Source organism: Mytilus trossulus, chromosome 8 (genome assembly GCF_036588685.1).
Source record: "Mytilus trossulus isolate FHL-02 chromosome 8, PNRI_Mtr1.1.1.hap1, whole genome shotgun sequence".
NCBI lineage: Eukaryota > Metazoa > Mollusca > Bivalvia > Mytilida > Mytilidae > Mytilus > Mytilus trossulus.
Window position 1 is genome coordinate 75,407,736 of NC_086380.1, and position 72,089 is coordinate 75,479,824.

The 72,089-nt window shown below is 32.1% G+C and overlaps 1 protein-coding gene and 1 long non-coding RNA gene across 2 annotated transcripts; both read right to left on the reverse strand.

Moving 5' to 3' along the window:
* Window positions 1-7,643: 7,643 nt before the first annotated feature.
* On the reverse strand, window positions 7,644-20,423 carry LOC134681410 (neurofilament heavy polypeptide-like). Its single transcript, XM_063541024.1, has 9 exons — window positions 20,315-20,423; window positions 19,145-19,234; window positions 18,618-18,668; window positions 17,418-17,481; window positions 15,571-15,668; window positions 15,222-15,431; window positions 12,552-12,644; window positions 12,205-12,261; window positions 7,644-10,003 (listed from the first exon to the last, which is right to left on the reverse strand). The coding sequence occupies exons 2-9, from the start codon at window positions 19,230-19,232 to the stop codon at window positions 9,858-9,860; spliced, it is 807 nt and encodes a 268-aa protein (XP_063397094.1). The 5' UTR covers window positions 19,233-19,234; window positions 20,315-20,423; the 3' UTR covers window positions 7,644-9,857.
* A 55-nt stretch (window positions 20,424-20,478) lies between these two features.
* Window positions 20,479-35,975, reverse strand: LOC134682130 (uncharacterized). The gene is made up of 4 exons (XR_010100799.1): window positions 35,898-35,975; window positions 24,085-24,214; window positions 22,905-23,380; window positions 20,479-20,525 (listed from the first exon to the last, which is right to left on the reverse strand). It is a non-coding gene; the product is annotated as an uncharacterized LOC134682130 (long non-coding RNA).
* Window positions 35,976-72,089: the final 36,114 nt, after the last annotated feature.

The following is a 72,089-nucleotide window of genomic DNA, read 5'->3' on the forward strand; positions in this document are numbered from 1 at the left end:
ACTAATCGACTTTTGGTGGGATTTTATTTCTCAATCTGTAGGTATTATGTGGTTTTGGTAGGATTGAAATTCTTTTCGACATTTTGAGATTGCCTCAGGCATCAGCAACCTCTTCAATACTATAAAACTATAGTTTGTACCAGGCAGTATATATATTGTACATATGCCTCATTCAATGTAAAGCACTAGAAATTAATAGAAATGTACTCTTTTGTAATTTAAGTGATATAGTTCCATCTTTTGCTAATATGTGTGAACAAGATAAGTTTAGTTTCATTCTGAAAAGTAATGATACAGACATTAGTACTGTAAGTGTAGCTGGAATAAGCGATATGTATGATTTGAACATTCATTTAAAGCAAAAATAATGTTGTTAAGAACTTTTATAGTATTAATGCTAATTGTTAATGGCTTGAATTAATAATTTTGTATGAATAACACCTCCACGCAATGTAAATATAAAATATGTATCTCTTATCATTGAGAAAATATGTTTGGTTTGGTTTTTTTGTTTTTGTCTGTTTGTTTGTTCATTTTTGTATTTGTATTTGTATTTTGTAAATGTCGGCTGGTATCATTTCTGTATAGGAATTTACACCAATAAAATTATTTGATTTGATTTTATGCCTATGGTTTGTCTATAGTATGTGTTGACACTTTAAAGTAAATGTCTTCTATTATAAAGACTCTATATGAGGTCAAAAGACATGGAACATGGTATTTGAAAAAAACGAGAGAAAGTTTAAATGAAAACCAGACATGAACTCTGGTTACAATTCATATTTTGTTTACATATTTTCATACAAAATAAAACTAGCAAAACTAGTTATATATAGAGATTAAATAACGTTCAAGTTACCAAGTTTCTCCTCCTCTTCTGGTATGCTTATTTCCCTTGAATACAATTATCATTTATATTAAGAAAACACGAACAGTTGATGTATTGTAATATTACAATAGAGTAAAAACAACTTTGCGCCATTTTGTAATCATAATCAGTCTGCGTCATTCAAATGCTTTAATTATATTTGATGAATTTATGAAATGTCAAACGTTTACGTGATTTTAACATTTAAAGCGCCTTTATGATTAACATTTTGTCTTTAAAACGCTTGAATAATTGTATCACCTTTAGATTATTTGGTTCTGTAATTATTAATGTTACAGCTTCAATAAAAAAAATATCATTATACATTTCTAATTTCATTTAACTGTTCCGAACTTAAAAGATTCTATAGACACACATTTGTGATATATCAGCTAAGCATGTTCAGATTTGAATGACAATATTTGAGTTAAGAACCTTTCACTTGAGCTTCTCATCAGTATTTACATGAAGATCAATAATAGGAGATTAATGAAAAACAAAACAAATAGATAGATGTACACTAAAGTCATGTAAGTATACGTTATCAGTTTGTGTAAATGCATTGTACTTAATTCAAATTTCAGAAATGTACAGGCATTTTTGTTGCTAAATCCACGAAATGATATATCAGACTATACATTGTTTCCCTACATACTTCAATTCATACAACAATACACTTAGGTTTAATTGTAATCTTTATATTATTGGTGATTAAATTAATCAGGTATTAATAACCAAATATTCAGCTGAAACTTCTACTTAAAGAACCTTCAATTGGTAAGTGACATTCCACATAATAGTTAAATTTGAATATTGTCTATATCGCAAATTCATTTTATTTTGATATTTTAAAACATAACTTAACATGCATTGATATCCAGGTATTTATTTTTATATATTTTATAAATGAGGTACCAAGGATAAGTCTTCCGAATTGTGATAATTTCATTATGACATAATTAATTGTGATGTAATTGGTTGCTTTATTGTGATGTCCCCACAGCTGGCCTTCGACTATTTTATCTTTTTTGTGTGTTATTTTGGCACTTCAACTGTTTGTTTTGTTTTTTTACATCCTTAGCTTTCTAATATAAGGTTCTGAGCGTAAATGATGAAGATAAACCCAGAATAGCTTCATTTTTATCACTTTTGCAGCGATTTTTGTTATAAACGGTTATCTTAGTCTGACCCCAGTCACGAACTGTTTTAAAAATGCTATAATATGTAATATGTTAAACAACACGGGCGGAAAATGTAAGGTAAACTTTGTTTGCTATAGTGGACAAAATGATGACGACAGTGCAACGTGTGATTTTGGAGGAAATTACCGATGCTCACGTTTTTATATATAATATGCATGTTTACCACTCTAGTTTGTAGTTCAGAACCTTCCACTTAAGCATGTTTACCTTCTCATCCACTGGAGGTATGACTGAGAATGTCAACCGTTAAAGATAAGTGCAAAACAAAACAAATAAAATGATATAAACCATAATAAAAGTTAGTAGCCCAAGCAAACGCTTGCATTCAGTTATACAACTCTACACATAAGTCGACATTTCAAAATTTGGGCATTGACAATTATGAACTCATTTGTGCGCTCTCGCTGAAGCATCCAGAAAAGCACTCTGGGGACACTTTGTTTATGAAATGTAATGGAATTTCTACATGCTATCAATTTTTATGTATGCATAAAACAAGCCCTTCATTTTTCGGCGAAAGCTTATAACTTTGTGTTATAACTTAATGTCTATAAAGTGAGCTGAAGTTTAATACTGGTATTATATGGCTGATTCACTCGTTGAAATTGATCTTTTTTCTATGGAGAACACTTGTTCTGCTGACAGAAATGATAGGGTCCTGATATTTTGTGTACTTTAATATCCTATACTCTCATTCAAGGTTTATCCTTAACTTGGTCTCAACTTTTGAATAATCTCTTTCAACTGTGTCTCTGAATGTTATTTCTGACTATACAGCTTATATGTATGTTCAACTTGGCGTTTATTTTTGTTGTAGTTCAGTTGTTTTGCTGTTCTATTGTTTTCCTCTTGTAGTTGATTGTTTGGTTTTGGTTTGTAATCCGGATTTGTTTTTATTGTTTAATTAGATTTATGACTATGGCGGTATATTACTGTTGCTTTCAGTACGATTAAAGAGTTTTTTCATGATGAAGGCTATACTGTAATATTCATTTTCTTTGGCTGGATAGTAGATCATTTGGCAATCATTAAACCTTACCCAACTATAAAAGTTATTTCAAGTCTAGAGTTTATTACTATGGAAGGAGGAAAATAAGAAATAAAACTGTTATGTTGAGAAACTTTAAAATACCCCAACAAGGAGAGTCTCAGTCCACGTTAATACAAAAATTGAAAAAAGGGCACTGTCTCTTGTCAAATGAGGTAAAAAATTATAAGCAACAAAGCAACAAATTCAACAAGCTAAATGAAACACAATAATACATCAAGACAATAACAAACATTAAAAAGCATAAACCTGGTGGAACTGAAACCATTTTTTTAAATTATGTCCTGTACCAAGTTAAGAATATGTCAGTTGTTTATCAGTTTGTCCGTTTCTATAAACTTTTGTTTTGGACAGGCTATTTGCGATGTTTTTTTACTTAGATTTTTCTTGGAGTTTAGTATTTTTGTTGTTCCTTTATTTCCTTTTAGCGACTGATTCGTATAATGAACAGACCTTGAGTTCTTAAGGATTCATTAAAAATATGGCCATTTCAACATGTTCAAATCCTTTTTTTCTGTTTTATTATTTTTAGTATGTTTCTTCTATCAATAAATCAACAACTACTAGAAACTTATATATGATTAAAATAATTTATTAGCATAATAAATACATAACAATAAAATAATGTGATCATGTGATACATGTAAACTATGGAATAACAGAATACCATTAGCCAGGTCTGCCACCTGTTAACTGTTGTTGTCCTACTGGTAAATTACGAAAAGGGCTATTTGTAATAGGACCATGGTAAGGTGTTGCATAGGTTCATTCTGAAAGCTGATTAAGTCTTTCATGTCTATACTCAGTGCATCTCAAACAAATGCAAACTGGTAAAATGTGCACTAAATAATGAGCATGACAGGTTTTAAGTTCATGCAATAACCTCATAAAATCTTCTGCACTTATATGTCCCTGTAAATTAACTCCATGTAAATTAAGTAAATAAAACTCATTAATGACAGAACGATACATTGGTTTGATATAAAGCGAATGAATTGCAACAGCATTTTTTGCACTGATTTTTCGTGGCAGAAGCAGTTTAACAAAGTCTGTTTCCAGTTGGAACTTTTCAATCAGTGGAACAAGAAGAGCTGTTTTGCCCTCTCTGCATCTTTTTACTTCACTATTGTCATTTACTAAGCATTTAAATAAAAAGCCTAATGTAAAATTGCGATTATACTCTGATAAAATAATTTCTATTTCTATTACATCATTTTCATTTTGCATTTGCATATAATTATTAACAACATCTAATAAAAACTCACGTCTTTTTAGTGCTAAATGAACTTTGGTCTGGGGCGCAATGGTAACCACACTGGGTTCACCATCATGACCAAAGTTTAAATGAAGAATTAGCTTATTCATGATAGAATTGCAATATCCCTTTTCCTTTTTTTCCCTAACTATTTAATTATAGTTCCCTATTAAGAACAATATTCTTGCCCGCCCCAAAAAGGAAAAAGGATAGAAGCAGATATGTTTTCAAGATGCTTCTACACCATAGCAAACCTTCAGACAATCATGTGGATAGTGTTTTTAAAACACTCTTTGAATGTCCAAACATTTGGTCTTTAATGTGACCCTTGAAGGTTAATCAAGAATCAACAAAATATAGTTTAATATATCCAATTATTTTTAACAATGACAAAATATAAACAGTTTATAACTAATTCTTATAATTCATCATTGCAGTGGGTCAAACAGCATAAAACTTCTATAGGCCACGGTGGACTGAATATACTATATATTAACTAGAGGCTCTAAAGAGCCTGTGTCGCTCACCTTGGTATATGTGAATAAAACACAGGAAGCAGACAGTTCATGAAAACATTGTGTTAAGGTGATTGTGAAGTGTTTGAACATCTTACTTTACTGAACATTTTTGCTGCTTACAATTATCTGTCTATAATGAACTTGTCCGTGTAGTTTCAGTGGAAAATGTTAGTAAAAATTTACAAATTTTATGAAAAATTTAAAAAATTGATTAAAAAGGACAATTACTTCTTAGGGGGTCAATTGACCATTTTTGTCATTTTTACTTATTTTTTAGTCTTAAATTGCTGTACATTATTGCTGTTTACAGTTTATCTCCATCTATAATAATATTCAAGATAATAACCCAAAAGAGCAAAATTTCCTTAAAATTACCAATTTAGGGGCAGCAACCTAACATCGCGTTTTACCGATTCATCTAAACATTTCAGGGCAGATAGATCTTGACCAGATTAACAATGTTACTACCTGTCAGATTTGCTCTAAATGCTTTGATTTTTGAGTTATAAGCCAAAAACTGCATTTTACCCCTATGTTCTATTTTCAACCGTAGCGACCATATTGGTTGGTTAGCTCGGTAACAAAACACAATTTTTAAACTAGATAGCCTAATAATATTTATGGCTATGTTTGGTAAAATTTGGCTTAGTAGTTTCAGAGAAGAAGATTTTTTGAAAAAAGTTTACTTAGATTTACGAAAAAATGGACTATAAAGGGCAATAACTCCTGAAGGGGTCAACTGACCATATGGTTCTCTTGACTAATTTGTAAATCTTACTTTGCTGAACATTTTTGCTATTTATAGTTTATCTCTATCCATAATAATATTCAAGATAATAACCATTATATATATGTTTATTATCCTCCTTCAGGAGAGTATAGATATACAAATGTGGTATAATACAGAGTGTTAAAAATAAGAATTTAAATAACGATTTAAATAAAATAAAAGAATAAATAAATATTTATATTAATGAATAATTAAATTGATCATTGAATAAATAGAATAGATAAGTTCAGATGAATCGAAAAATGTCTTTTAAGATTTTTCAGTTGTAATAAATATCAAGTTAACTGTCATATTCCTTAAACAGTAAAATTTCCTTAAAATTAATAATTTAGGGGCAGCAACCCAACAATGGGTTGTCTGATTCATCTGAAAATTTCAGGGCAGATAGATCTTGACCAGATAAACAATTTTACCCATTGTCAGATTTGCTCTAAATGTTTAGTTTTTGAGTAATAACCAAAAACTGCATTTAACCTCCATATTCTATTTTTAGCCGTGGCAGCCATCTTGGTTGGTTGGCCGGGTCAAAAAACACAATTTTCAAACTAGATACATCAATGATGATTGTGGCTAAGTATGGATTAATTTGGACCGGTAGTTTCAGAGAAGAAGATTTTTGTAAAAGATCATGGAGATTTACAAAAAATGGTTTAAAATTGACTATAAAGGGCAATAACTCCTAAAGGGTTCAACTGACCTTTTTGATCATGTTGACTTATTTGTAAATCTTACTTTGATGAACATTATTGCTGTTTTCAGTTTATCTCCATCTATAATAATTTTCAAGATAATAACCAAAAACAGTAAAATTTCCTTAAAATTACCAATTTAGGGGCAGCAACCCAACAATGGGTTGTCTGATTCATCTGAAAATGTCAGCGCAGATAGATCTTGACCTGATAAACAATTTAACTCCTTGTCAGATTTGCTCTAAATGCTTTGGTTTTTTGAGTTTTAAGCCAAAAACTGCATTTTACCCCTGTGTTCTATTTTTTGCCATGCCGGCCATCTTGGTTGGTTGGTCAGGTCAAAAAACACAAATTTTAAACTAGATACATCAATGATAATTGTGGCCAAGTTTGGTTTAATCTGGCCCAGTAGTTTTAGAGGAGAAGATTTTTGTAAAAGTTAACAACGACGGACGACAGACGACGGACGCCAAGTGATAAGAAAAGCTCACTTGGCCTTTTAGGCCAGGTGAGCTTAAAACATGTTATGAAAACATATTTTGCCAACATGAATCGTGAAGCAATACAAATAATTCTAAAACTTTCTGATCACTGTGCTCTAAAATTACATTCTGAGTTTATTTTTGTTTTAGTCAGAAAAATTTAAATGTATTTGCAGCTTTATGTTAATTCATTTTAAAATTTTGTAAAGTTTAAACCATTTTTAAGCAATGTATTGTACATGTTATACTATGTTTGAGGTATTTTTGTACAGTTCATAACAAGCCTTTTTTGCAATTATATACAAGTTATAACATGTACAATATTTCTGTACATGATATAACATGTACAAAATTGCAATTTGAATACAACATATAGAAATATTTACATGATTTATGTACATATATATACAAAAAAATATCCTTATTACTTTTGATTCATTTTTTATCATTGTTTCAGATGTTAAAATATATATTTCTTAATCAATTTTGTTTTTAAATTTAACACTGTAGCATTTATTGCTCATCCTAGCTGTACTCTAACATTATAATGACTTGGACACGTAAAAACTTACTCTTTCATTCAATCCAATAAAGAGACAATTATGAGCATAATCTCTTCATCCTGGCTGAACGCTTACAGTATGAAGATCATTAAACACAAGTATTTGTCTTTTATTCAATTCAATAATTAAACAACTTGTATATCCAAGCGGAATGATGAAGTAAAAGGATTATATCTATATACATTATGGTTCATATTATAGGTAAAGAAAAAAAAAGTTAAAGATGCATGATGCGTGAATATTTTGACATTTATGTTGCAAAAGATTATCCACCAATTCTGAAGGTCCACAAAAAAACTGATAATGTAACAGAACATGGAATAAATAAAGAAACTATACCTATTCACAGAAACTTAATACATTTTTTATATAAACAAACAACAACAATAAAATATTAAAGTCACAAGATAGTCTTTATTATATCATTATCCTCACTGTAACTAAAAATAACTATAAGGTTCAATCTCTTTCAGTGTATCTATAACTTTCCTACTTTTCTCATATTAAAGATAAAAACTCTTTGATTCAATCCAATAAAGAGACAATTTTGGGCATAATCTCTTCATCCTGGCTGAACGCTAACAGTATGAAGATCATTAAACACAAGTATTTGTTTGTTTTTTTATTCAATTTGAAAATTTGACAAGTTTGCTATCCAAGAGAATGATTAAGTAAAAGTATTATATATATATATCATTGCAAAAATCAAGGTCATCTTTGACTTGAATTTTCTTTATATATATTAAGTTCTTGCTAAAAAAATCAGACTCAAGCAAAACTTTACTGAATTTGAACTTATGAAGTTGTAACTTTTCGGATATGTCCCTGTTATACACATGGAAACTTTTTTCTCAAGCTTCTTATACTATATACATGTTATAGGGGTGTATACAATACACAGTGAAAAAACAGTACTCATAATTATGATTTTTTTTGTGCATAAATGAATAAATATGAACTTAATGGAAAGAACTGTGTAATACACTCTTTTGTTTGCAATGCAGACTCATTTACTCCATGAAAAAATAATATTGAAAATTTGCAGACATAACAAACATTTACACTTAGTCTATCTATTGAAAAATTGAAAAAACTTTAGATAAATAATAATGTAAATTCAAGTCAAACAGAACTAATATACATCCATGTGTTCTCTTTCCTGATTTTTATTGTTTGCTTTGCATTTGCTTTGTATTTGGTCAAACTTATGGTAAAGTTGCATAACATAAAAAAGTTCTGCTGTCATAGAACTGCATGACTAAACTAAAGGTCACAATATTTTCTTGAAGGGATTTTGTTATATATTAATATATTTACTTATATTCTTACTTCACAGGCTTTTTTTACTTTTCCTATTATCGATTTTCATCAATAAGACAAAAAAAAATTTACAACATTTTGCAATACCATAGTTTTATCATAAGTAGATATACATTCAACTTATTTGAAATATGACACAAAGTATCCTGAATTTGTTTTTTCATATCAGACGAACTTATTTAAATCTTAAAGGGGCACTAGCTACAAGATATATAAAAAAAACAATTATATATTTTTTTTTGGCTCGATCACTAATGAAATACAAATTGTGAAATAATAATTCACTTTTAGCATTTAGCAGCCAGTATGATTTAGTTCTGTCAAAATAAGCTAAAATCATTGATAATGAATTATTCACTTGCAAGTGAATAATTCAACCTCATTGAATTTGTATTAATGTGATCTTCAATTTAACTCCTTAGCTTGAAATGGATAACACATGAATTGAATGTGTAAAATTATTTAAAGGAAAAGAATATCAACATTGAAAGTGAAACAAAGGTAAATCAATTGATTGACTGATTTGATCCACAGAAAAAAAACCGATGATAAACATTAATTTTTCATCTACTGTGGATTCATTATTATTCGTTGGATATCAATTTTCGTGGATTTCGTGGGAACAGACGAACCACGAAATTAAATGTTCAACGAATACCAAATTTTCTATTGGCTTGTATGCAGATTTCTCCAAAACCACGAAATTAAATATCCACGAACATGTAAGTTTTCCTCAATCCACGAAAAATTGGTACCCACGAAAATAAACAAATCCACAGTATAATATAAAATTAACTAGACCTAGAATAATCCAAGAGCATGAATTTGCTTGATCTATTTATATCTATATTTATGTTTACATCGCTTATATGATCATTGAATGACTTTAGAGGTCAACTCAATAATTAATTAGATGGCGGTCTAGACTGAGAACACACGAAATGAAGCTATGTAATTTTATACCGTGTCCTCTTAATATTTATTGTAGACTTTTAATAGGTTGGATAAATGTTAACATTATTCATTATTATAAATCAACTACTAGAAATTAAGTAAAATCGGTGAACATGAATTTGACAGCTAGTGCCCCTTTAACATTTAACAATTTTTTTTACAAGTTCTTTACACATATCTTCTTCTTTTTCTTTTTTTCTCTGTCTTGTTTACATATGTTTTCAAGTTTTTAATAGTACCAATATCAGTCAGTCTTACTGTACACTTCTTGGATTCTGCTGTATATATTTTCTTATTTCCTGATCTTTTTCTGCCTACAAAACATCAACTTATTTTACTATCTAAAAAGACTATTATTATGCAAATACATTGCTTTTAAAACTAGAGGCTCTAAAGAGCTTGTGTCGCTCACCTTGGTCTGTGTGAATATTAAACAAAGGACGCAGATGGATTCATGACAAAATTGTGTTTTGGTGATGGTGATGTGTTTGTACATCTTAATTTACTGAACATTCTAGCTGCTTACAATTATCTCTATCTATAATTAACTTGGCCCAGTAGTTTCAGAGGAGAAGATTTTTGTAAAAGTTTACTAAGATTTACAAAAAAATGGTTAAAACTTGACTATAAAGGGCAATAACTCCTAAAGAGGTCAACTGACAATTTCAGTCATATTGACTTATTCATAGATCTTACTTTGACAGCATTTATTGTATTTTAAAGTTTATCTCTATCTATAATAATATTCAAGATAATAACCAATAACAGCAAAATTTCCTTAAAATTACCAGTTCAGGGGCAGCAACCCAACAACAGGTTGTCCAATTCATCTGAAAATTGCCGGGCAGATAGATTTTGACCTGATAAACAATTCTACTTCTGTCAGATTTGCTTTAAATGCTTTGGTTTTTGAGTTATGAGCCAAAAACTGAATTTTACCCCTATGTTCTATTTTTAGCTGTGGAGGCCATCTTAATTGTTTGACTGGGTCACGCCACACATTTTTACAACTCAATACCCAAATGATGATTGTGGCCAAGTTTGGTTTAATTTGGCTAGGTTGTATCAGAGGAGAAGATTTTTGTAAAAGATTAAGATTTACGAAAAATTGTTAAAAATTTACTATAAAGGACAATACCTCCTATTGCTGTTTACAGTTTATCTCTATCTATAATAATATTCAAGATAATAACTAAGAACAGCAAAATTTCCTTAAAATGACCAATTCAGGGGCAGCAACCCAACAACAGGTTGTCCCATTCATCTGAAAATTTCAGGGCAGATAGATTTTGACCTGATAAACAATTTTATTTCATGTCAAGTGGCTCTTAATGCTTTGGTTTTTGAGTTATAAGCCAAAAACTGCATTTTACCCCTATGTTCTATTTTTAGCTGTGGTTGCCATCTTGGTTTGTTGGCCAGGTCACGCCACTCAATTTTTAAACTAAATACCCCAATGATAGTTGTAGCCAAGTTCGGTTTAGTTTGGCCCAGTTGTTTCAGAGGAGAAGATTTTTGTAAAAGATTACTAAGATTTACGAAAAATGGTAAAAAATTGTCTATAAAGGGCAATCACTCCTTAAGGGGTCAACTGACAATTTCGGTCATGTTGACTTATTTGTAAATCTTACTTTGCTGAACATTGTTGCTGTTTACCGTTTATCTCTGAATTTACCCCTATGTTCTTTTTTTAGCCATGGCGGCCATCTTGGTTGGTTGACTGGGTCACTGGACACAATTTTTAAACTAGAAACTAGATACCCTAATAATGAATTTGGCAATGTTTGTTTAAATTTGGCCAAGCAGTTTCAGAGGAGAAGATTTCTGTAAAAGTTAATGACGACGGACACCAAGTGATGAGAAAAGCTCACTTTGCCCTTCGGGCCAGGTGAGCTAAAAATAACACTTTCTTAATAACTCACATGAAAAGAAAATACTTCTGACTTTGATTTATATTCAATATAGGGTAAAATAACAATAAGTTTGTAATAAAATATATTATTTTTTTCAAATGAGGATTTGCATATCTTTTTGTTTCTTTTACTCCTATCTTTCGATCTATTGTGCATAATTTTAATAAATGTCAGAATGCCTCTTATTATATTTCATTCATTTGGTAAGTTCAAAATGTATATGTTTCAATAATAATAATATTGCAAGTACATTTAACAATAATAAATTTCCAAAAAAGCTCAGAAGTAAAAGTAACATCTCAAATATAAAGAGAAATGTGTTGGTTTTTTTTTTTTTATTTTAAAAGCATCTAGGGCTATATCATAACCATCTTTGCTTTCAAGAGGTTAAATATCAGCATGAATCAACAATATATCAATAGCTAGTAGTGAATGTATATATATAATATAAGGTCAATGACAGAAAAATAAAAATAAAAATATATGAGGCTGAAAAGTTGGGGAAAGGTGGAGTTTTAAAGAACTATTAAATGTATACTAAATTATACGAGGGGAATGTGAGGTTTTAACCAACTATTATTTTATACTAAATGATTTCTCACCTATTTCGGATTTTTTATCTTTTGTCGATGAATGATTAATAAGTCCTGTAATTGCATCTGAAATGAAAATAAGGATTTAAAAAAAAAATTAATTCATTCTAACCTTCCCTGAAATATTTGTATGGAATTAATACAATTAAAACTATTTTAAATGTGCATTATAAAGATAAAACTTCTTTTCACAAACTGTTATCATCCTTTTCAAAATCTGAATAAAATTCTTTTATCAGTCAAATCTTCAAAAGTATACAAGTTGCAGTTCAGACTGTAAATAAGATTTAAAAGACAAACTGTGAACAAACAATCTTTGGACTGATATAAAGTTGTAAAAACTTTAGATTATTTACCCTTTTTAGTATTTTTACCAATCCTTTCATATTCTCCAGTAGTTTCACTGGTCCTTTCTAAATTTGGGCAAACATCTATTGGATTATTTAAATCTGGAAAATTAAAAGGTTAAATACAATAACAATGTAAATGAAAAAGGAGAAAACCAAGGTTATTCCACCAGGGATGATTCTAGGTGTTTTCAAATGGGTCCCTTAAACATCAAATTGGGATTTTTTTTTAGAATAAAATCTAAGAGGAAATAACTTTGTTTTCCTGTAAAAACGGAAAATGTATATCATTAAGTTTAACCTTTACACTGATGTTCATGTAAGTTGTAACATTTTGAATAATTCTGGATGGGCTACTGTAATTACATGAATATTATTGAACATGAGGCACTAAGTCTATCATCTTAGCTATAGTTACCTAGGCCTATTACAAAAATATTTCAGCTAACATAAATAAACCACTGAAAAAAATCATTCATCGGGTCGCAAATCTCTGTTTTACTGTCTACTATGTAACAATTGACGGTGGCAACTCTTCAACTACAGTACTGTTATTCCTTATGTAACAGAAAGTAAAAAAAAATATTGTTTTCTCTCATAAAAGTTGTACCTTTGTTTCCTGAATGATGTTTATGAATGATATAGTGTTGTGCATCATAGATGGAATGTCAGAACTGACAGATAGATTGAAAATGTCTTTATATGTCAAGCTAAGATATGAAGTTAATTCATCTCTCACTTCCTCAGATATGCATCTAGTGTTGTCAACATAATGGTTAAACAGGCTATCTCCAACTTTTGGCAATGATTTAAATGGCTTATAATTCTGCAGATACTCTATAATTTCAGCTTTCATTTCTTTTGCCTTTATAACTAAGGAGATGGGCATACCTGAGGAAATATTTTTCATTTACTTCAATTAAAATAAATAAAAAAGGATATAGGAACATGTAAGCTGTCTTACTGTGAATTCATTTATTTTCGTGGATACCAGTTTTCTTGGATTGTGGAAAAATTGTGCTTTCTAGTATATTTGATTTCATGGTTTTTATCATGTGTTGAAACAAACCTATATAAAATTCCTACTTCGTTGAGTATTCAAATTTGTGGTTCACCTACACCCACGTAATCCACAAAAATTGGTATCCCACGAAAATCAATAAATCCACAGAATCTTAAAATATAAGCAAATAAATTGTTCCTCCTATTTTAATTGCATACAGTTTAATATCTCATTTCAAATTCACTCATTTGACTCATGTGTAGATCTTACTTTGCTGAACATTTTTTGCTGTAACATTTTATCTCTATATATCTCAAAAAAAATTGAAGATAATAACCAAAAACAATGAAATTCCCTAAAAAAATAACTATTTCGGAACAGTAACCTGACAATGGGTTGTTGGATATGTCTGAAAATTACAAGGCCTATAGATCTTAACCTGATAATTACTTTAACAACAGCAACTTGAGTTTTACTCTAACAGCTTTTGTCTTTGAGATATTAGTCAAAAACTGCAATTAACCCCTATGTTCTACTTTTACAACATCAGACTTCATTGATGAAGGATCAAATCCCTGGATAATATTTATACAAACAAGATACCCTAAGGAAAATTCAAGTACAGTTCAGTTCATATTGGTCTAGTAGCTTCAGAGAAGATGATTTTTGAAAAAAATACTTCCTACAAAAAAATTGTCTTTCCAGGTGAATAACTCCTGAAGAGGTCAATTTACCATTCTAATGCAATTTTTATGTAACATTTATTTTTTCATTGGATAAAAGCCATCGTATTATTTCTTTTTATAATGCTTTAGAATCAGAATAACAGTACTGAAGTTGAAGAGTTGCCACCATAAATTTTGATTTGACTGTCTCAAATAACCGTTTTACTGGCTCCCTTACGCGTTGCAGTAAAACTGGATTTGCAACTGTCAAATCGACAATTGACTGTGGCAACTCTTCAACCACAGTACTATTATTCCTTAATTTCACCAACAAACGACAACCACTAAACAACAGCCTCTTGACTCAGGACAGGTGCATATAATAAATGCAACAGGTTTGAATGTTTTAACAGATGCCAACCTTTACCCTAACCTTATTAACAATAGTATAACATTACAACATGAAAAGACGCACTAAAAAATATTAATTGAAAATGGCATAATTCTATTAAAAAGACACCAATTTCACAAAAACCACTAAACTATGTTCTTTTTCTTAGCAACAGCATCAAGATTTGTTGATGAATCAAATCATCAATTAAAATTTATAAACTATATACCCTAAGGAACATTCACTTTAAGTTATTTTGAAGTATTTGATAGTTATCAAAAGTACCAGGATTATAATTTTATACGCCAGACGCGCGTTTCGTCTACATAAGACTCATCAGTGACGCTCAGATCAAAATAGTTAAAAAGCCGAATAAATACAAAGTTGAAGAGCATTTAAGGATCCAAAATTCCAAAATTAATTTCAGAACAGAAGATTCTTGAAATAATTCATGAGGATTATAGCAAGTGATGGCATAAGCTCAAATGACTATCTGGATCAAAAACTAAATTTCAGGATTTTGAATGGTTAAAGTAATGGTATTAACTTTCATTGTCCCCTATGTTAGCTTCCTCTTTTTAATGGTAATAGGTATATAACATATTTATATTATCACTCACCTTTTATTGCTTTTAATGGAGAACTATCTTCACTTGTAAGGGATTTCCTAGCTTTTAATGGAGAACTATCTTCACTTGTAAGGGATTTCCTAGCTTTTAATGGAGAACTATCTTCACTTGTAAGGGATTTCCTAGCTTTTAATGGAAAACTATCTTCATTTGTAAAGGATTTCCTAGCTTTTAATGAAGAATTATCCACACTTCTTTTTCCTATAAAGAAATTAATTGTAAAGTGTTAGAAGTAAGTGTTACGAAGAAACTTGTGTGTTCTTTTTTAAGTCAGCTTACTACACAGTTATGTCTAGAAAAGAAAAAATATATCAACATACAAAATATAGAAAATACCTACCATTTCTTGCTTTATATGGAGAACTGTCTTTGCTATTTAAGGATTTCCTAGCTTTTAATGGAGATCTGTCATCACTATCAAAGGATTTCTTATCTCTACTACCTACAATTATGTCATAGTTTATTGTTAAACCTTGATTGTATCAATAAGTGTGTCTGCATAAACTGTTTCTTAAATTACTTAAAATGTTAATATTTATATGTTGTATCCTGTAAGAACAATGAAATTAGGCCTATTGTGTTTTATTTTTGTACTATCAATTCCAAGTTTACTTTCCACAGCAGTCACTAAGACTCAGAGTGAGAGAAAGTATATTCCACTTCGTATCTTATCACCTATTTTCCTACATTAGTTCTAGGAGGAACCCCATTCCTAACTCTTTAAATATTTAATTTTCTGTGAGTCAGTGATCATGACTCCTTTCCGTACACATTTATTGGTTCAAATTGCGATCGTTTTAAATAAAATACAACATTTATTGACAGAACGAGCTAATACTGGACATGTCGTTTGATTCAACATTTAAGGAAGTGAGACAACTCGAAACGATAATATGGAAGACTCCATTTTGCCTGATGTTCTATGATGATGACTACATTCATTTTTTTTAAATGATTCATATGATTTAAAGAAATGCAACAACAATAATCCTCAATAGCAGACATTCATAGAAAAGATCCCATGAGTTATAAATTAATTGAGTGGGGAATCCAGAGCTAAAACCCCTTGAAGTCAAGAAATCTATACGCATGCGCATAATTACCAAAACAAACCTTTGAGCAAGGTCGTATATTAAATGTTAACTAAACGACCTAGATGGTTCTCTATTTCTTTATGGAATTACAATGATCTTAAATATCAGTTTCATAACAGTAACATATAAGAAAAACTCCACTTCATTTCTTATATGACAAAAATAGATTTATCGGAATTTAGAGAACTCTCGTATTTTATCAAAACTGGGATTCCCTCTGACGTGTTTCTAAATTTATAAAAACATTCAACATAAATACTGCTTAATTCTGATTTTTCGTGTTGTTAAAAAAACACATATAAGTCAATGGAATTATCAAACATGAAGATTATGAAAAGAATATTATAGGAAAGTTGTTTTAGTTCAATCCCTTTGTTTGTTTTTATATAAGTATAAGTCTACAGATTGCTTGAAAGCAATTGTATCCAAAAAAAACCTCACCTTTACAAAGCTCCACATCAAAAATAAAATTATTTCTTTTCATAAAAGCCATGAAAACTTTGACAAAAATTAAACAACAAAGTCTTTTGGACTGACAGACTGACAGTTACCAGTTCAGCAACTATGTCGACAGGTAAAATATAACATATTATCACTCACCTTTTATTGCTTTTAATGGAGAACTGTCCTTGCTTGTAAAGGATGTCCTAGCAATTAATGGAGAACTGTCCTCAGTTGTAAAGGATTTCCTAGCTTTTAATGGAGAACTATCTTCACTTGTAAGGGATTTCCTAGCTTTTAATGGAGAACTATCCTCACTTGTAAAGGATTTCCTAGCTTTTAATGGAGAATTGTCCTCACTAGTAAAGGATTTCCTAGCTTTCCTAGCTTTCAATGGAGAACTGTCCTCACTTGTAAAGGATTTCCTAACTTTCCTAGCTTTTAATGGAGAAAATTCCTCACTTGTAAAGGAATATACACTTCTTTTTTCTATAAAGTAATTAATTATAAGATGTTAGAAGTGACTTGTTAAGATGAAATGCTTCTGGCATGCAACATAATAAGCCTGATACATGCATAATTGAGTAGGAAATTTGTAGATGTGTAGAACAACAGCAATAAGTATTTTTAAATACAAAAAATATCAAAATACCTACCTTTTCTTGCTTTAAATGGAGATCTGTCATCACTATCAAAGGATTTCTTATCTTTTTTACCTAGAATTATGTCATAGAACTTTTTTTTATACCTTGGTTATCTATAAAAGAACTTAAGTTAAGTGAGCAGGATCACATACTCCACATCCCTATATTGTCACTAGGCAAACAAAATATAAATCTATGATTTTCATCCAAGTCCCCCCCCCCTGACAAAGTGGTCCACCTTAACCGATATCCAGCACTTCATTGAAATTTATAGGAAATCCAACCAACAAAAAATAAATGTGCTTTCTACATGTTCTAGGCATAAAGCAGAAAGTCCCCCTCCTGAACAAAAAATACCCCTCTACAGATTTATCTAAAAATCAATCCTATCGAAGCTTTTATGGTAACCAACACTTTATTTATGTAAAGAAGAAAATCACACCAGAAATGAAGGCAGCATCCAGACGATGATTTTTATCCAGTCCCCTCGTGACAAAAGCTTCCTTCCTCTTATTTCTGTCAATAACAATCCCATCCAAGCTTTTTTGTTTACAGATGGCGACAGACAAAAAGAGAGATGGACCAGTCAAAAACATTTTACCTTTCGTAACTTAAGTTGCATAGGGTATAAAAAATGTGTATAAATAAACTGCTTAAATTGTTAGTATTCTTTGTTATATCATATCTCCCCAGGTTGGCATAAACATTTTTCACAAATATTGAAACAAGATATCTACAGAAACAAGAGGATCATGAAAGCCTGAAATCACTCACCTCTAATTTTTTTGGTGCAGATTTTTTATCAATGATTATATATAATTCATGATGCCTTAAGTACAATTAAATACATTTTCAAAAATGCTATTTCATTTTTCTGCCAAAAAGCTAAAAAAATATATTAAAATCATCTTTTAAGAGAAAAAAATGGAATAAGAGGTGAATTTTCAAATTTCAACTTACACAAATGAAGAACCTATCTGGTTTTATACTAAATCGATACAAATATAAAAAGTAAATAATATACTATGCAGAGTTAACATCTTGCACTATCAATGTTACTGGAGCATATTGATAAATATTTAAGATGGTTCAGAATTATCTGTAGAACCCAAACTGTATTATGTCCAAAGAAATACTTGTGCAGTAGAAAACAGCACTAATCAGACCATTATAAATTAAAATACTAACACAAGTCAAGAATTACTTACTTGATTTAATCTGGTCTGATGTCCTTTTTGAAAACTTTTTAAATATTCTTCCTACAAAAATTTTTTAAAAGTGCTTGAATAAGCTTTATCCTTAAAACAATGGTGAAGTTATTACAAAGTCTTAACATAATGTCACAAAGTCTTCATAACTTCCTACATTTTATAGATTTTGCTTATTGTTGAAGGCCAAACAGTAACCAATAGTAGTTTACATCTATGCAAATTGGTCTTTAGCTCATTGTTGTCTCCTTGAAAATCTTTTACACATTTTATATTTTCATTAATTAACTTATTGGAATTAAAATCAATTTGCTCTTAGGTCCATGGCCAGTTAAACACGTTTCTACTATAAACCAGCAGAAACCAGTCAAAAGTCAACTTTATAATGATGTCAAACTTGAACTCGTAGAGAGCTTATTTAATACTTGTTCAATGTCGTAACTGGGTTTGGTACCAATGACAATTATTCCACATATACGTACTTACGTTCAGATGTTTTTTTCAATATTCATTAATATGAAACTCACCTTCAACTGGACCTATTAAAGCTTTGCCTTTTCTTGTCTGGCATGGAGAAATCTTATCATAATACTTCTGAGTGTTACTAATATACATATCTAAAACATAAATTAGAGGCTCTAAAGACCCTGTGTCGCTCACCTTAGTCTATGAAGGACACAGATGGATTCATGACAAAATTGTGTTTGAAGATCTTACTTGACTGAACATTCTTGTTACTTACAATTTTTCTATCTATAATAAACTTGGCCCTTTAGATAGAAAGGAAAGTATTTTGTAAACCAATTTACCAAATTAATGAAAATTGTTAAAAATTTACTATAAAGGGCAATTACTCTTTCAGAGGTCAACTGACCATTTTGGTCATGTTGACTTATTTGTAGATCTTACTTTGCTGAACATTTATGCTGTTTACAATTTATCTCTATTTATAACAATATTCAAGATAATAACCAAAAAAGGCATTTTTTTTCAAATTACCAATTGAGGGGGAGGCAACCCAACAATCATTTCTCCAAATCATCTGAAAATTTCAGGGAAAATAGATATTGACTAGATACCAATTCAATCCTTTGTCAGATTTGTTCTAAATGCTTTATTTTCAGAGTTATAATCTTCATTTTACCCCATGTGTTCTATTTTTAGCCATGGCGGCCATCTTGATTGGTTGGCTGGGTCACTGCACACATTTTTTTTTCAAAAAGATACCCCAATAATGATTGTGGCTAAGTTTGGTTAAATTTGACTCAATAGTTTCAGAGGAGAAGATTTTTGTAAAAGTTAACAACGATGTCGACGGAGACGAACAAAGGACGAGGAACGCCAAGTGATGAGAAAAGCTCACTTGGCCTTGTGGGCCAGGTGAGCTAAAAAAGCAATGAAAATTCTTTGATTGCAGCAGTTAAGTTAAAATTTAACCTTAAATAGTGACAAACGTTAATGACTGATGAATAAAACTGAAAGTGCAATGCAATGTGATATATGTGGAAATGCCAATGTAAAAAAAAACCTGCATGTTTAACCCAGCCACATTATCTATGCATGTGCCTATCCTAAGTCAGGAGCCTGTAATCAGTGGTTTGTTTATGTGTTACATATTTGTTTTTTGTTCATTTTTATATTTAAATAAGGTCGTTAGTTTTCTATTTTTAATATTCAGACTTGTTACATTTGTGTACCTTCTAATACTTTGAGAGTATTTAAAACAAGCTGCCATGCATCTTTACTAAAGTAGGTCTTCGCTGAAGTTTGTGTTTCAGGACATATTAAACAGAATATCTGTATGACTCAACATATTTTCTGGCTTTGTTTCCAATTCTTCTTCAATCACAAACAGTACAGACTGTGCTCTTAAAACTGCATCTAGATCAGCCATATGATGTAAAAAGCCTGAAAAATTAAGATCTAACTATGTAGTTGAAACTTTTAATAAAATTTAGAAAAAGAGGCCATCAATAGAATGTGCTATTTCAAACCAACACTGAAATCAAAAGTCCTCCAGGGGCAGGTAGGAAAAAGTGGATATGACATTTGAAATCATGCAAATGGTTTAATCATTCAAAACAAATAAAACTTAACCTTAAATTGTGAAAAAACGTTAATGACTGATGAATGAAACTGAAAGTGCAATGCAATGTGATATATGTGGAAATGCCAATGTAAAAAAAACTTTGCATGTTTAACCCAGCCACATTATCTATGCAAGTGCCTATCCCAAGTCAGGAGCCTGTAATCAGTGGTTGTCGTTTCGTTTGTTTATGTGTTACATATTTGTTTTTTGTTCATTATTATATTTAAATAAGGTCATTAGTTTTCTTGTTTGAATTGTTTTACATTAATATTGTCATATCGGGGCCTTTTATAGCTGACTATGCAGTATTGGCTTTGCTCATTCTTGAAGCCCATATTTTTGTCTCTTGTGGACAGTTGTCTGATTGGCAATCATACCACATCTTCTTTTTTTTTTTTATATATAACAATATCATTAGTGGTTCCCCTTTAGCAGCTTATATCTACAGTTTTCACATTTGAAATAAGTTTTTTTGAAGAATATTATACTTTTTCACATAAAAATAGACTGTCCATTTCAAACATACTTTTTAAGACAACTAATTTCTTTCAATGGCCACTTTTGTCCTAGCTTACAAAATTGGAATCAACCATATTTCCTATTTTCAATCATTTGGTTTGACCTTATGGTTGTACAGTCACAAACAAACTAAAATTGGAAGAACAAGGATGTGTCCAAAGTACACGGATGCCCCACTCGCACTATAATTTTCCATGTTCAATGGACCATGAAATTGGGTAAAAAATCTAATGTGGCATAAAAATTAGGAATATCATACCATAGGAAACATGTGTACTAAGTTTCAAGTTGATTGGACTTCAACATCATCAAAAACTACCTTGACCGAAAAATTTAACCTGAAACTCACACTTTCATTTTCAATATCTCAACACCATAACTCCTGAACTGTTAAGGTAAAATTGCCTCTATTGAACTAGACATCCATTTTGTCATCAGTAGCAACATTTTTGAAAAGAACTTTTTTTTTGGTCAAATGTATTACATTTAAGAGACATTTATAAACTTAAACAATCTATTCTTTTTAAACTTACAAAAGTAATGGGAATTGTATCATATAAAATCTGCTTCAATGGTTTCAAGTTCAATGTTCAGTTGAATAACATTACCTTTGTCTATCAAGGTGATCTTTCTACTTTTTGTTCAGCAGATCTTTTTAACAGCATCTTTTATTTTATACATTTCTATTTTAACTTTCATGCATATGTTACAAGGATTTATATTCTTTGTCTAAAAGATCAAAAGTATTATAAGGTAAATGAGATTTTTCAATTAGATATGACAAGGTTTTGGATTTGAATAGCCTGCATCACTCATCTGTAATATTTTGAGTATCAATGATAATATTTTTGCTATTTAATGATTACAAATATGCACACGCTGTTTTCATTTTCTTGAAATTATAGTTTTAACAAATGAATAGGAACATTTGTCGAACGGCAAATCATTAGAATTGTTTTTGACAAATGTTGGAATTAAAATAGCTACACTTTAACATGTCAGTGTTGCAAATATTGAAAGACAATTATCCACGCATGACTGAAGGAACATGGGCTAAACAATCTCTATAGAAAAGAGATGTGCCAATGCTAATACAACTACTGGTCTGAGAACACAATTAATTCGTAGTGCATTTCTTTTAGAACATAGATGAAAATTGAAAAAATCCCACCTGCGCTTTCTCAATGAAATTTTTACAGTGTGTTGTACTACTTTTGGGACAAATTATATCAAAATTATAGAAAACTTCATCGCCTCTAACTCAAAATATGGACAATTTTGTGTTTAGGGTGTCTTAAAATCTTTTAACAGCTTCCAAATTGCTAATTTTTAACCTTTTTTCAGCTGGACCAAATCACTACTTTCTTGTAAAATTCTGGACCCAAATTTTTTGCAGTGTAATTTCACCCCCTACTTACAATTTGAGGCATTAAACATGGAGAAATAAACTTGGAAGGGGTATAAAAATTATTGGCAAGTAACCCACTGTTAACACTAGGGACTATATTAATCAAGGGACGACAATTGTGGTCTCGGACCTACTTACCAAATCCCATTGACTTATCACAAGTAGTTGCCTTTAAACAAATCTAAACACAAACTAATACATGTAAACTAAGCAAAATTTCAAAGTCAATATTCTTCTGACAGAAATAAAAGAGAAGCAAAAACAGACAAACCTGAATCAAAGTTGGATGGTCTGTGTATCAAAGTGCATGTAATAGTGACATGAATTAGACTTGGTACATGTACATCAAGGTGTTGCAAGGTGATTGGATGAACATTGTCACATAAATATTTTAGGATTGCTGATCTTTGCTCCTAAGTAAAATTCCTAGTTTTATCAGCATAGTCTTCACAACTATTCGCGGGGTCTCCTACTTTTGGCATTAATTTAATGTAGTTGAACAATTTTGAATATATTTCAAAATATCGAGATGCATATTGCTTCTATCCAGCATTAATTTTGAAAATTCGCCTTTAGTAAATTTCTGTGCTTGATCTGACGTTTTTTCGGGACAACATAAGAGGTTTTTGTGTTGTTTGTCCTTTGTTGATGAGTTTCATCAATCTTTTGTACATTAGTTGATTTTGTTTCAGAATTGTCTTTTCTTTTAGGAGGTTCCTCTTTACATAAATTTCTGATGATTTCCCCCTACAAATAAATTTAGATCTTTAGATACATTAAAATTGTAGAAAAAAATTTAGAAACGTTAAATGGAACAAACATTATAATGATAGTTTATGACTGAATATAGATCTTTACAAATCTTTAGGTTGTAATAGTGATGTTGGGTTTCCTCTCTTCTTCATTCAAACCCACATACAAGTTTATAGATAACACTTACAGGTTACATCTTCATACTCTGAACATAATGCAAATCATCTGAGAAATAAATATTGTTGAAGCGCAGCAAAATGTGAAGTATACATTGTATCAACAGAATTTATGAGAAAGTTTAAAGTTTTAAGAATTTTCAATTATGAAAATAATGCAAAGTTCATTTCTGTAATCTGAATGTTATTCTTCTCTTGTGTGATTTTTTCATAATGTTGAGCTTCAATATACATAATATATAGATTTGAAAACAATATCTACATTTATTTCAGTGTTTTTGTTTTTTACTCTGTAAATGTTATATAATAACAATTTCTTACATATTTAAAGAGGTTAACATCGTAAGCTGTAAGACTGTTTTTTCCTGAGGCCCATAAGAATATACATGTATTACTTAGGTGTACACACATTTTTATATCAATTTGTAGTCCTTATTCAGCTCTTTCATTTCAAAGATTAGTGCAAGAAAACTTTAAAGTTCATACCAAACTACATGTACATTATCATATCATTCACACTACCTTGGCAGCTATTTTAATTACTTTATTCTGCCATTAGCACGAAAATTGCTTGAGGTAGATGTGCAGAGCTCACAATTTTTCACATTCACACTGTTATCATTTGTCACTGTACATGTACAATTTATAGCCTCTGAAAAAAAAATCTATAGTATTATCATTTACATCTACTTTACATACCTAGTACGCACATACAAATATTTTGAACATAGGCTAGCTGAATATATAAAATATACACATAACCCTCACACTATAAAAGATAAACATGATAAAGACATTGATAGACATCCATCTCTTAGTTAGGGTTTATTTTATCGGCTTCGGTAAAAAAGCTATTTGTATAGAGTTTTGCTATTTTGCCGGTCTTATTAAGACAAACAATTTTACGAACAAGTAAGAACATCCTGACCTCAAATGTTGATGTGCTTGAAGAAAACCTCACATATAAAATGACAATACAAGTATTAATGGACAAAACAAGCATATAAACTGTTTACTGAGTCACATCTGACCTGATATCTCAAAATAAAATTCCAATCAAGAAGGTCAGTGTTCCTTATACATAATGCACGATATCAACTGGTGATGAAAGACCAAGCAAACAAAAAAGATGCACGAAGAGTGGGTCCAAGGATGGGTGTTGCAGCAATGAATATTTAAACAAACATATGAAAATCTAGTCTACTTAATACAATTTTCAAAAGTATAATCCTTTTTATTAAATCTTAAAGTCTCAGTTAATGAATATGTGAATTAACATTAAATAAGTCGTTTTTTTCTATTTACCCTCATAATACACAGTAAATAAATTAGTGCCATATTACTTTAAAGATATAAAGGTCAATTCTTAAAGGTCAAAGACTATGAATTTAGTTTTTTTCTGAATTACGAATTATCTAAAAAGAATTTATGTAATTTATTCTGTAAGTGTTATTACATTAAATAGTACTATACCAAAATAAAACAAACTGCTTAAAGTAAAAAATCAGAAATATTCTTAACTTTGTATGTAAAAAGTCTTAAAAATCTGTAAACTTCCCATGTCAAAGTAAAAAAACTGTAAACTTCCCATGTATAAAGTCATTAAAACTTAAAGATCCTAATGTAAATAGTGAACATAAGGTTGTTGTGTTAGGATTGTTAATTAAGTTTTCCGTTTATTATTTGGTGGTGGAACTGTTCGACATACGAAAGTATGGTTATCCTTTATCTAGTCGAAGACTAAAAGATTATAGAAATCTCACCTAGTAGCCACATATATCATGTGTGTTCATGATAATTTTTTTCAATAAAATGTATTTCATATAGTCCGGAGCCGGCAACATAGCCACTGCCTTTTACCTAAATTGCTTTCGATCGGTAGTTATATCCTGCATTCCTTGTTTACCTTTATATGTATTAGTCCATATGGACTGGTGTGAAGCCTCATATAAAATCAAACTAGTTGTTATATTGTATAAAACAGAATCCCGGTCCGTTAGCCCTTATTCATGTTCTATCTAGTACATGTTTGCCCTGATTATTATGTTTTGTTGTTGTCTAGTTGCATAATGTTTATTATTAGAACAAAGTATATTAAAGTTTGTTGACAAACAATCGGTGAATATTTGTATTGACGCAACCAATTAATTATTTTCCTGTGATTTGCATAGACGAATTCTGGAATACAATGTATATCTTTATTGATATTTATTACCAATTTGATCTATTCAATCAATTTATGCATGCAGTAAAATAATAAATGACCTTTCGATAAAATATCCAAATTTCCTGATCTTTTGTAAACATATATGAAATTGTTTCACATTCAATCCAGTCACTCACTAATCCCCACTGTTACGTATATTTTAGACACGAAAAAATTTAATGAAATTAAAAATGTTTTTTCTTTCTTAATAAGTTAAGGTAGGCTGTAGTATCTATTCGAAATAACATCAAACATGTGATCCAAACTTTAATTAGAAAGAAACAGATATTACAGTCATTCTTTAAACATTGTTCAAGTATAGATTTCAATTCTTGAAACTTGTACGCACAACTTACAAATTGTGCCCGAAGCGCTAGCCTGACCACTACTACCTAGTCTCTAGACAAATTTTACCAAATATTGATTTTGAATATATAAAAATAAATCGATGAATTATTGTCTTCCTACTTACCAATTGATAATTGACATTTTACATTTAAATTAGAAGCGACAGAGTTATCCGGTCATTCAAGGGTTTCCTAGAATCCTATCTCTCTTGGTCTATCCATAGTCCAAAACCAATTCTATATCTTTCGGTATATTAACTTTAGACACCAAGAAAAGTTTCTCACAACTTTTTCCTTTTAAATTATCATGCACCACAGAAATAAGTTTAAAACTCGGAAACTGTTACGAATGATTGAAATATCGTGCTTAATTTTCCTCTTAATTAAACAAAACTCCACGCTTATCCTTTTAGAATCTAACACTAAATTCGTTACAGGATCAAATACTGCTACTGGGGGCAAATTTTTCTCTGTATATTCCTTCTCGCGATCTTCATTTTCGGAACTTGTTCGGCGATGAAGGTCAACCGCCTCAGTTCAAACATTTACGTATCCAAGGTATATATCTTCAAATCAGTTCTTTTAACTGCAATGACAGACGACTTCAATGATTTGACAAAATCCTCAATATATAGAATAACTACCAACACGTCCCTTTGATGGCGATTTATTACTTTTTATTCGGGATTCTTAGGCATTTAGCGTGACGGTTTTCAACACTTATGTACTTGATTAACTCGACGTTCATAGTAAACTAATACACAGTTTAATTGAAATGTCAAATTTAATTTAGTCATTGTATGTCAAAAAGTTTATACAGTGCTGGTATCGATTGTTAAGTCGACGCAAATATATATGAACCATTATGAATAACAAACAGAGGATGGGTTTATGAAGTCATCCCGTTAGTTTTGCCGTAATACAATTTGTGACCACAAAAGATCTATACAGCTCCATTAAAATCTTTCAGACATTAATGAAACTCTTAACTTGAGGCACGAACACATACATTTTGTATAAAAGGTGACATTGTGACAATTGCCAAACCTTTTAGAATACGTATTAACATTTGTACCTCCCTTTTAACGCTTTGTCAACACTTTGAGTCCGTTCATTCGTCCATCCGTCTGTCGTCCATAGATCTCTCAACTTTAAACATTTTGTCTTCTCCACTAAAACAACTACATGTAGAGAAAAATGGAAATAAACTAAGCAGTAAGTCTTTCATATAATTTGCTCATTCTGACCAGATGGCCAATCGTTGTTACTAATTAACTGACCAAATTGCAATGGCTTCCGTTAAATTTACGAAGGGATGATTTCAACTTCACCATTTGGAACTCTTGTTTTAATAGCTTCCTTTATTAACAATTGGTTGAGGCAAACTCAATGTTGACAAGGGAAACGACAGAATTATCACTTTTCCATTAATAAAGGACTTAACCTATGAACTTATGAACTGTAAAAGTGACGCTCTTCAATTACAAGTTTGATTGTGTTTTGTGGTAAAAAGTATAACGTATAAATATTGTAACATTTGGTCAAATTGTTTCAGCGAATAAGACTTTTTATTTAAAACAGCAACAGGTGCAACCTAAGGGGAAAATCTCACATTCTAGTGTGGGTCAGGTGTGCTAAACATCTGTGAAAATGATTTTTAATCAGAAATCATAAATTACTAAAAAATGATAATTACTAATTCAACGAATTTAAACCGTTCTAACCAATTAAATAATTCGTTATCACAAATTACAAAAAAATGTTTTGCACTTTTTTTACACAAAAAAACCCCTATATTTCCGGGCAGACTCGCCTTTCGTCTACATAAGACTCATCAGTGACGTTCGTATCAAAATATTTATCAATCCAAACAAGTATCGGACACGTAACTAGATACCCCAATTATGATTGTGGCCAAGATTGGTTAAATTTGGCCCAGTAGTTTCAGAGGAGAAGATTTTTGTAAAAATTGACGGACGACGGACGCAGGACGATTGACGCAGGACGAATGACGCCAAGTGATGAGAAAAGCTCACTTAGCCCTTCGAAGCATGCTATCGCTGTTTTCATTTTGAGCTAATCTGCAAACCCTTTGTTATGTTATAGCAAAATTATTGAAATTAAATCAAACATCACTATAGTGATCGCCCTTATGTCCGCGTCTCACTGTCCTGATTTTTACGCCGATGGCAACTCGATTATGGAAATTTTCTAAATCGGGACTAATCGTTTCCAGATCGGGCTATTCTTGGTGCCATCATTAACCATCGTAGAACCATTGGTCACTTTTTCAAGCCTCCTGGGACAACTTCGGAAAAGGTTTTTAATTTTTAACATGTTCGTAATCTCGTCGTGTTGCCATCGAATACAAGTAAGAAGGCGAAAAGATGGAACTAAGACGGCATTAAATCCAGCAAAATGTAAGCTTCATTTTCGCGCTAAAATACATTTTAAGTGCCATGCACGATATGCACAGCTGGTCAGTCTAAGACCACAATTAAAAAAGACGTTCACAAAAAATGGAACTCATATCATATGATTCTATGAGATTCTAACAAAAAAAAGGGAACTGCATTGTTTCTATTATTTCAAATAGAACAAGAAGAGCAGCTATTACAGGCTCAGGATTTACATTTACAAGTATTATAATATTTTTTGTCAATTTTTCATATCAAGTAACATAATGAAAATCATAAATGCGCCTCGTACACCAACACTGCAGGTACATGTATATAGGGAAACCAACTTTTTCTTCGTTATTCTGATTATTTATGTATCGTTTGAGTTGTTGTCACACGAATGTTTACTCCATAACCATTTTGTTTTCTATATGTCATATTTTGTCGCATTTGATGATTTCCCCGAATCCTTCCGTGTGTCTATATCATAATGATATTCAACTGGAAAGAGCTCGTTTTGCATTACCTTACCTTTAAGATAGACCAGAAAACATGGGCATAAGTATGGGTGATTATTCAGACTAGTAGACACATTTTACAGTTCAAACAAGGCAATGCCGAGCCTGGCATGTCCTCGTATATCACATATTGGGGACAAATATGGACACTATATGTGTATATGACACATGCAGAAAATTGTAAATTGAACGTAAAAAATATCAGATCATTACAAGGAGGAAGAACATACCAAATGTGTTTTGAAGCATAATGGTTTTAGAGTGTCCACAAGGGTGATATTGCCATGTATTACAACTGCCACTGTGACCTTGACCTTTGAACTTTAAAGTCAATAGTGCTTAAGATTTTCTTAACGAGTAACACCATACCAAGTTTTGAGCATTTTTGTTCTAGAGTGTCCATAACAGTTAATCTACACCCAACTTACATGTAGTAGGCGAGGGGACAATAAACTAAGTTTCATAAGAATTAGACAAAAAGATCGATTTCCCCCATGCATGGAAGCCTTGTACAGATACGATATGTTGTCGAAATTATGTTCGTACCATAAAAAAATCAAAACAGGTAGAACGCCGTTTTGATCGTTTTCATACATGTATTATGTACATACATGTATTTTACCTTTATGTATCTTGTTTGTTTTCGCACCATCGTTGTAATCAATCGTGTAGCATTCGTAATCCATCGTGTACATAGCCTTCGTGATCCATCGTGTAGGCTTCGGCTGAGATATGAAGCTTAAATACACGTCGTCGGTAACCTTCAAATGTCCATCTTTTGCTATCATATATAATTTCGGCACCATCGTATAGACTTCGTTATTCATCGTTCTTGCTTCGGTCTCTTTTTGGTATTATAACGAGATCGGGAACAACTTCGTACGAACTTAAAATTTTCCCATTCGGGTGTCCATCGTATATAATAATCGGGATAGTGTGACGCAGGCATTAATAAAAGAGGGAAGAAAGATACCAAAGGAACATTCAAATTCATAAATCGAAAAAAGTGACAACGCCATGGCTAAAAATGAAAAAGACAAACTGACAAAAAAATACACACGACACAACATATAAAACTGAATAATAAGCAACACGAACCCCACCAAAAACATTAACTTGATGTATTTCAGAGATTGGTTGATTGCTTGGAGGTTAACGCCTTTTTTGGGAAATATTGGACTATTTAGTGGCAAAGGCGGGTCCAAGTAGGACCTTTTGTATGACAATTTGGTTGATTATATAGGGAATGACCGAAGCATGATTGCCCCCCCCCCCTTTTTTTTTGCTCAGCCAGCGACCTGTCCCTAATAAAAACTATAAAAAATGAAGATGTGGTATGATTGTCCATGTAACATCTTATATATAACATAAAGACACTAAGTACAGATCTGAGAGTACTTGCAGTTACTGAAAATCATTTCAAAGCCACTGGTATATTTCGGCCCTTTTATTTATGTAATTGTGTCATGAAACCCTTACTGAATAACTTGAAGCTAAAGATCGCTCTTTCTTACGTACATGTACAACCGTTTACATCATTTCTTAAATTCCAAACTAAGAAAATATTCAGTTGACGATCGCACTTTCCTACCTTCCGTGCAAGTTTAATATTTCAAAGTCTTTAACTTGCACAATAATGCAGTGATCATGCAATTACTACCCAGAAAGAGTATTCTCAAATAAAGAGCGAACTTAAGCAGAATTTAACAAGAAAGATAATGATGTGTAACTATTGAAGTTGGAAATTGAAAGAGAGTTGGATGAAAAATGCGGAAAGCAAACATTATCTGAATATTTTATTTTGTCAAAATTAATGTCCATTGCTAAAATAAATTTAAGTTGTTAAAATGTAAACGTATTTTTTCTCTTGACGAAAAAAACGTTATTCATAACGAAATGTTCCTTTCGATTAAAACAAAAAAGGAGGTTTTTGTAGAAAAAAACATACAAACAAACTATCGCTGTGTTCATTCTTAACAGAACTCTAAACCAGAGATTTAAACGGTTAAAACCAAATCAAACATATTTAACCAATGATCGCCCATCACTTTTAAAATGTATAGGATAGTTTTATAGATTTGCTTTAAAGATAACGACTATAAAATTACAGATACGAATACACGATTTATATCTTGTTATTCTATCATAAATTCCCATACGAATGACATTCCTTTTGTCGAACACTACACATTGTGACACAGAGTGAGACAAAGGTTGAAATAATACATAGAAACATGAAAATATATACAACTATCGCTGTCTTCATTTTTATAAGCAGAACGTCACAAGAAAGATAATGATGTGTGTTAAAGTTGGAAAAGGCAGAATACCAAAATATTCATAATGTAATCATCCTGACATAAACTATTCTCTAGGTAAAAAATAAGTTGTTGATTGATCTTTTGTACCTTAAAGTAAATTAATATTCACTTGCAAACAAAAAACCCAATCACACTAAGTTTTTTTTTCAATTATGACATAGAAAAAAGATTATTAGCAAAAACAAGAAAAACATATCGCTGTCTTTGTTATTAGAACAACTCCATATCGAACGTTTAGCCGCAAACATAGATAAAACCCGATCGCCTTTCCTATCATTAAAAATAGGATAGTGATGTGCATCAAAGAAAAAAAGCTGCAAAAATGATCTTTTTTATGTTATTGTGTTATAAACCTTTTACTGACGAAATATAGGCCTTAAATAGCTCTTTCCTACCCACAACCGTTAATTATGTCACAAACTTCATACTTAGAAGAAAATTTAAGTTGACGATCGCTCTTTCCCACCTTCACGCCTTCGATTTAGTGTCATTTTCACTTGAATAAAAAATTAAACTTTCTTTTTACAATTATGAAACAGAAAAATAAAAGTTGACAAAAAAACCAACAAGAAGCTCTCAAGAACTTGAATCTTTCACCTGTAATTCTTTTATCTATGATTTTTGTTTGTTTTTCAATATAGTACATTAATCAATGACTTAAAATTTCCTTTGAAATGATCTTTGTATCTGTCTTATTTTCTTCAAAATCAAAGAAATGCACTTTACCCATATGTTCCATTTTAGTCCTAGTTGCTATGGTTCTTGACAAAGAAATTAAATATAAAATTTATAGTAGATACTTTGAAACGCATTCGGCCCAAGTTTGGCTGAAATTGTTTCAGCAGTTTCAAAGGAGCAGATTCTTTAAAGTAAGCAAATTAAATGAACAAATTGTGATTTTTTTAAAAGGGCAATAACACCTTTAGGGGAAAATTGACAATATTGGTCATTGAACTTATTTGTAGATAGAACTTGGTTTGAAATAGTATACACTAGACGCACGACGACGACAGACGGAAACGACGACGACAGACGGAGTCGATGAACGCCAAGTAACGGCTAAAAAAAGAAACAGATATTTCTGTCTGCGTTATAAAAATAACTTGATATCGAATTAATATTGATATATATATTAATAACAATCGCCCTTTCCATCATTCACAATATGACGTAGAGATGCATCAAGAAAAAAAAAAGCTGAAAAGGTGGAATGCCAAAATGATCAATGTTCTTCAACTGCGTACTTTATTTGGGCTTTTAAACATTTTTGAATTAGAGCGTCACTGATGAGTCTTTTGTAGACGAAACGCGCGTCTGGCGTATATACTAAATTTAGTCCTCTATGATAAGTTTATTTGATGTTATTGAGAAATGACCCCCCCTCCCCCCCGCCCCACTGACAGACTTACATTGTACATTTAAAGATCGCACTTTCCTACCTACTTCTTTTTAAATTCTGTCATAATGTTTTTTTTTAGTATTCAAGTTACCGATCGCTCTTTCTAGACCATCTAGACTGAATTAATAATTTAGCTTCCGGTGGCCTAGTGCTTGTTCTAAAAAAGATCAAATTGATAAATATGTATATATATATATATATATATATACAACTCGTCTAAACATCAACCCAACAATGTTAGATCTGTAAATTTGCATTCGCAAATCTTCTGTTCTTCCCTCGCCGGGATTCGAACCCATGCTACTGTGATATCGTGACACCAAATCGCCTGCACTGCGGCCGTCCCGCTAGACCACACGGCCACATGGGCTCTACAAAAATAAAGCTTTCAGTGGCCGTGTGTTACCTTTCCTCGTCAGTTTAAATCTAGCGTCGTACTACAGTACATGATATATAAGGCATGGAGATGTTATTGTTACTTATATATGAATATCAATTATATGGTCAGTTTTATAAATTTTCTGTATACAAAACTTTGAATTTTTCGAAAAACTAAGGATTTTCTTACCCCAGGAGTAGATAACCTTAGCCGTATTTGGCACAACTTTTTGGAATTTTGGATCCTCAATGCTCTTCAACTTTGTATTCATTTGGCTTTTTAACTATTTTGATCTGAGCGTCACTGATGAGTCTTATGTAGACGAAACGCGCGTCTGGCGTATAAAATTATAATCCTGGTACTTTTGATAACTATTTACACCACTGGGTCGATGCCACTCCTGGTGGACGTTTCGTCCCCGAGGGTATCACCAGCACAGTAGTCATCACTTCGGTGTTGACATGAATATCAATTATTTGGTCATTTTTATAAATTTTCTGTATACAAAACTTTGAATTTTTCGAAAAACTAAGGATTTTCTTACCCCAGGAGTAGATTACCTTAGCCGTATTTGGCACAACTATTTGGAATTTTGGATCCTCAATGCTCTTCAACTTTGTATTTATTTGGCTTTTTAACTATTTTGATCTGAGCGTCACTGATGAGTCTTATGTAGACGAAACGCGCGTCTGGCGTATAAAATTATAATCCTGGTACTTTTGATAACTAATTATATATATATATATATATATTTCTCTAATTCTTCGTCAATTTATCCCTTTCTGCACCCATTGTATACCAAAAATTTAATCAACGTGTGGTTCGTTTGATCTCAGTACTTCATTGGTTAAAATCAGATTTTGACGTCGAATTTTCTTGCTTTCCTCTGAATTTCCTATTGTGACGGCATGAAAAAGGCGACCATGTCTGACGACGTCACATAGAAAGAACACATCTTTTTGCAGATCATTCGAAAAGAAAGAATATGTTTGCCTGCATAATGTTAGAAAATCATTAGAGAAACAGATTCCACCACCAAATATCGTGTAATACGATATTTATCCACTCTCAACAGTTAAATTATCAATTTTAAAGTCCTTGCTGAGGCGGCTCGGACTTAAAATTTGAAAATGTAACTGTCTCGAGTGGATACATATCGTATTACACTCGATGCAGTGGTAGAATCTATATACAAGTCAAAAAAAGAAACGATACCCAACATTTTTTCATAATATTTTTTATTGACAAAATAATATTTATTGCGACTAGTTATATGTTCGAAAAGAGTCATAAGTCTGTAGGGTACTGCACTTTTGTTTTTATTTTACCGGACAATAACGTCATTTTAGCGTCTTTTTGAATTCGAGCCGAACCACATTTATGCCGTCCGAACAGGGGTTTTCAATTTAATGAGGGTGATTAAATATCCGGTCAACACAGGTAAACAAAAGGTGATTGAAGGTGACATTCACAAAAGGGGATTTCATATGCCTCGCAAACATGAGCGTGATAGAGCTGTGGGAATGGTACAAGCAGATATGCGTCATATTGACGTCGCAAACAACTTTGGTGTTTCTAAATTGACAATAACAGGATCAATGAGTCGTCTAAGACAGACTGGGTTCTCAAATGACAGACGACGTAGTGGACGTCCAAGAGAAACGACGTTACGCCAAGATCGTCGAATAAGATTCACACATCTCAGGAATCGGTTTTTACCAGCTACAATTACCGCTAGACAATCACCTGGAATCCATAATCCAAGGATATCAGCCCAAGCAGTACGTAATAGGCTAAGAGAGGCTGGTTTACGTTCACGACGTCTAGTAGTAGGAGCCATTCTAAAACAGTGTCATCGAACTGCACGCCCACATGTAGTACATTGGGCAAATGCACATTTGTATTGGAATCGTGAAAGGTGGCAAAACGTCATTTTTAGCGATGAGTCAAGATTTCTCTTACGTAGAAGTGATTGAAGAATGAGAGTGAACCGACGTCAAAATGAACGTTATGCAGACGCGTGTGTACATGAATGTGATCGCTTTGGTGGTGGTGGTGTGATGGTTTGGGCAGGAATCACGCATTGTGGACGAACTGACTTGACGTTCATTAACGAAAGCCTTACTGGAGTTCGTTATCGTGAAATATTTCTCTCTCCCATTGTACAACCATTCATTGCAAGGCATAGAAATCGGCATAGTTTCCAACAGGACAAAGCTAGGTGCCACGTGGCACGTGTATCAACACAATATCTTGGACAAAATAACATTGACATTCTTCCATGGCCAGCTTTATCACCAGATCTATCACACATTGAACATTTATGGGATGAACTTGATAAACGTTTTCGCAGACGTCATCAACCACCAGAGTCAGTCAACCAGCTACGAGCCGCCTTAGTGGAAGAGTGGAATAACATTCAACAAGCATTTATTCAACGATTACTTGGATCAATGCGTCGGCGATTGACTGCTTTTATTGACGCAAGAGGTGGCCATACGCGATATTAACTCTTCAACTTTTGGTTTTGACAACAACAACTTCAATAGCCCTTGAAATAAGGAAAATTATTTGTGATTTGTTATCTTTGTTAAGTTTGTGTGCTTTGATGTCATTGTTTCATAAAATACAAAACAAAAACAATATTGTTGAAAAATAAAGTAGATATTTTTGATAAAAATCAGGTATCGTTTCTTTTTGTGGCTAGTATATATATCATTCCTAAATACTGAAAAAAAAGTTCAGTTGACGATCGCTTTTTCCTACCTTTTCTACCTATGTGTATTTTAATTCTAATCGTTGTGTTCATAAAAGATCAGTAACTGTATATTGCCCTGCAATTCTGAAACAAAACAAAAAAGACTGGTATAATTCGACTATAATCAAAACAAGGGGAAACATACTGCCGTACAATCTAACTATCAGTCAAAATGTAACCATTGGAAAGTATATACACAGTGTACGGTTTTTAAATATTTTGGTAATTCGGGAGACTGTACATGTATGTCAAGCGGGGTTCCGACATTCGACAAAAAACAAGTTGCTTGATTAAAACTTTTATGGACCAGTATAGAAGTATAGTATGGGTAGTATAGTTTGCCAACGATTGCAGAGTAAAGCTCTCAAGTGATTGTACAGGAAAGTTTCAAGTGATTGTACAGTTAGATCGCAAGCGATTCAAGAAAACTATTCGACATGGATAAAAATAATGTATTTGGGTTTTTACTGCGACAATGGTTTTAAATCATCAAAACAGGTAAGACTATAATATACCAGAAATGGTACACGTGAACATTCTGGTAGTAACGATTGTTTTCTTGATGTTTTTTTGACATTTTGTATCGCTGTTGTGTGGCAGTTTCGATCGTTTTACTCGGAGCTCCTCCATCCTAAAGAACACGTTAGGATGGATATTTCTTTTTTACCATTTGATTGATTCATATTTATATGTTGAATGTTTTAGCTACCGAAACTTGAAGCAGAAACGTTAAACAGTAAGATGAATTTCATAAAAATTTTCATCAAGCAGCTTCATATGTCATATGTCGGAGCCCCGCTTGACAGTCTCCCGAATAACCAAACTATTAGAAAACCATACAGTTCCGTCCCCAGCTTCCCACACTGTAATATACAGTTGATACATTTACAGATCGGACTAATGGTCTAGATTTTATTTTTAAATATCTAAATGAGTTGACCTTAACGAGACGTGGGTGTTATTGGCAGAGCCCGGAACTGTATCAGTGGAGCCTAGGGCGACAATACATTGGTTATGTTTTAAGAATGATAAGAGCAAAAACTATGTTTGCATATTATTTTATTTGAAGAATTCATAAGTGTTTTTATCTTGTTTTTTGCTTTGATTTTTATAAGAATTTGCGTTTTTCTAAAAAAAAAACTTTTTTCCGAAAATAATAATAAATAATAATAAAAAAACAACATTTTCCTGGTTTAGATTTTTTACCAATTTTTGTTTGAAAAAATAATTTTTCAATTTTCAGAGAAAGTTATAATATAATTCGGTCTATTCTCATTTTTTACACTTCTGGTCTGAATTAAGATTACTGCACTCTTAAAAATAAGAAGTGTGTTGGTCTCGTAAGTTATCTCCAAATGAAACATTGTTAAACTTGTTAATTCTCCAAACAACGTAAATAGTTATTGGAGTGCCGTGTTTCTGTAGATATAAACGAACAATGACTTTTCCATATCTGGTTTACAATTTTAATTTGATATCTGCATGCTACAAATAAAGTCTATAATATATTACAGAATGAGATTTAGAACGATTTGTATTAAAATAAAGACCTTACAATTGCCCTTTTGTTAAATGATAGAGTAGTTAATTGTAGTAGTTGACAGGTAAATGTTAAACTTTAGTGCACTAATCATATAACTTGCTGGCCTTGCATCGTGGTGAAATTGATTTTATACAAATAAAATTTAGGGATGATTGTCTACTTAAATAGAAAATTGCGCAAAAAGATGTCAACACGGTCGATTAATGAAAATTTATGTCACGTATATTATAGATGTACATTTTTGTATTTAAAGAAAAAATATAACATCAAAAATATAAATTTTCATTCACTAGAATAGATAACTGGTTATTGATCGAATGATGACCGTGAAAGAAAATGCATGTGTGTTCTACTGACCGTTTATAAATGTACACGCTGAAGGGTCAAGAAGAATTCCCTGACCAGTTTTAACAAGAAAATTTCACAACCTGTACATTTATAGAAAATATTTAAACCGCAACATTTTCGATACATGCGATAGTCGGTTAAAGAGCTCTCGAATGGTGCTCATTTGTTGTCTGGTATTATGTATATCATATGTTAGCTTAAAATAAAAGTTACTAACTTTCTTTCGCGTTATAAACAGTGAAAAACATTTGTTTATCTCTTGGACGATTCATTCATTGAATCTTCCGTATGTCATATTTCCAGAGAGTTCGCCAAAGTACACCCCCAGCTAGGTCACGCGTCTACTTAACACGCTGGATCACACATTCACGATTTGTACGTCCGTCCTGTTGAAAATTAGTTTGTTCTGGAAGCGTCAAAAAAAAAAAATTCCATCCAAACTTGTACCGATTATCCCGTCCTCCATCCGATTTTAGTCCGATTTGCATCTTTCCCATGGTTAAAAACGACCGAATATATCTCGACAGCGTCCCTATTAAGCTGTATGCGACGCAACAGACATCAGACAGTGACCAGACAGTGAACCGACGCTGACGGAAGATATCCGTTAGAAAACTGTCTCTATATTTGGGATGATCAGGTACTGTCGGAACACAACCCTATCACAGTTTGCAGGACAACATTTCAAACGGCTTTGTATAGACTCGTATCGTGTTCTGTAATTTTCAGGACTCAGACGAGGGTCCTATTGCTAATTTCGTATTATTAACGGGACTGTTCCGGAACGGTTTCGTCACAGACGGTTCGTATTCAGGATGTGGATTCAACCGGCAAAACATAGCAATGACAAATCGCACCAGATCATGCCCGGTCCATAGGACAAAGTCAACATTGTAACTCAGAACATTGTTACGATTTTGATCCGATACAGCAGAGTCTGTCGTGACATAATCAAGATTGTAATCCGACTAGACAAAATCGGATGAGTGTTCCCGAATGTTACGAGACGCATCTAACTATCTGGGGTGCTTCGATCCGTTCGAATATGTAACGAACGTTTACAACAGCATTTAGCCAAAAATAGGACACTCCAGATCATTGTGGAATCCGACTTTTTTACTTTTCGTGTTTAAACGATGTCTGATTTCAAACGGGAGCAACAATCGGCACTGTGATAACGCCGCGTAAACGTTTCAATTTTCAGTTACGATTCACAGGATCTTTATCAGACTTGGGACAAATTCGAATCTAGAATTGTCCTGTCAAGGACAACAGTAAAAATCTAAATTAAAAATCGTGAATGTGTAACCCTGGCTTAAATCGACTCTATTTGAATGTTTCCGTGACAAATTGTCAGCGGGGCTTATTTTTTTATATCCCTGTCTTTCCGCCTGTAAATCTAATTTACAATAACAGTGGTATATATATTAAATGCTACCTCTCTATCAGCATATATGCTAAATCCCAAGTTAAGTTAAGTTTCTGCTTCAATGTAAATTTTTTAAACATTTTTGAAATGGGTTATCTAAGCAAAAGCAAATTCAGGATATGATTTAGATGTTTTTCTTTCTGTAGAACCTCTAGTCTTGTTTTCATTCTGAATTTTGCCCAATATTGTTATTATCTATAGGCGAGCGCCAAAACACGGATTCTGAGGTTTTTAATGCACCTATACTAGAATATATATAATTGAGTTGAATTTTGAATAGGGAAGTATAAATCCAGAGTACTTCATGTGGCTGTTTAATATCTCTATCTTTGTTTCGGGTTGTCTTTTCTTATTTGAACAATAATAGTGTATGTTTCTATAAGGGCAACTACAATACTCAGCTTATATTGTTATGTAAAGTATTTGGAATTTGCTTTTATGCATTATAACAAAGGGACAATCAAACTCATTACCAGAAGACAAACTAACATCGCACACACGTCATAGCAAAAAATCAAACAATAAAAAAAGACCAGCGCCAGTCTTCAAAGCACTACACAGAAACCTAAGGATCAACAAATACCTAACAAATACTGGAAGAGGTCTTAGATGCCCCTAAAGGGTTACACATCCTGATCCACATGTGACACTAGTCTTGATGGTCATGTATAATTCAGCTGACAAGTCTCGAGCATTCTAAGTGATGTCATACTTGAGGAAGATTACAGAGAAATGTGGTATCAACACTTGGAAAATATCCGTGTCTCAGATATCCCCTAATGTTCAACCAACTCGTGATGGGTCCGTAAATCAGTCAAGGCAGGACTGCAATTTTATCTGGTCGATACCCTAGGTTTTATGAGCTTCTTTGTAAGCAGCAACCCTCTACCACATAAATCATGTAAACTTCATAACATGAAATCAATTTGGATATTTCCTCCATATAAAGGAACTTCATCCATAGAAAATGTAATGTTCACAATAAGGAAGCTGAAACTATAATTGTGAGTCTACTCACAATAGCATTCCCCAATTCCGCACTACTCTATGCACATCCTCATGTCTTGTACTATAACCGTCCATCCTTCTATACCAATACATTCGTTACGGAGGAGCTGCGTTTACCAGACAAATTAACAGACATGCAGACCAAATGACAGATGGACGCGGACACACGAATGGATGGACATGGTGATTCGTATATACACCTAAAGCTTTGCTTACAGGAGGTATACTCATGATTCCTTTTGTATTAATCACAGCAGACCATATATAGCTCAAGGTTAGATAAGGTTTGTAAACAATTATATCTGTGTTAACCTTGACGTTAATTTAATGTACGACGAATCCAGAGTCACATATTTGAAATGTTTAAACTTGGATGATTGGCCATGGCCAAATTATTTTTATTTCAAAAGTAGTCAATTATATTTTTAGTTAACGTCGCTCGACTCTGGTAATTTATTAGTAACGTGAATGCTTTGCACGTATACGTATGAAGTACTAGGGTCGTTCTTGGTCGGCTATTGGTATTTGCAACCCGATCCCAAGCACGCACTCAGTTGGGGCGACCTGGTAGAAACCTATTTTTCATTCTTCTATACTATCAGATTATTACGTGGCATTTCCCAGATAAATTATGGGATAACCTTTGTACATTCATGGTTTCATGAGAAATAAACTATCTAATAAACTATTTATCAGCAGAGGGATCTGTGTCAGTCCTCGAGTCTTTGCGTCGTGGGCTTACATTGACCGAAGAATTATAATACATCTGTGGCTGTGTCAACGAAACTGTCATATAACTAGGACGTGTCTTAGGATGGTCTCAGAACAATACATTGTTTACTTAACTATAGAAACCACTAAATAAATAACCAGCAAAGCCCCTGAATGACTGCGGGTACTAGGCAGAATAACCAGTGGCAGATCACGAGGGCCGTAGAGGGTGTACGCACCTCTTACTTGCACTTTTCTTTTTATTAGGACTATACTATAATTAATCCCACTAGATATCGTTGTTAACCTTGTCATTTCACGTATATCTATTTTTTATGGGACAATTCGTTATATATAAATAATTTGTTTGTTTCTATTTACGTGTAATAAATTATTGATTAATATTTCAACGTAACATGATTTGGCAATTGCCACCGTGGAGTTGACCAACGTCCCTCGGTCATTATTAAAGTTAATAAACTCATCATAGATACCAGGACTAAATTTTGTATATACGCCAGACGCGTGTTTCGTCTACAAAAGACTCACAAGTGACGCTCGAATACTCAGGATTGCTTAGGTTAAAAATGACAGGCATGATGCCTTTAAAGCGACAAAGGATGGAACAAGGACGTATTGACCCCTATTTCACAATTCCACCCAATAGAAGGTAATACTCCATTACAGTCACATGATAACAAAATGTTCCACAGCTTAAGTATTTACATACAAAACATGTTTAACCCCACACGCCCCAGTCCATTTGTGCCTGATTGATAATAATCCCCAGTCAGTAATTCTTATTTAAATTAAAAGTCAATAGTACGGACCATTTGTTTTTCTCAGAGGGGAAGGAGAGGAAAGGGTAGGGATAATTTTGAATTGTTTGTTTCTGAAACAACTATGATTGTACCTTGGTTGAAAACAGTAATCTAGTCCATTTGTTTTTCTATAAGACAAAATTAATTTCAAACAAATTCATTATTTGAATTTTTATTTTTACTATTTTTATAAAAGAAGACCAACGTATTTTTTTTTCCGCATGTAAATCCCAGGCAATCCCCCTAAAAATCAAATGGTACGTGCCTTAACATTTGTTGGTTTTTGAATTACTTTTCTTCTTTTCCTTAATGTTTTTAACAGGATATGACTGTAACCGGAAAATCTGTTTCGCCGAAATGTTATACTGAGTCCTTTTTGCAAGGACCGACTGCAACTTGCCTACTGGGAATTCCCCTTTCTCAACCGTCATTCACAACTTTATTGTCATTTAAGACTCATTCGTATAAAGCCTTTGATTGATATTGAACCACTCATTTCCCTTGTTGGGTGAAACATTTCAACCGTACATTTGAATAAAAAATGCTTGTTTGTCTTTCTTTATTTAAGTCGCGGTCGTATCTTACATTTCATTAAATGACCATAAATCTTGTTTACAACAAGAAACCTGTGAGGTTATGCTAATTAATCTTACAACAAACGTCAGTCACCGTTGCAATTACTCATCTCTCCTTCGACTTGACTAGGATAGTGATCCGGTTTTATCCTGCAATATTGTGTCCTACACTGTAAAAACAGTGTTTAGATCCTAAACACTTATCTAAACACTTTTTCTGTGTACGTTTTGAAACGCGTTTAGCATCTAAACATGTTTAGATTTAAACAAGTGTTTAGATTTCAACAAGTGTTTATATGTTATATGTTTAGACCTTCCAACGGTTAGCCTACTAGTACTTTGATTTCACAGGAACTACTTGTGCGGTACAGCACTACAGGTTGAATAGTCCACACTGTTTTGTAAAATATACTATGCACGTGTACATTTCGGCTTCATGTTCTTGCAATGATTTTTACCCTAATAAAATTATTTTACTATACAGATACAGCCTACAGCCCTACATATATCGCTATCTTGTATCTGTATACTATACAGATATTGCTGTAAAGCTCCGCCCACTGATGGACTGAGTATTGTATGAACCTGCGTGACCTCAGAATGTGTATTGCAGTCGCATTCCAATGACGTATTGTTTGACCTTATGCGAATTAACGATTACTTTTATACGTTGTGTTTGTTTTCAAACATTGCATAAGAGCAATACGAATTACCCCAATTTTGTGATAACATACACACACGAACAGCAGATGACAATTGTCGATTTCAAAACTTGAATGTGTAACAAAATCAACCATGTAAATTTTAGCATGCATGTTTAGTGAATGTCAAGTCTGAAGCGTAAGACAACTCATACACTTCTGTTTCAAATTGGACAATGTTTTGTTATTTGTTTCTACTGTTAAAATAAGTTGTTATGTGAATAGTTATCAAAAGTACCAGGATTATAACTTAGTACCCAGACGCACGTTTCGTCTACATAAGACTCATCAGTGACGCTCAGATAAAAATATTTAAAAAGCCAAACAAGTACAAAAATGTACAAAGTTGAAGAGCATTGAGGATTTAAAATTCCAAAAAAGTCGTGCCAAATACGGCTAAAGTAATCTATGTCTGGGATAGGAAAATCCTTAGTTTTTCGAAATAAATCAAAGTAAAAGAGATAATTATTTACCTTGAGTGATGTATTATTGTTGACCATTCCAGATTCTTTTTTTGATAACCAATCTCCAGCTGAATATGTGATTTAATTTTACTACTCTTGCCTCAGGGGATTTCAAATCGAAAATAAATGCAAAATAAAGTGATTGTTTGTGTCATTCAAAAGACAAACAATAACAGAATTAATTTCAGGATAAAGTCAATAACTGTTCAGTGTCTTAAAATATCAGCGGTATTTGTACTCGGCTCGAAACAGAAGTAATAGCCGGCTTATGCTCGCATTACACCTGTTTCTTAGCCTCGTACAAATACAGCTAATATTTAAAGACACTTATATTATATTTATACTGCAATCAGCTAGTTTACTGTACAGATAAAGCTATACGTATAAACGTTAGCTTTATACGTCAATGACCCCAACTGACCTATAAGCCCCGCCTCCTTATTGTATTTCATCAACATCACGTCACGACCATGACAACGTAAAGTAACAATGGTCAAACTTTTTTCAATTTAAACTTTTATGTCTTCAAATTGGTTATTTATATATCATGTTTATCAAATGTTATTATTTAAGTTAATTTTCCCTTTCTAATTCCTTAATACGCCAATGTCTTACCACCTGGACTACGCTCATAGGGAAATACCCCAAAATGGTACCTCAAGAGGGAAATTCCAAACACTTTTTTTAACAATTTTTGATACATGTTTTTTTCATTTTTCATTTTTTTTTTCGATTTCAGTATAAAAACAATATACGTGTAGTGTCTTGAAATATGAAATTTATTTGTGTTCGGCACGAAACGGGAAAATGCTCGGTAGAACCTCGCATTTTCCCGTTTCTAAGCCTCATACAAATAAATTTCATATTTCAAGACACTATACGTATATTGTCTAATTATTGTCTATTTAACCTCACTTTTACACTATATGTTCACGTAACAAACCGTCAAATATGTGCTAATTTATGTTTCGGCCAATAAAGGGTTAGTAATGTTTTTGCTTTGCTCCGCTAGCCGAAAGATTCTTTTCTACGTCTCCTTTCCAAAGTCCTGATTATACCATTTCTTGTAAGATACGTAGTCATACCTGTGCATGATGCTCGTATGGCTGTCATGACTTAGGGACACATTTCCTTTGGTTTAAATAGACAAAAACAAATAAAAAAATTACCATTCTCATTATTTACGACTCTGCGTTCATGTTTTTTCGAACCGGAATGGTTATCTGATCGTGAATATATAACGACTCGTACATCGAGTACCTACATTTGTACATAACGAAATGCCGCGCAAAAAACGTTTATAAAGTACTAAATAAGGAAAGATATAATATGTATAGTTATTATATACAAAATCATGGGTAAGAAAAATAGTCTAAGATTTACGTAGCAGGAAATCCAAATTTTAATTGACGAAGTGGAGAAAAACAAATCTTTACTATTTAGCCGACTGAGAAACACAACTATTATTTCTATCATAATTAACATGAAAATAATCACCGAAAGTAACTTACATTTTAGTTGATAACCATAAGGCCATCACCAGACGGGTCAGTCATATCGGGAAAACTCTTCAATTCTTCAATTCTCAATTTAAGATTTACGAAAAATGTTATGACATATCGTAACTTTGGACAGTTTTGAAAACAAATCTTATGACTATGGCATGTCCTACAACTATCATAAGACATGGCTCAGTCAAAAGATATTTTTGAAAACCAAGCCCTTTGTCAATAAAAATATTAAAAAACCTGATTATCATAAAAGCGAGCACTAAAAAACATAATAAATATATTATTGATTATGGACTTTTTGCACTTGCAAGTATATATAGTCTTACATTTCCAGTGCGAAATAATAATCTAAAAGAGTACAAGATATTATACTTGAAGTAAAGAATGTCAAAAAACATATATGATCGCACATCTAATGACTTATCAAAACCAGCCGGTATTTAGGTTATAGGAAGATGTGGTATGAGTGCCAATAAGACAACACTCCATCCAAATAATAATTTATAAAAGTAAACCATTATAGGTTAATGTACGGCCTTCAACACGGAGCATTGGCTCTTGTCGAACAACAAGCTATAAAGGGCCCCACAGTTACAAGTGTTAAACCATTCAAACCAGAAAACCAACGGTCTAATCTATATAACAAGAACGAGAAACGAAAAACACGTATAATTACATCAACAAACGACAACTACTGCACATCAGATTCATGACTGAGGACAGGTGCAAACATTTGAAGCGGGATTAAACGTACAAAACCTTCTCCTTATTACTGAGACAATAGTCACAACATAGAAAAACACGCGATAAAATATCAATTGGAAAGCTTGACTCAATCAAAATACGTAAATTAACACACTATGAACGAATAATTTTGAGATGCGATAACTGAATGCATATACATAGTACATTGTATAGATCAGCAACACTGCAATAGACATATCTTGACGAAAATTGCATCTGGTGCAATAAATTTGTATCCATAGTCATAGTACTAGCATTTGTTCATGTTTGGATTTTAATAGCATGCAATCTTTATTGTTTGTGGTTTGTTCTTGGTTGAAGGTCAAATAGTGACAGCCCATTGCTTCTACGGGTGTGTTTAACAACATTGACTACTCATGAAAGTCCTGTGAGTTGTCAATTTGACTATCATATCACATTTCCTATATCTTTCTATCAGATTTCCTCCATTTTTGTACACAATATTTGACACTGAACGTTAGACGCCCATTTGTCACTGTCAGTACTGTGGTGTCTTTTTCACGTTTTTGCATGCCGTCTAATATATATATATATATAATGATGGTGGAACTTTCTAAATCATGATTTTTTTTTATGTGTTTTGTATTTCAAAATCAATGAATATATACACATGGAAAAAGTAATGCAACGCCGTATTTTCGTTTTAACCTTAGAGACTAGCCTCCTTTTTTTTGGATAAGATATGATAAATTTTTGTATAATAATAAATAAACATTGTTTTAAGATAACTGGATTCGATTTTATGGTAGATTTTTTTTATCGTTTCTGTTAAATTTATACTCAATTTTTATATAAAAAAGTGACGAAATTGTGTAGAGACCTCTATTGTTGAATACTACTATATGTTGCCCCCTATACATGTCCTTAACTTGTGTCTGTTGTACGATTGCTGTCCTATTGACGTATAATCTACATCTCCAGACCTACAGTTTTAGTTCGATTTGGTGTAATTTTTGAATATGTTAGAAAAATCAAAATTGACAGGGTTATTGAGTTAAGATAAGTTGCATTTCATTCGCTAAATAATATGATTAGAGGAAGAGGAAGATGAACCAAGGATAGATCTACATAAATTTATACAGATAAAGTAAACCGAATGAAAAAAATCTTGTTTCAATCTTTAAATTTGTTTCTACTGTATTAATTATTGAAGACATGTCGTATCTTTAAGTCTGGTTGATCTGCAGCTTAATATCCTTAAGTATGATCCTCCTTAAATTCGAGCATAAAATAAAAAAATAAAATAATTGAGTATGGAAAACCCGACCAAAGAGCAAAGAACGGCAGGAAGGTTACCAATAGGTGTTAAATGCAGCGAGAAACTCCCGCACCCGGAATCGTGCTTCAGCTTGCCCCTAAGCAAAAAAAAGTATATAAGCTAAATTAGAATACAGATAGATAGATATACATCACAGTTTTGCCAGAGATTACCAAAAAAAAATGTGTTTTTATCGGTTGGACTTTTAAACACTGATTTGGATTTACATTGAATACAAAAATAAATCATACATTAAATTCCCACCTATTGAATGGAAAACAAATACAATGTTTAATCGTAAAATTGTCAAAAATTTGGCTAGTCTCGCTACACACGATGATGTTGTTTTTTTTTGTTTTTTTTTTGTTTTTTTTAAATCAAATGGAATTACACACCTTTCAAAATCCAGGGTCTGCTCCTACAGGTCAGAGTATTTTACACTGTGCAAAATATCTGATGTAGTTTATGCACACTTTTACTGTGCATTATCCATATTATAGCACAGTAATAAAAAAGAGACTTTACCCAGGTTATGTGTTGAAAACAATGAGGATAAACGCAGTTGTTATGCTGTTTACTGGAACAGTAAATAGAACTTATCGAGTCGACATTTATTTCGATTAAACTCAAGCGATGTTCAAATAATGTTTAAATGGTCCTATTTCAATAACTTATATCACAAAACAATATAGAGCATTTTTTATTTTCAATTCCAAAATACCTTTTTCCATGTGTATTTATAGACTGTTCAAGAATCTTAATGATGAAACTTATTTTACGGCAGTTTGTAGGATGTTAGACTAGAAGTAAAAGTCGAAGCCTTTTGGGCTACAGGTATATAGCTAGCTAGGACACACAAGATGTTGTTTCAAGGTTAATATAGTTAAACCGATTTAAATAGCAATTACAGTCAATCTTATGAAAAGACAGAGTCACTGCGGATTATTAGAGAAACTATGATGAGCTGCGTATTGATAGTACAAATGTATAACATAGTCATTTTGTAACATTCAAATAACATCGACCTAATAAACATTTTCGTAAAATCCATATTCTACAAGCCGTGCACTTGCCTGTCTAAACTGATTAGTGTATTAATATGCAATGTAGGCATTTTAATTACATCATTTTGAAATTGGCGTACCACACGGCCGTTTCTTCATTGAAAATGACACATTGTATTATCATAACAAATATTAGGTGAACACAAATTTAAAATAAACTGAAAATAGGTGCATATCCCTTGTTGATGTGTGCAAATGTTAAATGCTTATTCAGCAAAGTGAAATTGCCTTTTAAATTTGTTACACACTATATTTTCTAAATAAAACGTATAGTTGTCACACATTATTTTGGTACTAAATTTTATATTTCAAACTGTCTAATTATATTGATTTCTATTATGTACATTTCGTATACTGCATGCGTATTTGATTTATTCAATAATAAGAATGATCTCGAAAGTCGCTATGAATTTACATGTCCGAAATATTTGTTTACATCTGAAACATGTAAGATCATAAATTTCTGTTTGTCAATAACCTTTTAAACTTTAAGCTAATGCAAACATGTTACAAGTTCGTTATGCAACTTTTATACGGTCATATCAAATACATGTATACACATAATTTAATTCACCGATAGATTGATCACCTATCGTAATTCTCTTTGATAAACGTATTCAATTTGTTATCTAATTTCTGTTGACGAAATGACCATTACAAACTTTGTTGTAAGCAACGCTATTTGGTATTTAAAGAAAGATAAATTTATATTCAGGGACTCCGTTTGGATATGCCAACAAGAGCACATGAACTGCGTTCGGATTTTCCATCGCATTCATATACATTGTTTTTGATTTAAAATAACTAAGTTGTAATACTGATACTTTATATTTGGACTTAATAAAATGAATTTGGACTTTACCAATTTGTTCATGTTTACTGTATTGAACTGCCGACTTGTGTGTGAATAAAGAGCTAGTACCCCGCATTGTGGATCGTTCCCAAAGACGGAATCCCACCCAAAGCCGTTCTGGCAATAGTTATTTAGAAAGTATCAAAATCTTTCTTCATAATTTGGTGAACTTTCTTAAACCTATACGATTGCCTTTTCTATGAAAAAGAAGCTTATTGTGCACGCCGCTTGATATGCATGACACAATTATGTAAGTATTGAATAAAGATGTTAAATATTTATCACTGAGACAGCAAACTAACAGACAAAATAAAAACAAAACACATGCGTTTGGTACCTATCTTCTGATTTTCTTTGTTGGAATCAATATAGTTCAGCTCTAAATCGATTAGGGTGTAAAAAGGGAGTCGTAACATCTAAAGGAGCGATATTCCATTTCATAAAGAACAAAAACCTTAAGTTGATATGACGACTTTTATTGACCACGGTTTTTGAGATTTTTTTCGAGGTTTATAAATTTTGAAAAAGGTTAATGAGAGAACATTCATAGAATGCAGGTGCAATATTTACCGCGCTGAAGTATGTTCATTATTCATTTTTCATTATTCAAAATTCAATAATGAATAATGAAATAGTTCATTATTCACTATTCTATGTTAAATCATGAATAATAAATAATGATATAGTTTATATTTAATTATTCAAATTCAAAAATGCCTAATGAAATAAAATAAAAAATGACTGTAACACTAGTACTTAGTCTTTATGCCGTATTTTGGAAACTCCTTAGTTTTTTCGAAAAATTCAAAGTTTTGAAAACAGAAAATTTATAAAAATGACCATATAATTGATATTCATGTCAACACCGAAGTGCTGACTACTGGGCTGGTGATACCCTCGGGGACGAAACGTCCACCAGCAGTGGCATCGACCAAAACATACAAAACATACAAGTGGACGTGGCCGGGTACTTATACATCCCGACACAAAAAGACACAATGAACAGATCTGAGAGCACTCGCAGTTTTCTGACAGCTAGTTCAAAGCCACTTACAACTAATAAAAAAATCATGCCTCTAAGACAAAACAATCAATCCGTACACATCCAACATACAATGGATTTAGTGGAAAGACGTCACAAACAAACAGAGAAAAACATTATACCCACTTCGAAAACTCATCAATAGAGATACAATAGGTGAATTGTAAATATGTTCTGCAACGCCTATTAGAGGAGTAACAGAGAACCTAAATGTCGAAATACGCGTGAACATTAAGAAATAACTTATTCTAATAATAAAACAGACCCATCAGCCCCTAGATACAGAAAATGTCGTACACCTTTTGAAAGGTTGTTGATAGAGGAACAAAATGGGTATAAACAATATGTGACGCAACGACAATAAGGGGTTACGGAGGACCTATATGCCAAAAATTACGCATGAAAATTCAAAAATATCCAATTTTGGATGATGGAATGGATATATTAAATAATAGAATGCATGGACTGCTGCGACTCTTCATCCCATAATTAAAACAAATAGTGTTTACACCTCATTCGAAAGCTAAATAATAGAGGAGCAATATATATATACATTTAGGTGTATAGTAAATATGTTCAACAATTAGAGGAGTCACGGAAAACCTAAATGTCGAAATACGCGTGAACATTTAACAGAAATAACTTCTTTTAAATAATGAAATGGACTGATGCGACCCACTAGTCCCTTTGTTAGAAAAGTTTATACACCCTTAGAAAGCGTGTTGATAGAAGAACAACATGCATGGATATGATAAATATGTGCCGCAATGACTATTAGAGAGGTTACAGAGGTCATGAATACCAAAATACACATGAAAATTTAGAATTAGCCAACTTTGAATAACAAAAAGGACTGCTGCGTCACTTCGGGCCATAATTACAGATGTATTTTATACCTCATTCGAAAGCTTACCAATAGAGGTACACAAGGTGTAAAGGTATATAGTAAATTTGTTCCGCAACGCATATTAGAGGAGTAACGGAGAACCTAAATGTCGAAATACGCGTAAACATTAAGAAATTGCTTATTTTGAGTAATGGCATTGACTGGTGCGAGCCTCTAGCGCCTATATACAGAACAGTAAATAAACTTTTTAAAAGCTTGTTGATAATGGAACAAAATGGGTATACACAGTAAGTGACTTAATAACAATATTAGGGGTTATGGAGAGCATGAATGCCAAAATAAAAATAAGAAAGAGCCATTTTAGATTAATGGAATGGACTGCTGCGACTCTTCAGCCCCTTATTACTTATATGTCTTAGACCTCATTCGAAAGCCAATCAAAAGAGGAACCAAAGGCATCAAATTAATATGCCCCGCAACGCCTATAAGGAGAGTCACGGAGAACCTAAATGTCGAAATACGCGTGAGCATTAAGAAATAGCTTATTTTGAATAATCCAATGGACTGCTGCCCCTAATTACTAAAATATTTTATGCCTCATTTCAAAGCTTACCAATAGAGTATCTAGGGGCATGCTCATGCGGATTTGAACATATAGCTTCAAATGTGTTTTGTTAATGCCTCTTTCAACAATCTGAAAAGGGTGAATAAACTTTCTGTAGAAAGGGTTTGCGGGTCCCAGCAGGCCATTTCATTATTTAAAATAAGTTATTTCTTAATGTTCATGCGTATTTCGACATTTAGGTTCTTCCTTTCTCCTCTAATAGCCGTTGCGGAACATATTGAATTTATACTTTGTGTTGCTCTGTTGATTAGCTTTTGAATATTTCAAGTAAACAGAATCGCTGTGCATCATGTCACTTTAAGCCTTTTTCTTGAAGCACATGGGGGTATCTGGTTTAGTAGCTTATTCTTAAATGACTTGGTTAGTATCTTAAATAGATAATATAATCGCAATTTTACATTAGACGTTTTACTAAAACACTTAGTAAATTAAAATAGGGAAGTAAAAAGATGCAGAGAGAGCAGAACAGCTCTTCTTATTCCACTGATTGAAAAGTTCTAACCGACTTTTTTAAACTGCTTCTGCCACTAAAATTCAGTGCAAAAAATGATGCTGCAATTCATCCACTTTATATCAAACCAATGTATCGTTCTGTCATTAATGAGTTTTATTTACTTAATTCAAATGGACTTAATTCACAGGGACATATAGGTGTAGAAGATTTTATGAGGTTATTGCATGAACTTAAAACCTATCATGCTCATCATTTAGTGCACATTTTACCAGTTTGTGTGAGATGCACTGGATATAGACATGAAGGACTAAATCAGCGTTCAGAATGTACTTATGCGACACCTTACCATATTCCTATTATAGTCCTGTCTGTCCGATTTACTAGTAGAACTACAACAGGTCATGATACATAATTAGTACACAATTGATTACCATTTGTCTTTATTTTAATCATATATAAGTTACTAGTAGTTATTGATTTGTTGACAGAAAAAAAACACACTGAAAAACAATAAACAGAAAAAAAGATTTGAAAAGGCCATATTTTGAATGAACATTCATTTTTTGTAGCATTTTCAAAGGTCTCAAGGTCTATTGATTCACGGAAATGTGTTTTTTTTATGTATTAATGAAACAATTTCTCATTAAATTTCCAAATATAGGCAACCAATGTTCAATATTCATAATTCGATAAAAAGGAAACAAATCTAGACTGCAAACAAAAACTAAGGGAAACGCATCAGTCGCTAAAAGAAAATAAAGGAACAACCGAAATACTAAACTTCAAACAAAATATCTATGTAAAACAATCCCTTATAGCCTGGCCAAAAGAAACGCTCGAAAGCTTATAGATACGGACCAACTAATAAACAACTGTCACATTATTGACTTGGTACAGGCCATCATTTAAAAACAAATAGAAAAATGTTTTAGTTCAACCAGGTTTATGTGTTTTTATTGTTTGTTATTGTTTTAATGTATTATTGTGTATCATTCAGCTTGTTGATTTTTTGGCTTTGTTACTTTGTTACTTGTGTAGCTCATTTGACAAAATAATGTCCTTTTTCAATTACTGTTGTACAGGGAACTTAGACTCTCTTGATTGGGTATTTTAAAGTTTCTCAACGTGACAGTTTTATTTCTTATTTTCCTCCTTCAAAGTCATTAATCCTACATGCATACCTGGAATAACTCTTTTAGTTAGGTAATTAGGTTTCATGATTGCTTATGGTCTACTCACCAACCAAAGACACAAGGATATGAATATTACAGTATAGACTTCATCATGAAAAAACTCTTTGATTGTCTTTAAAGCAACAGAAGTATACCGCTGTTCAATAGTCATAAATTTAAATCTAATCAAACAATAAAACAAATTCGAATTACAAGTCAAAACCGAACAATCAATTAATAAGAGGAAAACAGAACATCAAAAGCACTGAACTACAACGAAAACAAACGGCAAGTTGAACATACATAGAAACTGTATTGTCAGGAATAACATCTAGATAAACAGTTCAAAGAGATTATTCAAAAGCAGAGACCAAGTTTAGGGTAAATGTTGATTGAGCTTCTAGCATATTAAAGCATATAAAATATCAGGACCCTATCATTTCTGTCATCAATACAAGTGTTATCTACAGATAAAAGATCAATTTCAACCAGTAAATAAGCCATATGGTACTAGAATCATATTCAAAACAGTGTGGTCCTGGCCATTGATTGACGACCTAAATTATCCCATTGACTGGGACAGATTAGGTGAACGTTTGTCTGTAACGACCATTGCTTACTTCTTACTTCTTACATAATTTAAACTTTGGGGTCACCAAAGGTTCTTAACACCTTTAATAATAAAATAATTCAAAAAATTATTCAGGAATAACCTTTATGTTTTGATTTATATTATTGATATAAATCAACACATCGTATTAATCCGGATTCGTTTTTCGAATTGCTTTATTTAGGTGTTGAGAACCTTTGGTGACCCCACAGATTCAGTGTCTTTAACAAGTACATAGTGAGCAGTGATTGTTACCGACTTCCTAATCTGTCCCAGTCAATGGGATAGTTTAGGTCGTCAATCAATGGCCAGGACCACACTGTTTTATGATTCTAGTATAAAACATCAACTCACTTAACAGACCTAAACAAAAATTATATGCTTTCTCCGAAAATTGAAGTTTTTTTTTAGCATTGATAGCATAAAGAACTCGCATTACATTTCATAAACAATGCGCCTCCGGAGTACTTTTATGAATGCTTCTTCAGTAGGAGAGCTTAAATGAGTTAACAAATGTCTATGCAAAGATTTTGAAATGTCGACTACTTTTTTTTTGGCACTTATCTCTAAAGTTTGATTCCTCCCACACCAATGAATGAGAAAGTGAGTTTAACATGCTTAAGTGGAAGAATCGGAGTTACAAATAAATAATCATGCATATTATATATACATTCGGAAGCATAGGTATTTCCTTCCAAAAATCCTAACTTTGCACGAGTTAACAAATACTACTGTATCATTTTGTCCACTATCGCAATTGCTATTGTGACTATATTGAACGCATCTATCCCATCGAGCATGAGATAACGGATAAAACAGATACAGTTAAGTCGGCCTTTATCTTGACTTACATCTAAACATTGACAATGAGGGTCTTAGTAGTGCACATTCTAGCAGCCAGCGCCTGCATACTGAGTAGATATCTCTAAATTGATACGGTTTTCCCGATCTTGTATTTCCTATCAATACAGGATTTTCTTGGTAGAGGATTGCTGCTCACAAGGAAGTTATTAAACCAAGAGTTCCAAATGGTGAAGTTAAAATCATCCCTTCGTTAATGTTACAGACGCCATCACGAGGCTGCACTTGGTGGACTGAAATATTAGGGGTTTTTTTTAAATATTTATTATTGGACAATTCTAGGGAATCAAAGGAATTGCAGAATAAAAACTCCTTTTTTTGCTGGCATGGTTTCTTAAAAAAAAATCGAAATAATATCTGTTATAACAAATGTAATTTCAACTGATCTTACGCTTTAATTTGCATATGGACAGTCTATTTGAGTATGTGTGTGATAGGGATAAATGTCGTTACAACTATTATTGATTCTAATCACTTATCAGTGTCACCACGCGGATACATAAAAGAACTGACGGTATGATACTAGTATGGGACAAATAGTTGAACACTAATTAATGAATTTATCTCAAAAACCTGTATATATATGGACTGGTCCGTGATGACAGGTAATAACATCAGAGCAGTTAAAATTAAATTAGAAATATATTATAATTGCTTCCTTTGTTGAAACACCATTTAAAACAAATAATATAAAAGGTCAAACACTTATTCAAGCATTTAGGAGACAAAAGTCAAAACATAAAAGCGCTTTAAATGCTGAAATCACCTGAACGTTTGAAAAGTCCTTGATTTATCCTTTGTCTAAAGCGTTTGAAAGATAAAGAATTTTGAAGACTTCAAAATGGCGCAAATTTATTTTTTATTTATAGTTAAATGGCAAAAACATCATTTTTTTCTGTTTTATAAATTGCAATAAGAATTTTATTTAGAGAAAGAATCATACCAAAAACAGGAGGAAACATCAGGAATCTTTTACGTGAGTATTTCTTTATATTTGACTTGTTTTTCTAGTTGTTATATGTATGATAAAATGTAAACAAAAAATCTACTGAACCCATATGGTCATGTACAAGTTCTATAGCTGATATATTATATGTGTTCAAACAGCACAGTCAACTGTTGTTTGTTATACATTTATTCAAGTATTTTTTTATTCATATTTTGGACATCTTCACTCGCCTGTCCAAAGCCAAACTGACCCCTCTTTTAGTTTGTCTTGTCTTGACTTAATCTTAATGGTTTACATATTGTTATTAAAACAAACGACGTATCATATATGTAGACACAAAATTAAATAAACAGTACTGGTATACAATATGAATTTGAAGTATCCAAAGGAGGATGATAACAAAGATTTAGCGATAATACCGTGTCATAAATATGCAAATGCAGCTATTGTGTTTCTTTGAAACTTTCATGCAAACAAGTACCTGTGTTACTTAGTATTCTGAAATCAAGATACAGGGGCAGATCCAGCCATTATCAGAAGGGGAAAAAGGGGGGTTGTCTAATAAAATTGAGAATGGAAATGGGGAATATAATATAGTTATAGTACATTGAATAACAACAGGCTGCTGATGCCTAAGGCAAACTCAGAATTCAATTGGCGAAAACATCGACAATACCGTGTCAAAAAACGTGAAATATCGAAAAGAATACCAAACCTTCTCAAACCACATCATACCTACAAATTAGAGCAATAAAATCCCACAAAGTGTCGATTAGTATAATTTGATGATAGACTATTAAGCATGTTGATGCCAATTTATGAATTTTGTGAGAAATGCGGTACGTTTAAGTGCTTTTCAAAGGTACCAGGCTTATAATTTACAATTAACTATATTACAATAAAATCAAATTGCAATTTTTCGTGCAAAATGTGATATTTTTTTTTACTAAAAATTTAGCATTTTTGTTCATGTATTAACTGTTCTTGTCCAAATTGCTCAAACAGTTAAAACTCGAGCCAATAATATTGAAATGAGAATCTTTGAAAGCTAAAAATTTAGCACTGAGTTTTGAATGTAAATTTTCAGTAGGCTAACAATTTTAGTTTATTGTATAATTCAAAATGTAAAATATAACTTACAAAAAGGAATTCTAAAATTTTAGTATGTATATTATTCATTTCTTTTTTTATTGCAGGATGCATTTGAAGGATGTTGAGAATTGCCTTTTTTTCTAAGATTGATATAAAGTTGTTAAAACTCCTAGATTTCAGGCAAAAAACCCTAGAATTTTAGCCAATTTGCAAAGATTCAAAACAATCCATTTTGAGAACGAATATTGCAGAGTATCAAAATTTATTGCAGTCCGTTCTATGTTATAAAAAATCATGATATCTTTTTTCTGCACTGAATGTTCTTATGAATCCTTTGGCTAAAACAATAATGAAATGTTTAAAAAAAAATCATTCACTTAGTTTCATTAAGTAGCCATATTTGAACATACAAAATGCCATTATAAGAACTGTTTGGCTGTATTAATAAAAATAACCCCACTATTAAAGCAGTACCCCTTTCTGAAAACAGGCAAAATTTGGAAATCTGTCATGTCTACTAAATGATCTGTAAATCTCATCCTAGTCTATCTTTTTGAATGTTTTCTTATTATTTGGATACTGTGGAGCTAAAAGAGTATTCTTATCTATTATTTTTATCTTTTCCCTCAAGTTTTAGGGTATGATATATCAATGAAGTTCAATCAGAAAAGTTTAAATTGTTAGTTGAACATGTTGAAAGAAACTTCGTCTGTTATTGAAGTTAGCAATTGTATGTCAAGCGTGCCATAAATCTATACACATGCAATGTCTCAACTAATATTTGAGTATTGAATCGAATTCATGTATTTATAGTTTAGATACTTTTTTGAAATAAATAAACAAAAACAAACACAAAATAATATCATACCATATTATTCACGATCCGATTGCGACACTTGACCACCGAACCTTTTTTTATGCCATCGACGCATCAGGGAACATTATATTTCCCAATTGTACGTATCTACTTCCTTTCGTATTTTTTTTTTAAATTTTCGTTCAATTATTTTCGTTCCAAGTGTTAGAACATCAACAATATTAATTTGTGAAATTAAATTACCTGGCTTGTTTGATATTCTTGTTTTGACAAGTGTCTGAAGGATCTCCGATTCATACTACGAAAATATAAATAGGTCGACAAGGAGAGGCGCATAGTTCGTTCCCCTAGAAATGACGACAATTTGTTGAACAAGTCTACCTCCAACATGTCCAAATTAAATAAATATGTTGTGATAAGAAAACTGGCTACGTTTATGTACGCTCTCTCTTTGAACACTTCTTGGATATTTTTAATTGTTTTATTTGCTATTTTGAAATTTGTTTGTCTTTGACCTTGTCTTCGACCTTGTCTTCGACCATGTCTTTGACCTTGTCTTTGACCTTGTCTTTGACCTTGTCTTTGACCTTGACCTTTGACCTTGTCTTTGACCTTGTCTTTGACCTTGTCTTTGACCTTGTCTTTGACCTTGTCCCTGACCTTGTCTTTGACCTTGACTTTGACCTTGTCTTTGACCTTAACCTTTTAGCTTGTCTGTTATTGAAGTTTGTAAGTGTATGTCCATCAGTTCGTATTAATGACAAATAAAAAAAAATATATCGTAAAATGAAAATAAAATCTACATCTATTAAAAATCATGACATCTTTCTTCACTTATGGTTCATATATATTGTGTGCTTTAACAAAATAAAAAACTGGTTTTTGCAGTCCACATGAACCTTAATAGAAAAAATATTACTAGTATAAGCTGTCTGTGTCAATAAATCCCAAAAATATAAAATCTAAAATAATTCCTGTGCAGCCGGCCTAATTATCTATAGTAATTATCATTACTTTTTTTCTATACACAACTCTAGAACTAAAAAAAATTATTTAAATAATGAGAAATCATTTTGCATGCTTTAAAATGTATTTATACATGTTATAGTGTGTGTTTATGTTTAACCAAGAAGAGAACAGCGCCACGTAGTGTTTAAAATCATCATACATCACACAGGTGTTTTACTGTTGTCTTCAAGAACCAGAATTACAAGTTAAAGTGTAGAACCGTCGTGGTTTTATTCTTAATTGGAAGCTTTACGAAAATCAATCAGGTATGTTTTCTTACTTTTGTAAGGGTTATTTTTTTATGAAGAGCTAAACTAGCTTATAGCTGGTAGTTTAAGTCATACATCATTTCGATTGATTACAAATTGCGTTTTTTTCTTTTAAAATGACATTAAGTTCCTATTCTAGATTGTCAAATGTTGATTGCTTATAAAAACTTGCATACAATACAGAAAATGTTGAACAATCTTTTGTTTTAAAGTTTAATAAAACCACAATTCACCTCTTTTTATACGTTTTTTTATGGCATCAGCAAGTTTTTGTGACCCTTGTTTCGAAGCCGAAAATTCTTTAGCAGCAACAAAGTATTGCTCAGAATGTGCAGAAAGACTTTGTACAAACTGTGCGGAATCACATTGCAGATTTAAAGCCTTCAAATCTCGCCATGTTATTGACCTGTCGTCCATCGGATCATATAAACTTATATCAACGAAGAAAAGCTGCAACGTTTATCTAGAAATGATTTTGGATTATTACTGCACATATCATGAGACGTATGCTGTAAAGCCTGTATTTCTGATAAACACAGGCTTTGTCAGAACGTTCTCCCATTGGAACTGGCCTCGAAGGATATTAGAAAGTCTGCACTGTTTAACGATGTTATGGAAGACATAACGCATCTTATTACAACATTGAATGCTTTAGACAATAACAGACAGTCAAACTTACAATCTATAGAGAAATCTAAATCAACAATAACTAAGCAGATCCGAGCAGTGAAATCCAAAATACTGAAACATATTGACGAGTTAGAGCTTGAACTTACGACCAGTTTCTCGTCTCTCCAACGAAAACATGAAATGGAAATAAACAAACAAAAGCAAGAAATATCACAAGTCTTGGTCAAGAAAATAAAAACAAAATGGACTTTTTGAGAGATCATGGATCTAAGAATCAGCTGTTTATATTCCTGCGACAACAAGTAATAAATTTTCATACCGTCGAGTCCAAGATTCAACAGATAGTATCCAATTCACAAGAAATCAATATTACCTTCGACGAAAAGAAAGAAGACAAGCTTGAGTCTCTCGGGTCACTGTCAGAGTATGTTCAACCATGTCAAGTTCAATACAAACCAAAGAAATTGCAACAGGCCCAGATGAAGACTGACTCAATGAAACGCATTATTGGGTTTGAGAAGGATACGGAAATAAAACTTAAAAACAAATGTGAAATTTTCTCTTGGAGATGTATCAATCACAAATGATAATAAGTTACTCCTCACTGATGATGAGTCATCAGATCCAAAACTCTATCTTTACAGAGACGATAAAGAATTTGAGATAGAGATGACATTTTCCTCTGAACCTAGATGTGTAGCTGTGATACCCGGTACAGACCAAGCTGTTGTTACCCTACCAACAGCTAGGTGTATTCAATTTATAAACACCACAACGATGACAAAGGGCGACAAAATTCACGTGGGGTTTCATTGTTGTGGTATCACTGCTGGACGTGACAGAATTTACGTCGGTGGTCAAAATGGTACAAACAAAACATTAGACACAAATGGAACAATTCTAACAACAATTCAACAAGGAACTAGTTATATTTACTTTATGACATATGATGATACTTATGATCAATTGATAGTAAGAGTTTATGACAAACTCCTTAACGTCAAACCAGATGGTACACAGGCATACAGTAAGGACGTTCCATGATCAACAGGGATAACACTTGATCGACAGGGAAACATTTATTTCTGCAATTTCCAAGACAGCAACATTCAAGAATATCATCAGTTTGGGAAAACAGTGAAGAAATGCTGAACACAGACCATGGTATTTACCAGCCGTATGGTATGAGTTTTAACAATGACTTCACAAAACTGTTTGTTATTAATAACTGTTGTAAGTCCGTATGTGTATACAAATGCAAGTACGAGTAAAACAACATAAAAACTTAAACATGGATTTTTTTTTTATAGCATTGTGTTATTCACATATACATAGAAAATATATATAGCTTGTTGATTTTTTTATTATCATTTGATCATTATATTAAGAAGAAAATAACAATAAAGTTTCAAAGTTCCATTTTTTAATGTTGACTAGCATGACGTTTTTTTAAAGGAAAGCGTTGAAAATTGATTTATAGTTCAAAACCACAAAACGTCATGCCATAGCAAATCCAAATCAATGTTTGATGTTTACATGTTAGATTTGATATAGGCAAATGTAATATACCGCTGTTTCAAAGTCATAAATCGATCGAGAAAACAAATCGGGGTTAAAAACTAAAACCGAGGGAATCACGTCAACTATATATAGAACGGAAACAAAAAAACAACAGAACACTGAAGTGCAAAAAAAACCAAAACCCGACAAATGAAATATTAAGTAGAAGGAGAGTGACAACAATATTTCGAAAGATAGTGCGAGCAAAGTGGCAAAGAAATCAATTTAAATATATAGATATACGAAGGCAAATAAAAAGATTTAAGATAAGTGTACATTGAATAAAATTGAGAATGGAAATGGGGAATGTGTCAAAGAGACAACAACCCGACCAAAGAAAAAAACCAGCAGAAGGTCACCAACAGGTCTTCAATGAAGCGAGGTTGTTGTCTGTTTGATAATTCCCCATTTCTATACTCAATTTCAAAGAATAGAAAAATACAAAATAGCAAACCAAAAAATGCAACCCCTCCCCAAACAAACCAATGAAAAACCCAAATTAAACGTTTATACACAAAAAACCCGAAAAACAAATAAAAAAGCAACAACAAAAAAAAACCCACAAAAAGTACAAAAGGAAATTTCAATCATATAACAATAAATTACTTTAATATAACAGTAAAACTGAAATGACAAAAAAGGTGTAGATTCAATATATGAAATTAGTAAAAAATAAGTAAACAACTTATCATTGCTCAATATATTTAAAATAGTACTTTTTAGGATAATTGTTAACTTTTTGTATTCCGATGAGCACAAAAAATGTGAATACTAAATTCAATTCAAGTATATAATTTTTTTTGAAAAATATTCCTGGTGTTTAATTTAACTTTTATGATTTCCTTGATAGAAGGTTGCTGCTCACAAGGACGCTATTAAACCTAGAGTTCTTATGGTGAAGTAAATTTAACGGTCACCAACACGAGTTGTTTGACCGTTATGGAATTCCCGTTTCACAGATGATATCGGAGATGTTTCTCATGTTGTTGCTACAATCCGGTTCACGTTTCAAAAAATTGACCTACCAAATTAGACTATTTACTGGGTTTGAAATAACATAAGCTACACGACGGGTACCACATGTAGTGCAGGATCGGCTTACCCTTCCAGAGCACATGAGAGCACTTCTAGCTTATGGTGAGGTTTGCATTGCTTAGTCTTTAGTTTTCAATGTTGTGACTTATTTGTCCGTTTGCCTTTTTCAGTTTATTTTTGATCTATGAGTTGGAATGTCCCTTATATATCTTTCGGCCCTCTTTTTCAAACAAGTTAAAACATGTAATGGTGTATTAAGTGTGCATATAAAGGGTTATGCTAGTTTGGCGTCAGCTCAGTACGGAAACGTTTACCAATATGAAAACCAATCCCACAAATTACACAATTCGTGATTTTCGAATTGAATTATGCAGCGCAACTAAGTCTATCTTTGTGAAACTTATCAGAAAATTCTGACACAGAAAACTTAAGGGTTCTGTTGCCTGATTTCCAAATTATTTACCAAACATTGATTAAAAAAGAAAAATCAGGATCAAATAAATCTATCGTTGACCGAAATTGTCTTTCAAGGGTGTCTTATTTAAAAAAATAATTCTTGTAGTTATCATCCTAGCGTACATAATCATTGTGATATTAATAAATAATGATTTAATTTGGGATGTAACGCGTCTTCTGATTGGCTGACGTTATTTTGTTATGAGCCCATAGACATATTTAGTAATGTGACCGTGACGTCATAAACGTTTTTTTTTATGGATTTCTACTGTTTAGAAAGGAATTTAGAATTAAATTATAAGAAATGACCGTAAGATTTTTTCTGTCTATTCGAAATAACATAAAAAAATGTGGTGCACACTGTTAAATAACCCGCTACGCGCGTTATTCAGTGTGCACCAATTTTTTTATGTTATTTCTCCATAGACAGAAAAAATATTACAGTAATTCCATAATTAAATTAGTTACTCAAAAGACATACAATTCTTATACGAGGGTTTCAAACATACGAAAATAGAGCTTTAGTCTTCTTATGAGATGTTGTACGAATGCAGTAGAACCAAATCATAAATTACACATAAATTGTACAATTAGTTCAACAATTGATTTCTTAGAAAGTTTAATTGTTATTGAAAAATAACTTATGATCAGACAGAACCGTCACTAGCATTTTGTTATAAGGATTATGTGGTTGAATATTTTTTCGTTTCCCGATAGAAGTTCTTTAAATTCACCGTTTTTAATGAATTCGTTTTAAAAAGTAAAAACACAAAAATACCGAACTCCGAGGAAAATTCAAAAAGGAAAATCAAAAATCAAAAGGCAAAATCAAAAGTTCAAACACATCAAACGAATGGGTAACAACTGTCATATTCCTGACTTGGTACAGGCATTTTCTAATGTAGAAAATGGTGGATTGAACCTGGTTTTATAGCTAGCTAATTAACTGTTCACTAGAGTTGTAACGCTACTTCTTGAATTTTTGGGTTTACAACTTTCTATGTCAATAAATCTATAAATATCTGAATCGCTAAATACGCGAACAGTCGGCATGGTTCTCTACCGTAATATCTCGACAATTCTAAACTCTTTTGTTTTATAAATCAAAATTCCTAAACTTAGCAATTTGATATATTTAAAAGTTTTGTATTGTAAAAATAACAGAATAATACATTAAAAAGATGCATTTAACCTGCAAGTTTTATTTATTTGAATTGATTTTTATCCATGGGTTGTCGTTAGAAATCTACATAGGACACATTTTATCACATGTTATATTTAAAAAACGTCATACATTGAATGAAAAAAGATAATCTATGCCTGGAATAAGAAAATCCGTAGTTTTTGGGAAAATTCAAAGTTTTGTAAACAGGAAATTTATAAAAATTACCACATTATAGATATTCATGCCAACACCGAAGTGTTATCTGTTAAACTGTTACAGTTACTCTGATCTGAAAAAAAAACAACACTGTAAAGTTTGTACGTTACTTTTGTTGTTCTTTTTCATGACGATGTAATTTATGTTCACATTGTTTAAATCGAATTTGATTCTTTTGAAAAGTATTTCCTAATTAGCATTACTATTCCATATAATAATATTTTGTATATATATGTTATGGTTTGAAATGGATATATGTTTTGCTTCAACTCATCTTTATATAACATACATGTATTTTAAGTCACGTTTTGGAAAGTACGAAGCGTTTGTACGGTCTATATTGCTTGTTGTAGGGTAAATCATTATACTTTACTCGAATAAAGAGTGATTATTAACCTCTGATTAATAGTTGTTAGTAGATCTATGTTAATTGATGTATCATTGTCAATTTGTTTATTTTCTTAAGTTACTTATTCTGACATTGGACTCGAACTTCCTTTCAACTATGTGTTATTGTTTGTATTGTTTTTCCTGCATTGGCTAGAGGTATAAGGGGTTGGTTGAGATCTAAACAAATCATGTTTAACCCCGCCGCATTTTGCACCTGTCCAACGTCAGGAGCCTCTGGCAGTTGTTAGTCTTGTTTGATTTGTAATTTCTGTATCGAAGTTTAGTATGACGTCCATTATCACTAAACTAGTTAACACTTTTATTTAGGGGCCAGGTATTTAAAAATCAATAATAGTTTAGGTGGAGTTTGTGTAGGTCAGTTTTATAAATGTTTTTTAGAGTGTTATTGGTATTTTGATCGTTTTGTGTATTGAGCATACAAATGTGTTTTTAAAATTAACAACTAACGTACCTTGGATGGAGCGGGATGAGGGGTTCGTAAGTTAGTTGCTAATTTCACAATCTAATTATATTTTATGAAGTATATCAAATACATACCACTGACATTTGATCATGGATGTTGTAAACTGATTTTTTATGTGTAATAACAACCATTTGGCTAAAAAAAAGTTACATACTCATCAAATGTATTTAAAGTGAAAAGCATCAGACCCCCTGTTCTTCTGGTCAGTCGCAAATTCACAGTCGTTGACCAAGCCATTTTAAAGTCTAACACATGCAAGTCATATACAGGGGGTGGGGTAGGGGTGGAGGTGGTGTTTCCATCATTACTTGCCGTTTGTTTGTTAAAAAAAGATCCTCCAAATAAATGTTACAAACATATTGTTAATCAAGAAATCAAATAAAATTTTAAAATTGTTGTTTGAATCAGAGTTTTGTTTTTACAAAGTATGAGTTATCCCTCATTTAGACAATTTACTTGTGTCTACACTGGCCACGATTTTTAATGAAACATAGCAGGCTCTTTTTTTTAATTTGTCTTTTAGTTTGAAATGGGGAATTCTTGTTTAAATATAGAACAGTCAAATGTTTTCATACTATAACAAAGTGAAAGAGTGTTAAAATGTATTTACTCAAAAAAGATGTTTTGAAAAGAATAGATAATTTCACAATAACTTTGAAGCCCGGCTTTGTTTGTTGATACAATTGATGTAAATAATATAAAAAAAAAGAGGTTTCATGGAGCAACTTGAAGACATGGCAATGTTCTGTTGTTTGTAAGGACTCTTATATAGTTTAGTTATCCAATACAGTGATGGAAAATTTTGTTCTTCATATGTGGTCGCAATTCATAAGAAACATAGAACAGACCTATGATTATCTAAGATTTCAATTTAATACGTGTCGTGGGGGGTATGTGTTGTGTTTGCAAGTCAACCGTAAATACCTGCAAATACGTAAGCTGCAACATCCATTCAGAACTGATTTTAGATTATTACTACACTGACCATGAGATCGTATACCATGTATACTGAAGAGCCTGTATATCTAATGAACACAGGGTTTGTCAGAAAGTACTTCAATTGGAACTTGCCTGAATGGATGTCAAAAAGTCTGCACTGTTTGATGATGTTAGCAAAGACACAAAGTATCTTATTACAACATTGAACGCTTTGAGCGATAACAGACAGAAAGACTTACAATCAATAGAGAAATATAGATGCTTACACTGCAACAAGTGTATTACGATATTTCCCCACTCGAGACAGTTAAATTTTAGTATGTAAAGCGCGAGACTTGCCGAACCCTTTAAATAATAAAATTTAACTGTCGAGAGTGGAGAAATATCGTAATACACGAGATATAGTGTCGGAATCTGTTTCTCTAATGCTTTTTATCGGTCTTTTTCAAAGATTTTCAGAAAATTGTGCTCTTTATATGCGACGTCATCAGACAAGGTCGCCTTTTTTCATGACGTCACAATAGGAAAATTGAAAAGAAAACAAAACATTTTGACGTCATTATCAAATTAAGACTAATCATTTGACGAGAACAGATTTTTCACTAGTGAGGAGAAATATCTTTCTCACACTGGTCAGAAAATGTGAAAATAGCACAAAAATTAGAGAAGTCTAAATCATCAATAACTAACCAGATTCGAGCAAAGCAGTTAAATCCAAATTGTTGAAACAAATAGACGAGTTGGAGCGTGTACTTTCTACGAGGTTCTCAGTTCTTCAACGAAAACATAAACAAATGAATAAACAAACAAAACCAAGAAATGTCACAGGTCTTGGTCGATGTAATAGAAAATAAAACCGAAATGGATTTCTTACGAGATTAAGGGTTAAGGAATTAGATCTTTATATTCTTGCGATAAAAAGTAACAAATATTCAAAGTACCGAGGCTAAGATTTAGCAGATCGTATCCAAATCACAAGAAATCGATATTATCTTTCATGAAAAGAAAAATGTTAAGCTCGAGTTTTTCAGGTCACTGTTAGAAAAATTATCAACCACGTCTGCTTCAATGCAGACACAAGAGATTTCAACAGGCCCAGATAATGACCGAACCAAAGAAACGCATTGTCGAGTTTAAGTAGGATGATATAGAATTAAGAGTTAGAACTCAATCCTATGAAAATAAAAGAGGGATGCAAGATATCAAAGGGACAGCCAAACTCGTAAATCTAAAACAAACTGACAACGCCAAAGGTAAAAATGAAAAAAGACAAACAGAAAAACAATAGTACACATGACACAACATAAAATAAATAAATAAATAAATAAATAATCTTCATTTTAAGAGGATGATCCCATTAGTTAAAACTAATCTTTCTGAGAGTCCTCAAAATAATAATAACATAGTTATAAGTACACACAGTATTATAAAGTTATATTATACACAATATACAATTGTATTGAAATAATAATGAAAAGGCATATTAATTTGCACAATTGATGAACATAGAAAACTAAAGAATAAATACAATTTTGGATGTTACAGATAATAATGAATTGCTTCTTATTGATCATTCATTATCAGAATCAAAACTCTTTGTTTACAAAAAAATGCAAAGATTATGAGATAAAGATACCATTTTCCCCCTATCCCTTATGGTGTAGCCGTGAAACCTGATATCAATACAGCTGTTGTTACTCTATCTGAATATCAGTCCATATAGTTTATAAACACTACAACGATGAAAAAAGACAAGAAAGTTAACGTAGGATTTATATGTTATGGTATCACTGCTGGACACGAGAGAGTGTACGTGGGTAGTGAAGGTGAAATTATCAAAACATTTGACATCAATGGGAAAATTCTTAAAATACATTTGTAATTCAACAAGGATTTGATTGTATTTTCTTCATTGCATATGATGATATACATGATCAATTGATTGTTAGATGTCTTAAAAAAACTCCTTTGGATAAAATTAGATGGAACTCTTGTATACAGTAAGGATGTTTCAGGATTATCTGGAATTACGCTTGATAGACAGAGGAACATTTATTGCGGTAGTTCCACGACCAACAACATACAGAGAATATCATCAGATAGAAAAAAACAAGGAAGAAATGCTGAACAAAGACAATGGCATTAGACATCCGTCTGGAATGTGTTTTATCAATGACTTCACCAAACTGTTTGTCATTAATAACGTTTACGAGTCCGTATATGTGTTCAAATACAATAGTACACATGACACAACATAGAAAACTAAATAATAAACAACACGAACCCCACCAAAAACTATGGGTGATCTCAGGTGCTCCGGAAGGGTAAGTAGATCCTGCTCCACGTGTGGCACCCGTGGTGTTGTTTATGAGATAACAAATCCGGTAATTAGTATAATTCGGTAGGTCACATTCATGAAAGGGAAGGTGATTGTAGTTACGACGTAAGGAACATATCCGATATCATTTGGGAAATGGTTATTCCATAACGGTCAACTAATTCGTAATGGCGTACGTAAAATTTACGAAGAGATGAATTCAACATCACCATTTGGAACTCTCGATTTTATAGCTTCCTTGTGAGCAACAACCCTCTATTAAGAAAATCATGATAACATATATGGCAAAGAACATAAATAGTGGAATTTTGATTTCTATATAAAAATGTAACTCATATACAAAAGTACATATTTTTTAGCTTTAACTGAGGAATTTTCATTTTCTTTTACTAAACAAATGACCATTAACCATGCCGTTCATTACTTTGCATTTAAAAGTTCTGTGAATTGGTGTGAAATTACAAATATTTGAAATCCATAATGGCAAATGTGAGAAATTAATAAATTGTAAACAATTTAGTATAAGTGACACATATTTATAAGTAAAAAAAATAAGGATAATTTTAGATACTGTTAGCTCTAAAATCATTGACCGATACTGAAATTATAGAAACCGGAGATGGTTAGGGGAATATAGCAGATACTTCTACCCGCGTGTTACCTTTGCAATGTTTGGAGTTAGACATGTGAAAAGTCTATGTATTAACCATATATTTAGCTTCATATATAGGTATTATAAACTTCTACCATGACTGCATATAAGCTTATTTGCAATTTTGATCGGCTTATGTTTCAGTTGAGATTACACTTTAAGGATGTACTTGGGTCAGGTTTAATAACTTCCGTCAGATGTTCGAACTCCTTGATTTCTTTCTCTTTGATACAGGATAAAATATCGTGCCGTCCAATAACACCAATTAAGTTTTCAATTAAGACTTCAACAAATCATAAAAGGTTACTAATTAAATTCAAGCAAATTCTAGAGTTTATATATTGTTTTTTAATTTGAGATTTAATAAGTCATAGTAGTGCAATGAAAATATAAGGTACGCGCGGTAGGTATATAGTGTCCGGCTATGATCAAGGTTTTTTGAGTGAATCTGTACATTTTATCGATGGTAGATCAGGATTTTTCGAGTGATAAACATGTGATCAGGTCAATGAACTGTTAATTCGTAATTAAAATAGTTTTTACATAAATACCCATTTTATCAAATGTTTGGGTTTGAGCGTTCCTGATGAGGTAATTCCAGAAAAGCGCTTCGGACGCAACAAATTATTAAACGTGTTGTTTTCAATTTCGTGAATACTTTACATGTTTTGAGAAACAAAGAAGCATAATGTCCATGTATGTAACCAGTAAATTCAGTGTTTGTTATTGTCCTTTTTTTAACGAAACTTTTTCGAAAATATCTTCGATTACAGATTACTGTCGATTAGTTGAAAAATGTAATCAATTACAATCGATTAAGATACAGAATACGATTACCCAATCCCTGATTTCAACTTCACCATTTGGAACTCTTGGTTAAATAACTTACTTGTGAGCAGCAACCCTCTATCAAGAAAATCATGATTGGAAATGCAAGCACGGGAATATCGTATTAATTACCCCGTATGCAGATGCTGACGAATGTTGCTTCTAAGAAATGGTAATTTCACAATTGGAAAGCTGAAGTCATCACTTTTGTCGTAAAGTTTTGTTTTCAACCGACCCTCATTGTCAATTTCTAGATGTAAGCCAAGATATGAAAGTTGATGATAATGTGTGCTTCAAGTGTGTCTAATATATAGATTTATATAGTTTTCTACTTGTCATCCTATTGTATAAAACGAAATAAATAATGTTGTATCTAAAACTTAATTTATTATGATAAAACAGTTTCAAATATTACAAATGATTGGACATGTTGTAATAAAATAAAGAGCTGTGCTATAAGCGCATGATACGGCCGTTGCAAAAACTGGAAAAATACCCTTTTTAAGTACTATGAAAATTCAAAACTGGAAAACAAAAAATCTGACATTTATCAAAATTGAAAGATAGCTTCAATCAACAGATCAACAAAATTCACCAAAGTTTCATAAAATTATGCGAAAGAGTTTATTAGTGATTGTCCGAAAACTGGATAATCAACCCTTTTTTAAACATAAAAATTCATAACATGGAAACGTAAAATCTGAAATTTATAAAAATCGAAAGGGAGCTTACGTCAATAGATATAAACAATTCAACAAAGTTTCATAAAAGTTGGCGGAAGCGTTTTTTAGTTCGTCCGAAGTGTGGACGACGGACGGACGAACAACGGTATACCATAATACGTTCCGTCTGAGACGGGCGTATAAAAACGGATCAAATTTCTTCCTAACCCTACTTTATGAAGTCACTTTTACCGCTGTAATATAACACACCGATAACTTCTGAAGTAGACATCCATTAAAGACGGTTTATAAGGTAGCAGATCTTTTGGGTAGTAATAATACATAGTTTGTTCATGTTCAACATGTTGCTATAATAAAATCTCTATGGCTGTATGTTATACGTACACATATGCATGTCAATTTCCTAAACCTGATGAAGTAAATAAATAAAAACTACAACTTGTTTGAGAGGTTTATAGTAATATTTGACATCTCAAAAACGGAGCAGAAAATGCAACAAGAAATAAACAATTAAACCGACTACGAACTAAGTTGTCTTTACTATAAAAGCAATAATTGTTTCTCTCTGACTATTCATGACGTCTTCATAGTAAATCCATTTAAGATTGAATGTGTTATAATTTATGTTTTAGTATACGTTGGCTGATTTGTTTTCATAAGTTATAATTAGCTTTGAACTGGCAGTCAGTAACTGCTTTTACTTTTAGATCTGTACAGTCCCTACTTATTGTCTTTTTGTTGTAAGAATGTATGAGCCACTTGCCACCTCAACTCTGTTGTTGTTACTTCTGTTTGCTTTGCATCTATCTGTTGGTGAGTTCTGCCTGTTTCAATTGAATTTTATAATTGATATATAAATCTAAAGCGATAAATACTCCAACAGTCTGCATAATTAGCTATAGTGTAATAACTTGGCAATGCTATGCAACTCCTTTTCTATTGATTAAGGTGTTATGATAAGCAATTTGGTGTATTATAAAATCTCTTCAACATAACAACCGAATATGTTTAAGATTTTTATCTAAACAAATGTATTTTATCTGAATTGATTTTATTTTTATGTATGTGTTGGTGGTAATCTTACTAGGGCACAGTGGATCAAGTGGTGTTTAAAAACGTCTTACATGGAATTTTAATTTTACATAAGGTAGATATTTACATAGTTTTGTCGTCAAGAAATGTTCATAGCTAATATTCCGTGGAATAGTATTTTAATTGACTGTTTGTTTTCCAGAAACTGTTTTGTGATCTAGTATAACAAGGTACTGTATTTAAGTTACTTTTGTTGTTATTTAATTGATTATAATTTGTATTACAGATATAATAATAATTTATTTCTTTTTATGTGCTATAGGTTGACATTGGTGAAAACGAAAGTAAATTAAGTGTGAAGTATAATTATTTCCCATCGCCAATTCAGCGCGTCAGTCGCAAGGAAACAACTTTTGATTTTTAAAAAGTCCTTTGAACATTAAAGAATTAAAGAACATCAGACAGACATACTTCCAAATTGGTTTATTACAGAAAAGACATTCTTACTATGGTTGTGGCCTGTCATCTACTTTTTGCATGCATAAATATTTCTCGAATCACACTGTACGAAGTGTGAAGCAAAAAGTGATATCAGAATCAACGTTAAGTTGATTGGTTTAATCATCATCACAAGACGTTATTGCGACATTGCATTTGTCTTTTCGTGAGGTCATTGACAACTTTTAAAGGTTAAGATGATGTACATTTGTAGGTCATTGATGACTTTCAAAGGTTAAGATGATGTACATTTTGAGGTCATTGATGACTTTCAAAGGTTAAGATGATGTACATTTTTAGTGTCATTGATGACTTTCAAATGCTTAGATGATGTACATTTTTAGGTCATTGATGACTTTTAAATCTTAGATGATGTACATTTTTAGGTCATTGATGACTTTTAAATGTTTAGATGATGTACATTTTTAGGTCATTGATGACTTTTAAAGGTTAAGATGATGTACATGTTGAGGTCATTGATGACTTTCAAAGGTTAA

Excerpts from the sequence above, each read along its gene's own strand:
- LOC134681410 (XM_063541024.1), bottom strand. The coding sequence starts at position 19,232 with ATGTATATTAGTAACACTCAGAAGTATTATGATAAGATTTCTCCATGC. Across the intron at positions 17,482-18,617 it reads ATCAGACCAGATTAAATCAA|GTAAAAAAGATAAGAAATCC; the intron begins GTAAGTAATTCT and ends ACATAATTCTAG. Across the intron at positions 15,432-15,570 it reads TCCATATAAAGCAAGAAATG|GAAAAAGAAGTGTGGATAAT; the intron begins GTAGGTATTTTC and ends ATTTCTTTATAG.